The sequence below is a fragment of the Cucurbita maxima genome, unplaced genomic scaffold, assembly GCF_002738345.1.
Source record: "Cucurbita maxima cultivar Rimu unplaced genomic scaffold, Cmax_1.0 Cma_Scf00094, whole genome shotgun sequence".
In the NCBI taxonomy this organism is placed as follows: Eukaryota; Viridiplantae; Streptophyta; class Magnoliopsida; order Cucurbitales; family Cucurbitaceae; genus Cucurbita; species Cucurbita maxima.
In genome coordinates, this window is record NW_019272110.1 from 204,827 (window position 1) to 276,915 (window position 72,089).

Genomic DNA, 72,089 nt, shown 5'->3' on the forward strand with positions numbered 1-72,089 from the left:
AAGAGACACTCAAATTCCTTCTTGGCCTTATCAACGATCTTGATGAAGTTCGAGGTCGAAACATGGGAACCAAGTCATTGCCAAACTCTTCGCAAAGCCTTATCTGAAGTAAGGCGAGAAGAAAGTAGGAAATGTGCAATAATGGGCAAATCAGAATCAGTCTCTACTTTCTTGATAGCATTTGTACTTGCTAGTGTAGTTTTAACTCAATGGTACAAAGTGACAAAAAGCAAAAACAAGAGAGGCCTCGGTGTGAGCATTGCAAAACGGTGGGTAATATAAAAGAAATGCTAAAAGATCCATGGGAAGCCTGCTAATTGGAAACCTAAGCATCACAATGATCATGATGGTAGGGCCTATGTGGTTAACGTAGCTCCAGATAATTCTGACAATTCGAAGTCAACACCATTTAGCAAATAACAAATAGATGCAAAACAAAAGATCATTGGCCAGGGAGCAATACTGGCTGCATAGGAAGTTATGCCTCCTGCTTTGTTAACTAGTAAAGGAAGGAATTGAATTGTAGACACACTGGAGCATCATATCATATGACAAGGAATGCATCACTATTTCAAAACTATCAAGTCGGCACCTCCAATTCCTTGTGAAAATTGCAAATGGGTCAAACTCCAAAGTGGTTGGGACAAGTTCCATTAGTGTTACTCAAAATTTATATCTTAACTCTGTATAACATATGCTAGACTTGGGTTGTAATTTACTTTCATTAAGTAAATTGACACGTGATCTTAAATGTGTGATTAAGTTTAATCCAAACTAACGTATTTATGCAGAACTCGAACTGGATAAGACAATTGGCAGTGCTAAACTTTTTCAGACTTTATCCTCTCAACTATGATCAAGGCTCACTAGCAATTGGAAACAATTCTTAGTTTTTATCTTCCTTTGTTTCCAGTAATCAGTTTTCTTCTTGTATCAACAAAGATAGTGAAATGATCAGTTAGGTCATCCAAATATTTCGTATTTCTCCAAATTGTTTCAAAATCTTCTTCATAATAAAAATCTTACATGGTTCAATTATGATATTTTTCAGATTATCAAGCATTCTTGAAACCCCTATCCATACATTGCTTAACCGTCAAGTCCTTTTTCATTTATTGATAGCAATGTATGGGACCCTTCAAAAAATATCTTTGTGGCTCGACAGCTTATTTCCTTTGTTGATGATCTATGTTACATGGATCTTTGTTAAGAAAAAAAAATCTTAAGCTCACCAACATTTCAAACATTTTCCTAATATGATCAAAAGCTCAACATCAAACCAAATTTTGTGTCCTCAAAATAGACAATGCAAAATAATTCTTTAGTTCATGTCTTGAGGATTACCTATCACTCAAGGAATTCTTCATCTTGGCATTTGTGTTGATACTCATCAACAAAATGGAGTGGCTTAATGCAAGAATGGTCATCTCACTTCCACATAATTGATCAATCCCACATACTTGCTCCTCATTAAGTCTTCCTTCAATCTTTTCCTCATCTTTGTGTTCAATCTCTTGATTTGGTTCCTAGAGTTTTCGAGCGTAGTGTCTATGTCCACATCCATTCTCAAGCAACAATTAGCAGATATTATTACCAAGCTTTTGCCATGACCTAACCTTGAAGATTTGAATAGCAAGTTGGGATTGTATAATATATTCAATCCACCTTGAGGGGGAGTGTTGTAAATTATGGTCAAAGTTAAGGGTAACCTTGTTTCTCGTATTTTAGGATTTTATCTCATCTTTATTTTGTATTTTTTTAGGTATGTTTTAAGATTTGGTTTATGGCAAAATATTCATTCTTTTATAAGTTGCTGTACCTTGAATTTATTATGATATTCTGTATAGTTGAGATATGAATGAAAATACCAAAAATTATAGAAGGATTAAGTGACTACTCAACCCTTGAAATAAAAAAAATAAATAAAACCTAGCCCTTCGCTCCCTCCGATTGTAAAAACTCCTATAATAATCAAAGATCTACCTCACCATCTCCATCTAGCTCTCAAATTTAAGTGGCTGTTTGATTCAAGACTCGTAGAATTAAGATATCTTAAGAGGAGTGGTCAGAAGATGTCTAGGAAGGAACTGTTCTAAAACCATGAAGGCTCTCCTGTTTCCTTCAAACCAAATACTTCAAAGAACAACACAAAAGCAAGCTTGCAATAACAGTCTTTATCCCAAAATGGAGGATCAAATGTCGCACCACCATCATACAGACGTTCAGGTAGGAACCAAAAATATGCCAAAACTGACTCCACAACAGAGAAGCAAGCAAACAAAGCCATAACAAACGGTTAAAAATCTTCTCAAGGCCCCTTGCACATAAAGCACCAATTGGGGCCAAGGACAACGTAATGGGTTCTCTGGATAAAATCCAAGGTGTTAATTCTTCCTAAAGCCATCAATCAGGGAAAAAGAAATGGAATTTCATTCGGATTATCAACTTTCAAAGGTTTCTGAAGAGATAAGTAGAGAGAGAAGAAACTAGATGGGTATAAAAAGGCTTACAAGCGAAAATGTCAGAAAGATCAGGAAGGACTTCCAATCCAAGTTAACAAATTTTACAGGAGAAAAAGAATCAAAGAAGGAGAGTTCACCTCTAAAAATTTAAAAAGGAAAGGGATGTTAAACAACATCAAACCAATAATCAAACATGAGCTTGTGTACTAGCTGCCCAAGCATATTAGTAGATTAAACCAAAATGCATACCTTTAAGTAATGATATTGCAAGGACCTCAAAAAGTAGGGAGATTATAATAGAGAACAAGGTAAAGACCTGCAAAACAACAGAATATTAACATAAATCTTTTTACGAAGAAATACACATCAACTAAGGGGGGAAAAAGAGTTTTGAGCACAAAAACTGAAACATAATATGTTTGACAATTGGAGTGAAGAAAGTTATAATTAACAAATTATCACCATCAATATTAGCATGCTCTCACACTTCCTGACCCAAACGTATCTGTTTTCTAGAATAGAAACTAAAGGCAATGATCGTACTAAATTCAGTCTGCTAACCTTATTCTATGAAGCAAATAGAAATGAAAAACAATATACTATTTCAAATATAGGTGCCCACTTTGTCATGTCAATGACCACAAAAATGTTGTCAGTACTAGTAATGGATATGTTAGGAAGATTAGTATGTTATCAGAAGGGGCATAGTATTAATTCAATACCATTTTTAGTATTCCAAATGAATACGGCATGACATGTATGACCACAAAACTTATACTACATCTACTTTTATACACTTACTGATTTTTTATGCTTCTATTCATTGAAGATAAACAAATACATGGTTACAAGAGTTAATACATCAGGCACTGCATTGTATTAATGTGAGCCATCAATTTAAAGATCGTGATTGGTTGCTTCATTATGACATGTTTAAATAAAATCCTGCAGTATGAATTGAATAAAACTTACCGAATATTTGTTGGAGCCTATCTGTCTCTCAAATACTCTGAAGTAATAAAGCAAAAACAGTCCGAACAACAATTCAGGAGTAGATGAAAAGGCAAAGACTGACATCACTAACTTGCAAAAGCGAAGCTTCACAATCACATCCTGCCATAAAGATGACAATTAACTAGTCAAAAGTGTCCTTTCTACCACACAAATTAAGGTAATCTCTATCATGGAAAAAGGACAAAATAAGTCGACTTTAAGTCCGATATAATAGGATTATATATGCAACAAAGATGGAATAGCAGCAGTTAAAATGATAAAAATAATATTTCTACCAGTGGATCCCTTTAGCGCAGCTTATTCAAATTCATGTCCCGTCCAAACTTTTAAACAAAAACTTCCTACCACTGCGACTTCATTATATTAGAATCTTATAAAGAATTTCATAAAATACTGGTTCCTGTACAAAGAACCTCCCATTTCCAATTTTACAAGCAAGTAAACTAGTTCCAACTTCTTTCCCTTTCAAATTAAACCCGTAACCACCAAGTAATAAAAGAGCATTCATCTAAAACTTCTATTGTAGAAATCATTCACAGACCCACAGCAATATAGGGACAAAGGCAAGCTCCTTGTTTCAGTATCCATTTCTAAAGGTTTGTATTCAAATTTTGGGTCGGAAAGAATCGACGGGATTTATAAAGATGCTACAAAAAAAATTACATTGAGTCGAAATATACAGCATAGGGCTTGAAGTGGAGTGCCTCTCATAGATAGTTCGTAATCTAATCTTTTGAAAAACTTATATTGACGGAGATAGAAGCTTCCTCCCTCTTTTCTCTGGCCTTTTTTGGCTGTAATTCTTCTTTTGTGGTTGCATATATCTAGACTCTTTCAAGGTAGGTCCTTTTATTCATAGGAGGAATTGGCCAATAAGGAACAATGATACTGATGCCTAAGAGACTTTTGATTGTTTTTTAAATCTGGTTCTCTTTTCTTGGCTCTTTATTGGTGTACCACCCTTTACACTAGCCTGAATGTTCCCATGGGCAACAGGAAGTTTTGTGCCTGGCTCTCCTCCCATCTTTCATAATATTTTCATATCGTGCATGAAAATATTTCTTTCCTCCCACACATCATATCTTGTTTCTTATCAACACAAAAAAATTATGAAAAAAATATTAGTTTATAGAAATATAAATAAATTCCAATTTCCACTTCACTTTTCTAAATCAATATTGCATGTTAATAAGAAAACCTTGCACCATGGATTTGATTCACTGCCTGAGATGCCTTAGAACCAAAATTTGTCATCTAATGGATTTTTCATTCTAATTCTCCATCTGAGAGTTATCAAATTTTATCAGCTTGGTTGTTCCTAATTAATGGAACACGATTGGAATGACAAAAACATTGTTGAGACAAACTTGGATCTTTTCGAATGAAATGAAATTGAAATCATGATGCAAGGGAAAGGTGTTTCTCATTCCTTAGCCCCAAAAATATGATATAAGAAGAAAAAAGGATAAAAGTGTAAGACACAAACATAGTCATGTATGGACTTTCTCCTTGTAGTTATAAACTTGCAAGTATTAGAACAATCATTTAGTTTTTTTTTACTCCATGCTCCAGTCCTTTCTTCTCTTCACTTCTTCTCAAAACTTCAAAAGATTACAATCTCACAAAAAAATGGTTCTTTTCCAGACACTTAAGAAAGAATTATTACTTTTTTAGCCACACCATTTTGTATTGTCCTTCCCCAATTGTTATCATTTGAGCAGGGGGCTACAGATAATTATAGTTGCTATGCCCTTTTGCTGCCATGTTGGTCTCGATTATGGAAGATTGCTAGCATGTCTATGTTTTTTATTTCACGTTTTCATGGAATGATAGAGGAAGCTATCTTGAGTCCTTTGTTTAGGGATGAAGTTGTTTACTCTAGCAAGCTAGTTTTTTCAATCTTGTAAAATATTAGATTGAAAAGAACAGAAGAATCTCGTCAGAAATTGACAAATCATGGGAGAATATTTGAGATCGGGCACATTTTAATGCATCTACTTGGCTTTAGGTATCTGAAAAAGGGAGCTTAACAAAGAGCACCAACAACAAGTGTTAAAACCTTCTCATCACCTTTTCTTATGTCTAATACAAATCCTTAATTTCTCTCCAACCAAATTTCTCCTAAAATGGAATCACTGCCTCCTTTCTCTAAAGTACCTGACCACTGAGTAATTGTTTGGCATTACTCTTTATAGTATAAAAAGCCCATCATATAGTGAAGAAGCTTAAAACATATAGCAATAGTGAGACCCTTACTCCGATAATAATAATAATAATAATAAATATATATTAATATAGCTTAAAAAGGCATACCCATAAATGAATATGTATATATATAGATACATGTGGATATGGATATTTGCTATTTTTCCTTTAATCAGATGCTCTGCCAAGATTGTTTCTGCCACTAAAATTTTAAATAGCATAGATCTTGTTGAAAATTCCCTTGAAGCATATAGCACTAACGCTATATTGTCTTGAGCTATTCTTATTCCTAATTGTTCCACATTTAACCTCTCTATCAGCCTTGAAAATTCGGCTACTTCCTTCTAAGCTCCGAGTACAATCTCCAGTTTCTTGTCTCCAAATCCTGAAAATCCTAATCCAACCTCCAATTTTTATAGCAACAGAGAATAACATTGGAAAAGGGTCATTCAAGAGTTGCCCATCCAACCAAATATCGTCCCACCATCTTAATTCCAAAAATTTCACAACACTAGTTCATAGCTTTAGGATGAAAGACCATGGGTGTTACCAACTAAGGTTCTTTTACTTCAAAATAACCTGCCTCTTTCATCCAAATTTGATGACAATAACATTGTGCCAAATCTCCTAAGCTCATGCAAAAATCTTCACAATTATTTTTCCCATGTCAGTACGATCCTCTTTCTAGGGATTTATTGAAGGGACATGATGTAATATCTCATTAGATGACTTAATTAGGAACTGACTGTACCAAAGTCTACCTTCTTTTCACAAATTAGAACTAATCCTTATTTAGTCTACCAAAAATTTATATCTACCAGGCTCCAAAAATGTTACTGAACTTGGATTATCTCCTGATAGGAACACCTAAACATTTCATAGGCAAGTCACATAACGTACAACCAGCCACGAGACAACTTCTGCTACACCTTCCCCAGCCAGCAACAAAAAAAAAAAAAAAAAATTACTTAAAGATAGATACAATTCAAAACCAGAATTGCAGAGGCCCCTATGGTCGATTAAACTAAGTGATTACATACAGGAGGAAAAGAGGATCCCCAGTTTCAATCATGCATCAATTAACTCGGCCGGTTGGATCTATAATCTGGGTATATGCTCAATACATCGCGGAATCGAAGGTCAAACACTCAACCAAGCAAAGGACTCGTCTTAACCGAAGAAGCGAATCTACCCTAGTCTCGAACATAAAACCAACCCACAGTTGGCGAAAAAGCATCTGGGTAGTGAAAGAGAGAGAAGAGTACCTGATAGGACAAGCCAAGCTTAATAGAGCGGGCTTGGATCCCGAAGAAAACGGTGAAAAGGGCGGAGGCAATGATGAAGGTCCGGGTGACAGGGGCATTGTCTGCGAAAGAGAGAAGAACAGGAGCAAATGAATCAAGGTGGAACAGAAATTGAAAAAGGGAGAAAGTGGGTGGTTAAGCATCAGAAGAGGAGAGAAATTGAAGAGGACGCACTGAAACCAGAGGGGCCGCCGCTCATGGTCTCAGAGAGGAAGCAATGACCCTCTCAGACGGTCAGAGGCTTTCTCCGTTTGATTTTGATTTTGATTTTGATTTGTTGTCTGTTGGGGGAGCTTAGGACTGGAACTTCATTTCTCGTCCTTCTTTCGCTTGTATATTGGAAATTACTATTTATATTTTCTATTTATTTTTCTTTTAAATATATGATTTTCCAATAATTCACTCTTACCTTTTATTTGTTACCTACAAAATCTCCATTATATTAATTATAATAATTCTCAATTTATTTTTTTAAATTTTTAATCTAAATATTAAATCAATAGATTTTTTCATGAAATGGTATTATTTACTCTTTTAAATAATATAACATGCCACTCTTTAAAAATAAATGAATAAAAATTATTAATTCAATGAGCGAAGGATTCAAACCAAATTATGATAGTTTTTAATAATAGTGTATAAATAAAAAATTATATAAAATAGCAAAAAAGAAAAAATTAGATTTATATTGAGAATGAAGATAAATAGGATATTAAATCTTAAAAACATGATATCTATGCTGAAGGAAGTGGGTGATTACAAAGTAGTCAATACTATGAGAAGGGTTTACTCATCAATATCACTTTAATGAATCAGTATTATCCCTACTTTTTCAACGTATAAAATATTAACATAGAGCAAGTGTGAATATGATGTTTAATATTTGTTTATTTGTTAAAAATAATAATAAATAAAAAAAACTTTATAACGTGTATTGTGTAGATTTGAATGTAAATTATCCGTACATTAAGCTAGGATGACAGAGCTCATGTAAATTGTAAGGGTTCAAGTCATTAAGCGTGAGAATGGTATCAGAGTCTCAATTTTTGTGAAGGCAGAGGAGTTACTCAATCTTGAAGAACGAGAACACAGTAATCCGAAGGAAGGTGAGAGAAATTCAGAAGAATTTGGAGTATGTGATAGCTGAAGACACGGAAAGCGCAGTAAGTCCGTTGGCAAGCTCTAGTAAGTCCGTTGGCAAGCTTGGGTGTTTAGTCATATGAAAAATTATGAAAAAAATCTTATCTACAACGTGACACCTTTATTAAAGACAAAACAGAGATTGACAACTTGTCAGCCACACAGTGAAGGCTCATGTGAATTTACTTTAGGTCTTTTTCTAACTTTTTGAAAAACAGATCTCGCGCGGTCCTGTCCTGCTAGATTTGATCTTATCTCTTAGTTTACGTTTTTCAAATCTAAGTTCAAATCCAAAGTCTATAAAATGACTTCATCAATGTAAAGAGGACATTGATCGACCGATAGCTCTCTCTTGAATATTAATTGGAAAACTCAGAATCTTATGAATGAATTTTTTAGAAAGTTCAGAAAATCAAATCATCTCAAATGTTCTACGGAATAATAAGAAAGTTCAAATGAATATAGAAGAGGAGAAAATCTCACTATCTCAAATACTGTCAATCAAGAATATCAGATTGCCAGAATTGAAGATCAACTCCAAAATTGGACGGTTCCAAAGGTAGATCCTAAAACTATCTACCAAATGTCAACCATCCATTTTACTCAAAGATCATAGATCATGCATCAAATTCTTAGAGAAAAATATCCCAATTCATAGAATCTCTAAATTTTTTTTCAAAATCTCTTAGACTCCAACATCGTGAAGAGTTTAATTATCTTTACGTTGGGCTTGTTCAAGTCGCCGTAAAACCATTGTTTAGAGTTGGACTAGATATTCCTGTCCTTATCTCCCTAGGAGATAAATAGATATGAAGACTTCTCAAATTCTTTATTGGGAATGGTTCAATCCAATTTAGAGAATGGACCCATCTATTTCAACTGTTATCCAAATTTTACTTTGTCTCTCAACGACCCACACGTATTGTCAACACTTATGCTGGACTTACAATCAAAGAATTTGAACATCAAGGCTGAAACTCATTCTTCAGTCGTCATATTCAGAGTTTATTATAAGCTCATGAATACAAACATCTCTCCAAGAGCATTAAGATCCTCGCCAAAGGGATCAACCATGCTCATAGAAGCAAATGTTGGAAAGTCCTCAGTGACTGTCCCAAAAGCACTCTCTTGGGATCAAATAACCATAAATAATCTTTGGAAAATAGAAGATGCAAATCTTCCAAAAAGAAAGGAATCTCAAAACCTGTTACAAATCATTGAACATGACGATGGAAGCGTTGAAATAAAGTTCAGCGAAGAATCTTCGTCAGATTCAAAAGTAAAAGAATTCTTGAATTCTAGACCAAGCACTTCAGGAGTTTCAAGACCTACGTATGACTCCTTAAAAATAAAGGAGGTCAGTTATGATCAAAGAAGAGCATCAATCCACTATGAAGATGGCTCGAGATCTCCAACCCATACTGATATAGATACTCAATCCGTCTACGAAAGCCAGCTGAACGTCATTATAGCTGATTTCCAAATAGACAGAATTTTTAAAGACAATTTTATGTCAACCACCAACTCTTCAAAAAGAAATGCATTCTTCCAAACCTACAAAGAAGCTGAGTGAAATGAGTTAAGAGCTCAGTGTTATTCTCCTATGGAAACTGTAGAAGAAAATATACCATTTTTCGAATGGTTTGAAGAAAATATTTTGCAAATATACACCTTGACTCAGAGAAGCTGTAAGACTAGAGGCGAGGTATATTCAAAACATCCTCTGTTGGAAGAAGTCAAATTTGACAACTAATACGGAGAAAAGGTCAAAGCCAGTCTTTTCAAAACTATTCTAGAAGGACTAGAAAGGGGTAATCCGACCCTAAAGGATATCAAGAATATCTAGCATCAAAATAATTATTCAAACAAGATTTTATCCACGATCGCTACTCAACTTGAGAATATCGAGGGAAAAATCTCAAAGAAATCAGGTACTCAGCAGGAACAAGCAAGCAGCTCTGTACCAAAGGTTGATGAGTCAATCCCAATACTCAGACCGGCAAATCTCGACATATTTACAAAAAGGATTTCAAAAGAAGAGGCTACAATGGCCAAGATAGAGGAAAAATTGGACAGGATACTAAATCCTGTCATAACACCTCAAGATTCATCTGTCAATGTCGTTAACAATGACGACGAAGTCCAGGAATTCGTAGACGAGATTGTAAATGAGGTAGAAGAACCTCTCTATAATCGAATTGAAAGAATCTCCAGGAGAAGTCAAAATAATACCAGTAATTAGAAAAACTAGTATCCTCAACCGTCTTTTCCGGATATTCAATTCGAAGAAAAGACACTACAAACTCAAGCTCATTACGTTGGCCAAGCAATCTATGAATGGAATATCGATGGATTGTCCAACTATATGATAATGAATGTTGTCAATGAAATGATGATGGCTGCAGACGCGTATAAATTACAGAGCCATAAATCCGACCATCAAATAGCTCAAGTTTTAGTGATCGGATTTACCGGGCAGCTCAAAGACTGGTGGGACAAATATCTCGACGAAGGAACTCGATAACAGATAATAAACCACTATGTTGTTAGGCCAACTACTCAAATCATCAAAGAAGAAGGTACATCAACTAGGACCGAAGTACAACATGAAAGGTTAGAGGATGCTATCAACACCCTCGTTTATACCCTCATAGAATTTTTTGTTGGCGACCCCCCTGAAATACCAGGAGGGATCCGTCGAAATACTCATGAACTTGAAATGCCCTACTTTAGGCGCTTTTAGGTGGTACAAAGACATGTATTTCAACAAAGTTCTCATTAGAACAAACAGTTCATTGGAATTCTGGAAAGAGAATTTTGTCAATGGACTACCAAAATACTTCTCAAGGAGGATCAAAGACGGTCTTAAGACAAAGTATAATGGAACCATTCCGTGGCAAACTTTTTCATATGAATCCATAGTATCCTTCATCATAGAAGGACTCAGACTTTGTAATGAGTCAAAGATTCAAAACAAGCTTAGTTCTTCGATATCAGACAAAAAAGAGCTTGGACGATTTTGCGACCAATATGGATGCAAGGGGATAAAAGCTCCCTCAACCTCCAGAAGAAAGAAGGTTAAAACGTATCAAAAGCCTTATAATTCATACAGGCCTAGAGAAAAGTATCGGAGTAAACCCATGCAATCTCAAAAGCCAACGTATTCAAAGAAGAGGTATACTCCTACAAAAACCCATAGAGGAAAGAAAAGGCAAGCTTGCTTCAAATGTCGAGAAGAAGGACACTATGCTAATAAATGTCCGATCAAAGGAAAGATCAATGAGTTGGATATTGATCAAGAGCTGAAGGATCAGCTACTATGACTAGTTCTAACCAACTCAGAACAATCCAGCGAGGGAGAGATCCTCGAACTTCAAGAAGAATCCGATTCATATTCTAGCACAGAATACGAATCCAAACAAGAAGGAAAAAGGACGTACGAAGGATGCATAAATGTCCTTATAAAGGATCAAGAAATTCTACTCGAGGTAGTAGAAAAAGTTCAAGATCCAGAAATTCAACAGAAAATTGCTCAACGACTTAGAGATGTCATGACAATCTCTAAGCCACCTGAAAGGGATGAAAGAAATCCCTACAGACTTCAATCAGTTCTCCAAAGGTTTGAAAAACCGAGAGAACTCACTACTTAAGACCTACAAAGAGAGATTAATAATCTCAAACAAGAAGTACAAGCATTAAGATCTGAAACCAGGTCAGAATCTTATATGTTTCACCAAGAAATTCTCAAACTTCAGGAAAGACTGCCCGAACAAAGAGAAACGGTGCAACCGAACCTAGATGAAGAGGATTTTCAAAGTTCCTTTGTAGGAGCCATCACCACTTCTCAATATCAAATATGGTACATTCTCGTTACCTTAAAAATTTATGATTTCAAAATCACATTAAAGGCTCTCATAGATACAGGAGCCGATCAAAATTGCATTCAAGAAGGCCTAATACCTACAAAGTATTTTGAAAAAACTACTAGGGCCTTAGAGGTGCAAAGAACAACAAACTCAAAATCAATTACAAATTATCAAAAGTTCATGTTTGCAATGATGGAATTTGCTTCGTAAATTCCTTCCTTTTAGTAAAGGACTTAGGACAAGAGTTAATCTTAGGTACTCCTTTCCTTACTCAATTATACCCTTTCAAAATAACTGAAAAGGAGTTAGAGTCAAAAGCCTTAGTAAAGAAATAAAATTTAATTTCCTTTCCTATATTAAGTAGAACACACCAAAACAGTCCAAAAAATCAAATCCCTTGTCAAATCAATTCCATGTTTATCGCTGATAAACCCAAGGGCTAGTTTAATAGTGGAGACCGACTCATCCGATATTGGATATGGAGGAATCCTGAAACAGTCCCTTGACAGAAAGAATCCATTGTCCGCTTTCATTCGGGAATATAGAATTCTACTCAAAGAATTACTCAACAATTAAAAAGGATATACTTTCAATAGTACTGTGTGTGCAGAAATTTCAGAGCGATTTAATTAACAAAAGCTTTGTGATCAAAATGAATTCTATGACATCTAATGAATCATGTTTTGAGAGTCTATATTAGAAAATTTGTTGTTGTATACTTTGATGATATCCTTGTTTACTCAAAAAGCTTGAATGATCATATTTTGCATGTTAAGAAAATTTTGCTTAAAACTGAGAGAAGAGAAAGCTTTATGCTCAAATAGTGCAGCTTTTGCCTAGACCAAAGTCAACTTCCTAGGGGTCTGGAGTACAAGTTGATGAAAAAAAGGTAAAGACTATTAGAGAATGACCAACACCCACAAATGCAATCGAGGTAAGATCTTTTCATGGTTTGGCTAGTTTCTATAGGAGATTCATTAAGGATTTCAGTAGCATAGCATCATCACTAAATGAACTTGTTAAAAAGCTTGTGAAATTTGAATGGAAGGAAAAAACAAGAGAATTCATTTGAATGGAAGGAAAAATATAAATTAACCAATGGACATTGTCTTGCTTTACCTAACTTTGATAAATCTTTTGAAATTTAATGTGATGCAAGTGAGATATGCATAGGAGCTATTTTAATGCTGAAAAATAGGTCAATCATGTTCTTTAGTGGAAAGGTTAATGGAGCACAACTCAACTATCTAACTTATGCCAAAGAGTTATATGCACTTGTGAGGACTTTGCAAGTTTGGCAACATTATTTGTGCACTTGTGAGGGCTTTGCAAGTTTGGCAACATTATTTGTGCACTTGTGAGGGCTTTGCAAGTTTGGCAACATTATTTGTGGTCAAAAGAGTTTGTTATCCATACGGATCATGAAAGCTTGAAGCACCTCAAAAGCCAAACAAAGCTAAATAGGAGATATGCTAAATGGGTGGAACTCATTGAGACATTTCCTTATATAATCCAGTACAAAAAGGGAAAGGATAATGTGGTTGGAGATGCATTATCAAGAAGGTATGCTTTATTTTCTTCACTTACTGCAAAAATTCTTGGTTTTAAACACATGATTGAATTGTACAAAGTGGAAAAATCTAAATTTTATGACGTGTATGAAATGTGTAGAAGGGAAAACTTTGTATCCTTAAATGTCCTATTTAAGAGATACTTGTGAAGGAGGCTCATGGGGGAAGACTTATGGGACATTTTGGAGAATTTGAAACATACATATTGTGTCAACATTTTTATTGGTTGAAAATGAGGAAAAATGTAACAAAGTATGCAAGCAAGGTTTTAAAGGTAAGAGGCTAAGTCTAAGACACAACCACATGATCTTTACACATCTTTAGATGTTCCTAGTGAACCATGGATTGACATTAGCATGAATTTTGTTCTAGAATTACCGAAGACTAGAAGACACCATGATAGCATTTTTGAGCTGGTTGATAGGTTTAGTAAGATGGCACATTTCATTCCATGTAACAAAACAGATGGTGCTACCAACATAGCTAATCGATTCTTTAGGGAAGTTGTTAGATTGCATGGTATTCCGAAAAACATTGTTAGTTATAGGGATTAAAATTTTTAAGCCATTTTGGGAAAGTTTGTGGGGGAAAATTGGGAACTAAACTTCTATTTCTACAACTTATCACTCCCAAACCAATGGAGAAACTGAGGTCGTTAATAGAACATTAGGAGCCTTACTTAGGTCACTAACCTCTAAAAATCTTAAGTCTTGAAAAGAGACTCTACCTTTTGTGGAATTTGCATACAATAGAGCGATACATAGCACCACTCATTGTTCACCTTTTGAGATTGTGTATGAATTTAATCCTTTAACTCTTATGGATTTATCACTTTTTTCACCTAATATATTTGCTAATGATGCAGCTTCTTCAAGAGCCGAATACAAAAAAAAGATTCACAAAGACATAAAAGAAAGAATTGAAAACAAAAATAAAAAACTAGTCACTCACAAGAACCAAGGAAGAAAGAAATTAATTTTTAAATAAGGTGACTGGGTTTGGGTTTATCTACGAAAGGAAAGGTTTCCAAATCAGAGAAAGTCTAAACTTCAATCAAGAGGAGATAGTTCTTTTTAAGTACTAGAGCGAATCAATGATAATGCATACAAGCTAGATCTCAAAGGTGAGTACAATGTAAGTTCTACTTTTCATGTGTCTGATTTGACTTCATTTGACGTAGGGAATGAAAACCTTGATTTGAGGACAAATTCTTTTAAAAAAGGGGATGATATGAATTCAACTACGGAACATTTGCATGTACGGATTACAAGAAGTAAAGTTAAGAAGATTTAAGAGGCCTATGCATTGCATCTTCAAAGGCCAGCTATTGTATAAGTTTAAACTAAGACTTTTGGGCCCAAAAACCTTTATGGCATTAGCATATCAAATCAAGAAAATAATGGAGTGACAAAAAAACTCTACATGACATTGGAAAGTGAGTAGAAGACTTTTGTCTTTGATAGATGAATTATCAATTAAGACTATTTATGTCATGCCTTATTTTCTTAAATTTGTATTTACTAGCTCTTATTGATAGCTTGTAGTTTGTCGTTGCTAGTTGACTACATTATGTTTGAGTTATTTTTTTGGCCTATTTAAAGACATGTAATATTCATGTTTGAAAACATGGTGGAATACAAAAACCTTGTGTTTGAAACGTTTTGGGTGTTATGTTTTTTTCAAACCTTGCTTTAGGTTTGATGTTAAAATTGATTCATTGGATTAGTCATGATTAAGCTAATTCTGGGATGAGTGGATCTAAGAGTATGACCATTATAGATTCCAAGTTCGATCTAAGAGTCCTCTTTGAGATAAATAGTCTTTTTTGTGCAATTCCAAATGGGAAGTAAGTCTTCGTATCTTATTGGTGAAACTGACTACTTGAAATTCAACTCATCCTCTATTTTCTTTTTTTTCTTCTTGCGAAATAATTGAGCTGAATTTTTTACCATAAAATGAAATCTCCTTAGCCTCCTTTTTTTTATTGTTTTATAAATTATTATTGATTAGTAATAATAATGTTACTAATTTGAATTTCATAGACACAACCATCTTAATTTGATTACGAATAATCAAATTTCTATTATTTTTCTTTTTAATAAAATTTTGCAATCCAATTTTTTAAAATTGGATTCAGATAGGTATACAAAAGGCTGGTATATTTCTGTGTGCATCCTTCTAATCCACTATTGGTTGAAATCAATTCGTTAAATTTGCTTTCTTTATGAAAGTTTGCAAGGATACTAAGACCTCTAGCTTTGCAAAATCCAGCATTTTTGGAGTAGACGTAGGACATAGATCCCAACAATCTCCCTCTTGCACTAAAACTAGTGAGATATGTGTCCTAGGGCATACTCTATACCCAATTTGTTCTTCCACTTCCCCTAGAGAATATGAGACATGTGTAGTAATCCTAGACATTCTAAGTGACCCTCAAACACTTTAGCCTAGAGAGTCATTTTATATAAATCAAAATAATTATTATTAAAAGTCATCTTGGTCAGGTTTTCTCTCTCAATATCATTCTTTATAGATTGATCTTTTATAATTTCCTTAATATTAGTCTTTGTATCACTATCATCCCAATAAAAAGTGACAGACTAAATCACATCTGAAACACCTTTCAAATGTTTAAGAAATTAATCATACAAGTCATTTGCTTTAAAAGCAAAAAAAATATTCCGTTTGTTATCATACTTTCACAATCTAAGGTAAAATTGATCTTTAACATAAATTTCTCTAAATTTATGTAACAACCCGTGTATCACTTATAGATCAAATTTTAACTCCATACACAAAATAAAAAAATTCTCATTATCCATTCTGAGAACACTTAAATTTTTCATTTAATGGTCACACCATTAGTTTAACTAACATATCCTAACTAACTATATATTAAACGAATTCTCATGTATGCATTAATTGTCTCCCACTTAGGAGAGATCCTAACTTCATATTTCAATGATCATTATCTTTAAGAAGTCTTGCAATAAATATTTAACAACAATTTTGTCAATATAAGATAATATTAACATTTATCCTTAAATCTCTATTTTTAGGACATACAAAATTATCCTAAATCATTCCTTTGAAATTGGTTAGATAATCATCTATTTAGGTTAGATTGAACCATTAAAAAGTTCATAATAAGTAATATGTCATCAACATAATTTTTTTTTTTTTTTGAGAAAATCGACCGACGAATTAGTAATTTTCTTGTTTTCACAACCTCATTACAATTTATTTAAAGTCATAGGTTATCAAACCTTCTATTAAAAAATCTATAGGTTAAATTCATTTCAAAAATGAATTTTTACCCCTTTAGATCTTTAATGCATTCTCTTAGATTTCTTCTCACAAATGATTTAGAGAATAATAATAGACTTTTAAGTGTCAGAGAGAAAGTATACTTCTCACTAATTTCTCCTATTAAGTTCAACTCTGCATCATGAGTCATATTTTGAAGATGTATCTTCTTATCTATACATAATTTTTCTTTTGTAGATCCATTCATATTTTATGAGTTTAACTTCGTCAAGAACACCTACAAACTCCTGGATTTTATGACTCTAACTTATTTATCTTTCGGAATCATCCCTTATAATTATTTTGAGGGTCATAAGCCTTCAAATTCGTCATCTAACATGACAATTTGAATTTCAATAGGATTGAGTCATCTCATAACTCTCCACGACGATGAAGCTTATCCAAGTAATGACCAGAATCCACTTTACTCTCAAGCGAAATTAAATTATTAACAAATTTTGTTAACTATTAGCGTCTTCCCTCGTAACTATTTAATTAACACTATGTGATCTTATTAAAGATGTATGTCCTTTTATTTCAACTTCTTTAAAAAATTATGTGTCATATAAATATGTTTTTTTTATTTAGAATTAAATAAAAAACTATTTTGTTTCTCTTAGGAGTAGCCTACACATGGATTAAGATTTTTTTTTTTCATTTTTTTCTTAAAATTATTTTTTAGTTATTGCCTAATTTTATAATGGCGAAGTTACTTCTTGACTAAAGGTCTTGAAGAAAGTAATTGCAGTAAATTCTTTCTATACATATTATTTTGATCTTTTCTAATTATATTATTTATTTTTTATGAATTAAATTAAAATTTGAAGATCATTCAAATTATATGCGTTTTAATTCAAGCCATGTTTAATAACTAATCATTTTAATATTTATACTCGAAGAGGTGACATTGGCAAAATAAAATGTTGGAAGATTAAAATTAGAGAATTTATAAAATAATTGAGTTGTTTTTACTTATAGTCCTCCTATGCACTTAGTGGTAACGAAGCTTGGTAAGATAAATATATATAGGTAACTATGTGATTATTTTATTGTGGCCTATGCCATTTTCATAGTTAAGAGATAGTAACACCCCTATATATATATATATATAGATGACTTAGTGAAAGGAGAGAGAACAGTCTAATTCTTGTTGAAATCTTTGAGAACATCTTCAAAGGATAAGAGAACGACCCGTGTCCAGGGATGCGTTAGAACCCCACTTTTGCAATATATGACCAAGGCATATCATCATGATCAATTATAATTTCTATCACAATAATATAAATTCTATCAATTAGACCTAAGTTGGTTGGAATGAACAAACCGTTTACCACACGCTTGTAAATGAAATGATGTCCACAACCACTCCTGTTACTCTCTTCAACGGCAAACCTTCCAGCTTTTTGCACTTCTTCTTCATTGGAATTAGATTTGAAGGCAACACTTCTCCACAACTCATTTTGAACACCTTTGCTAGATAATTTCGACAAACTTACTTTGCTTACGAATACTTTGGAGTTCGATATTTATAGTTGTTGCTGAACGCTATTCAAATTGATATAGTCGAATCTTACAACAAAGACTAGTTGAGCATTCCTCTATTAAGAGATAGCTTCGAATAAAATTCTTTAATTGAGATGATGGTTACATTGTTTTAATCAAACCATCGAGACTAGTGTGTTACGAGTAGTTCAAATATTTTGTAGGTATATTTTTAAGTTTTAGTAATAAATGACCCGTAATAATTGGATATAATTAAGGTTAATTAAATTTATAAATAGAAGTTTGGATGAAGTTAGATGGAACCACTTATCTTAAATTATATCAAAATATTTTAGGTTTCCACATGACAAGAAAATGTCATTCTGGTTGGGTTTTAATTTTAGTTCTCTCTTATTTTTCAAAGTTAAAAAAAAAATATGATAAATTATTCTCTCCTATGGTACTAACATTTATTATTCTATTTAAGTGATTTACAATAAGAAGAATAGGAGCTCCAAATATCCAGGTCAATAAATATCAATTTCTTAAACTTCTTTTCTTAAGAATATCTATTTATAGAAGTCAAATATGAGTAAAAAAAAAAATATAGAGATATGAATACGAGACTTAAATATGATACCACAAATAGGGTAACATGTCATTTTTTAAGTTTTATAATAGAAATAAATTTATATATTTGTATGCTTAAAATAGTTTAATATAGTTTAATGTATATTCCCTCAAAGTCAAGGGTCTTATGTGAAAGGTTGGATTATAAATGTATAACATATCTATTGTACTCACATGTGAGGGTTCAATACATGTCCAACACTTGTCAAGTTGTTCTAATTCTTTCTTTACACTCATTTAAAATAGTTTAAAAACTAGCCTGTCAAATATTAGATGGACTAATTATCGAATGAATATGAAAAAAAACAAAGAAATAAGAAAGGGAAATAAAAGCCTAAGCTATGGAGCATGAGAATAAGTTATTCTCATGTTTTTTTTTTATAATATGGGTCAAAGAATTTTAATACTTTTTAGAATAAAGGGTTTTCTTTCACCTCCCTCCTCCTTTCTCCCTTTTCACGTTGAGTTCTTTTGTTTAAGAAAAAAGTTAATTGTGAAAATGAAGAGATTAAGAAGGTTAAAGAAAGGAAGAAGAAGAAAGAGTGTTATGTCTTATTTATATCTTAGGTTTTTTATAAAATGGCATGACATCTTGTCCATGTGGTGTCATAATTGTGTCTCATATCCGTATATCATTTTCTTGGTGTTACGATCTTAAATTTCTTCATATTCAGAGTCGTTACTAAGGTCTTATGCTCATCTCTTATGCGAAAATATAACTCTTAAAATAAAATTTCATCTATAGTATAAATGTTGAAAACATTTAAAACATCCTTCATCTGGAAAATACAGTCCTGGTCTTACGTGTTTAAATATGAAATACTCAAATTTAGAGAAAATAAAAAAAAAACAAATACAAAATAATTTAAATCAATGAAAGGGAAAACAACTTATTCTAACCTAAAACTTCATAAACTTATTCAAACCTAAAACTTCATCGATGTACGCCTTGCCTTTGCCTAAAAAATGATATGACACACCGAGTATTTCAAAGAATACTCAGTAAGTGACTACCCCCTGGGGGGCCATGCAAATGCAAACACATGCAATCATGCTCTTGGGACCTATCTCTATCTAATCTAGGTGTGACCTCAAATCTTGGAATACTATAGATGTGTAGTACTTCCCAACACACGATCCACACGTGCAAGTGTGAGTCCTCAGAGGGCTCGCACACCCACTGGGCCTTCTCTGGTCAAGCTACTCTGTTGCGACGTCCAGAGGTTAGTGGAACCCCTAGTTTGGATAAGGCAACCCTAATCCTTAGCCCAACGATCAAGCTTTTGTTGAAGCAAGAACCCTTGAATCAAAGTAATTAACACCTCCTATACGAAATTTGGATCAACCAAGAGATAAGGCTAGAATTAGATTACCTCCTATGATCGAAGATCTAGAAGCAAGATTTGGAAACCTTGTTCTAAATTGAGTCACTCCACAATCGAACTTGACCAAGGCTTTATTGAATGGCTCGGGTGCAATTCTACCACAAGAATTGCTTGAAACTTAGAAATGACAAATATGATACTCGGATTTCTAAGGGAAACGTCTCAATTTGAGATCTGAATTACATTCATCCACGAATCTGAATTTTACATAACATATTGTGGGTATTTATAGTCTCCTAACAAAAGACATTTGTGGACGGGATTTATTCCCGATCCCCTTTAATCTCCACAAAAGAATAAGTCAAATTGACCCTTTGACTTTTACATCATTTATGAAATTAAAAATAGTTTTTTCTAACAAATGTTGATGTGCTTGAGTGGTTAATGCGACAGGTTCGAAATCAATTGAGCTCTCTGCACATAGGTTTGAATTCTGTTGCTGACATTTTAAAGTTGTTTTGGATCGTGTAATAGGTCCAGTTGGAACATTTGGAACACCGTGATTCTTATCATCTTTTGCGATCCTTGGATCCTTGGATCGTGTAATAGGAACATTTGGAACACCATGATTCTTATCATCTTCCCCCTCTTCAAAAGGATTCATCCTCACAAATCGGAAAAATCATCAACTACATCCAAAGGACTCAAGTCAGCAACATTCTTCCCCCTCTTCAAAAGGATTCGTCCTTGAATTCATCACCTACATCGAAAGGACTCAAGTCAGCAACATTCTCCCCCCTCTTCAAAAGGATTCGTCCTTGAATTCATCACCTACATCGAAAGGACTCAAGTCAGCAACATTCTTCCCCCTCTTCAAAAGGATTCGTCCTTGAATCAGAAAAATCATCACCTACATCGAAAAGACTCAAGTCAGCAACATTAAAAGTAGAATGTACTGAAAAGTCTCCGGGAAGATCAATTTGATATGCATTGCTATTAATTCTTTCAACGACTTGATAAGGGTCATCCCCTCTTGGATGTAACTTTGTCTTCCGTTGAGATGGAAATCGCTCCTTGCGAAAATGTATCCAAACCCAGTCACCAGGTTTAAAAATGATTTCCTTCCGTTCTTTGTTAATCCTTGAAGCAACTTTGAAATTTTGGTTCTCAATTCTCTCTTTCACCTCCTTGTGCAATGTTTTGATCAAGCCTATCTTACTTGTGGCTGCGTCACTCACAAACATATTAGAAGGAATAGAAAGCAAATCAAGAGGTGTAAGTGGATTAAATCCATAAACAACTTCAAAAGGAGAACAATGAGTTGTACTATGAATTGCTCTATTATATGCAAATTCTACAAATGGCAAACATTTATCCCAAGACTTAATATTCTTAAAAATGATAGCCCTAAGCAATGCTACTAATGTTCTATTAACCAACTTAGTTTGTCCATCCGTCTGAGGATGACATGTAGTTGAAAACAACAATTTGGTACCCAATTTACCCCAGAATACTTTATAAAAGTGACTTAGAAATTTAGCATCCCTATCACTAACAATTATTCTAGGGATTCCTTGTAGTCTTACTACTTCCCTAGAAAAAAGTCTGCAACATGTTTTGCATCGTCTGCCTTGTTACATATAATAAAATGAGTCATCTTACTAAATCTGTTTACCACAACAAAAATACTATCTTTACCATTTTTAGTGTGCGGTAAACCAAGAATAAAATCCATAGATATATTAGTCCAAGGTTCTATGTACAATCCATTTGGTTGTGATCTAGATTTAGCTTCTTTGCATTTAAAGCATTGACTACAAAACTTATGAACATCATGCTTCATTTTCGGCCAAAAGAAGAGTTCATGCAACATATTATAAGTTTTATTAATCTCAAAATGTCTCATTAAGTCACCACCTTGTGCTTCTTTTACAAGAAAATCTCTGATGGAGCATTTAGGAATACAAAACTTACTTTTCTTAAATAAGAATTCATGAAACACATAATAATCATCTACCGCTGTTTTTGTAAGATAAGATGCATAAATAATTTTAAAGTCTTGATCATCTTGATATAATTCTTTAATATGCTCAACTCCAAGAATTTTTGCACTAAGAGAAGTAAAAATATTGTACCTTCTAGATAATGCATCAGCTACCACATTATCCTTACCTTGGTTATATTGGATGACATACGGAAATGTCTTAATAAACTCCACCTACTTTGCATGCCTACGGTTCAGTTTGTTTTGACTCTTAAGATACTTCAAGCTTTCATGATCAGAGTGGATCACAAATTCTCTAGGCCATAAGTAGTGTTGCCACACCTGCAATGTGCGAACTAAAGCAAACAATTCTTTATCATAGGTAGGATAGTTCAATGCTACCCCATTTAGTTTTTCACGAAAATACATTAGGAGTTTTCCATCTTGCATCAAAACAACACCTATGCCCAAACCACTTGGGTCACACTCAATTTCAAAAGTTTTATCAAAGTTAGGCAAGACAAGTAATAGTGCATTGGTTAATTTATTTTTAAGCTCACTGAATGCTTTCTCTTGCATATCTCCCTATTTAAAAACAACATTCTTTTTCACTAAGTCATTCAATGGTGCAGCTATGATGCTAAAATCTTTTATAAATCTCCTATAGAAGCTAGCTAACCCATGAAAACTACAAAGTTCACTTGCATTTTTTGGTGTTGGCCAATCCCTGATTGCTTTAACTTTCTCTTCATCTACTTCTACTCCTTTATTACCAACTATGAAGCCAAGAAAGTTAACTTTTTCCATGTAAAAACTACACTTATTAAAATTAAACTTAACATGTTCTACATGTTCATGCAAAGTCTTTGAATAAATTAAAATATCATCAAAATACACAACATGCTTTCCTAAATATTCTTTCAAAACATGATTCATTAAGCGCATAAATGTACTAGGAGCATTAGTTAACTCAAAAGGCATAACAAGCCATTCATAAATCCAAACTTAGTTTTGAACGCGGTTTTCCTTTCGTCTCGTACATGCATTCTAATTTGATGATATCCAGATTTCAAGTCAATCTTTGTAAATAAACATGAACCATGCAATTCATCAAGCATATTGTCTAGCCTAGAAATAGGATGTCGATACTTTACCGGGATTTTGTTGATGGCTCTACAATCCACGCACATGCGCCACATTCCATCTTTGTTCGGCACCAATAAGATTGGTACAGAACATGGACTCAAACTCTCTCGTATATAGCCCTTCTCCATGAGCTTCTCTACTTGTCTTTGAATTTCTTTAGTCTCAGTTGGGTTGGCTCTATAAGCTGGCCTATTAGGAATGACTTCCCGTGGAATAAAGTCTATTTTATGTTCAATGAGGTAGTTCTTTAGGGACTTCATCTTGGAATACGTCATCAAATTTCTGTAAAAGAGATTGAAACATACTAGGCAAAAACATATTGTTATCGTTAGAGACCAAACATCCTTTCTTGTACACAAGTACAAAGATGGTTTTTTTGTGAGAACATTGCCCTTCTAACCTCTTCAACTCTAGCCAAACAACTCACATTCTTTCCTTTTTTTTTCTCAATTTCATTCTTTATTTCACTATGTTTTTCTCTTTGACTTTTCTCTATTTTTTCACTTTAACTCTTGTTTTTCTTTCAACTCTTTTTCCTCAAACTTTTTTTTTTTTGTCTTCCAACTTTAATTGATCAGCAAATACATTTGCAGAACTCAAAGGTACCAGAGTGGTTTTTCTACCATCTTTTACAAAAGAATACCTATTTAAATAGTCATCATACATAATCCTCCTGTCAAATTGCCATGGTCGGCCAAGCAATATGTCTCCAGCATGCATTGGTAAAACATCACAAAGAACTTCATCTTTATATTTTCCCAGAGTAAAAGATATTAAAACTTGAGAAGTTACCTTCATTGTTCCACTGTCATTGAGCTATTGAAGCTTGTAAGGTTTAGGATGGTGTTGGGTTGGAATTAGCAACCTTTTGATCAACATGGTACTTACGGCATTGGTGCAGCTTCCGCTATCAATTACAAGACTACAAGGAGTCCCCTGACTAAACACCTTGTGTGAAATAGGTTGTCTCTTTGATCATCAACATCATTCTCTATAACTTGAGTTTTAAGAAGTCTTCTGGTAACAAGTATCAAATGACTCCCGTCTTCCAGTTCCTCCTCATTCTCTGGATTTCTTCTTCAACTAGCTCATCATGGTCCCTTTCCTCACTATCTATGACAACTTGTCCATTCTTGATGATCATGACTCTCTTGTTAGGACAATCACGACTAAGATGACCAATTCCTTGACATTTCCAACATTTGATGTCTCTATTTCTTTCTCGAATCTTCTTGTATTCCTCCACTTTTTCTTTACCCTGGGAGGTCTCAACTTTGTTCTTTTTGTCAAGATCATACTTGCCTCCAACTTTGAAATCGATCTTTTCAATATTTGCATTCTTCTTCCAAGTGTTGAAAGTAGTAGACTTTGAAATACCATAGCTCTTGGAGTTCTCCTTCTCCAAACCTAGTTGCCCTTCGATTTTGACAGCAAGGGGTAACAATTCTTGCATATCAAAATACGCTTGCCTATCCACTTGATGAGCAAGTTGTCGGTTTAACCCACCAAGGAATCTAACTATTGTATCTTTCTCATCTTCATCAATACATGCTCTATTCATAAGGGTCTCCATTTCTTTGTAATATTCTTCAACACTCTTGGATCCCTGTTGTAAAGTATAAAGTTTTTGCTTGAGTACTCGAGAATAATGCTTAGGAATGTACCTTTTTCTCATTAATGTCTTCAATTCCTCCCACGATTCAATTGGTTCTTCATAATTTCTTCTCCACTCTGATTTCAAAGATGTCCGCCATATAATGGCGTAATCACAAAATTCAGCCACAGCAAGCTTTAACCTTCTTTCTTCACTGAAATTGTTGCAATCGAAGACATGCTCAATTTTGCTCTCATACTGCAAATACTCCTCTAGATCAGATCTCCCATAGAAAGTTAGAATTTTTAGCTTTACTCTCCCGACTCCTTTTTCTTTTTCTCTCTCATACTAGTACTCCCTCTCAATTCTTTTTAGTGCTAAAATTTCTCTACCCCTTCTTCTGACTCTTCCTCTCCCTCGACCGACATCTCTCCCTCCCATAGGACTATGTCCCGCTAAAAGGGTGACATTGTCATCTTCTTCATTTTCAACTCCTTCATTCAAGAGTACTTCCCTCCCTTGAAGATTACATAAGGCTATTACAATTCGCTCCATTCGGTTTATTAGTGTACTAATAATTTGATTCAAACGAGTAATTGTTCCGACCTGTGCTTCTCTCCACCTAGTTTCATTGATCTTCCCTCCATTTCCTCCGTCTTGGTTCATGATTGTAAATAGTAGTGGAATATGTTTAGGACCTCACACACTCAACTCACTGATTTTACACTCAGGGACACTCGTGTTTATACACACAAAGGTAGGTTATTTGAAAAAGTGACTAAATTATGATCAAGGTAGGCTAATATATCGGTAAAGCTATTCAAGGCAATCAAGATAAGTTAATTATGAAGTAACAACAAAATAAAACAAGAAGTGAACAAACAAATAACAGACACGAAGATATTTTTGGATAGAATTGCACACTGAAAAAATAAAAAAAAAATAAAAAATCCAAAAAGAAAGGACGTGAAGATTTTAAGAATGATCTAACTCTTCTTTTTACAGAATTTGGGAAATTTAAAAGTTATCTTCAAGCGTAGATTATGAGAGAAAAAAAAAATATCAAACACAACGGTTCTAGATTTTGATGGATTAAGAAAAAGATGTGAATCGAAGTTTATTTGATCTTCAAATAAACATGCAAATGATAAAAAAAAAAATGATAAAGAACAGTTATAATCACAATCGTAAGAACAAATATGTTAAGATTTTTTTTTTCAAGATCTCAACGTGATCTTTATGTAGAAAATGAGAACAAAGTGAAAAGTTGATGAATAAGGGCAGAAATGACAGCAAGAAAATGAATTGACAGATTTAAAGAAAAATAAATAATAGCATAAATGAAAGATAAAATCAATTCTAGAGTCGGCCACAAAGATGTAAACCTACGCTCTTATACCAAATTGATAAGGAAACCCTAATCATTAGCCCAACGATCCAAGCTTTTGTTGAAACAAGAACCTTGAATCAAAGTAATTAACATCTCCTTATACGAAATTTGGATCAACCAAGAGATAAGGCTAGAATTAGATTACCTTCTTTGATCGAAGATCTAGAAGCAAGATTTGGAAACCTTGTTCTAAATTGAGTCACTCCACAATCGAACTTGACCAAGGCTTGATTGAATGGCTCTGGTGCAATTCTACCACAAGAATTGCTTGAAACTTAGAAATGACAAATATGATGCTCGGATTTCTAAGGGAAACGTCTCAATTTGAGATCTGAATTACATTCATCCACGAATCTGAATTTTACATAACATATTGTGGGTATTTATAGTCTCCCAACAAAAGACGTTTGTGGACGGGATTTATTCTCGATCCCCTTTAATCTCCACAAAAGAATAAGTCAAATTGACCCTTTGACTTTTACATCATTTATGAAATTAAAAATAGTTTTTTCTAACAAATGTTAATGTGCTTGAGTAGCTAATGCGACAGGTTCAAAATCAATTGAGCTCTCTGCGCGTAGGTTTGAATTCTGTTGTTGACATTTTAAAGTTTTCCAACTTTAACCGTGCAAATATTCAATTGTCTTTTGTCAATCGTATCAGCTTCTAATTCTAGAAATGATGGTTGAACCGAGCTGATCCAATTTTGTAGATGAAGAATGAATGTTTGTTGAATCTTCTTCGCCTTGGATCGTGTAATAGGTCCAGTTGGAACTCTTTGCCTTGGATCGTGTAATAGGTCTAGTTGGAACATTTGGAACACTGTGATTCTTATCAAGTGAAACCCCTAGTGTCATACTCCCCATGAACACCCTCATCATCAAATTGTGCGCGTCTACACTCATCATCTCTGGGAGAAGTATCCTTATGCTTATGAACATACAACCTGCATGAGGTCCCTCTAATTCTCATCTTAACAGCTCTTCTAACACAACCCTCTAATCTCATCTCTTTGTTACATTAAGTAACACATGCTTGTTGGATATTTATATTAATATCTTGCTTAATATGACACTCATCAATATATAGCATGCTTAATATGATCTATTGACATGATGCAATATGACACTCATCACCATATAACATGCTTAATATGAAAAACATCAACATATTAAGATAAACGTCATGCAATCATCATACTCACCATGACGCCATTAAATGTATCAAACATATCAAGTACATCATACATCGTAATATAACTCATGTACGTCATCATGCATCATAGCTCATACATCATAACTCATACATCATCATAGCTCATACGTCATCATAGCTCATACGTCATCATAACACATATATCATCATAGCTCATATATCATAAATTGTAACTCAACAATTTCTAGCCTATCTTATATAAGGTCACTTACATGATTAGCTTATGCTGGTTTCACCAATTTATCCTTAATGAAATTCGATTTTTGTCATTTGTATGCAAATCAACCTATATAGACCGTTGACATCATTTTCAAGTTCAATTCTCTAAATTTTTAAATAGTCTATATGTTAAACTTCATGCACGAACATTAGAGATTTTGTATGGGTAGAGTCTTGAAATATTATATTATAATATATATATATATATATATTTATATATATATATAGAATTTTATTTTTATTAAAGATTTCATTTTCTATTATCACTGTTTTAAGATAATTTGACCGAATTACTTTAAATCACATTATTATGTATTTTCTTACATGATTCTTTTGCTTTATCATAGTTAAAGATACTAACACCCCTATATATAGAGAGGTGGCTTAGTGAAAGGAGGGAGAGCAATCTAATGCTCGTTGAAATCCTTGAGAACATCTTCAAAGCATAAGAGAACCACACTAACCGACTAGTGTCTAGGCATGCCTATTGAACTCCACCTTCGCATTATATGACCAAGGCATCTCATCATCATCAATTATAACTTCTATCACAATAATATAAATTTTGTTAATTAAACCTAAGTTGGTCAGACTGAAAAAACCGTTTTCCACACGCTTCCGAATGAAATGATGTCCACTGCCATTCCTGTTACTCTCTTCCATGGCAAACCTTCCATCTTTTTGCACTTCTTCATTGACATTCTTAATTGGAATTAGATTTGAAGGTAACACTTCTCCACAACTCATTTTGGACACCTTTGATAGATAGTTTCAATAAACTTACTTGGCTTATGAATACTTTGGAGTTCGATATTTATAGTTGTTGCTGAACGATATTCAAATTGATATAGTCGAATCTTACAACAAAGACTAGTTGAGTATTCCTTTATTAAGAGATAGCTTCGAATAAAATTCTTTAATTGAGATGATGGTTGCATTGTTTTAGTCAAACATTTTGTAGGTATATTTTTAAGTTTTAGTAGTAAATGTCACATAATAATTTGTAAATAGAAGTTTGGATGGAGCTCGATTGAACCCGTAATCTTAAATTATATCTAAAAATATTTTAGATTTCCTTTTTAAATATTCACACGAACAAATTAAAGAGGTCAGAAAATGTCATCCTTATCATGTTTTAATTTTAGTTCTTTATTATTCTTTCTAGCTTGGATTTTAAGTGAAACACATTTTCTATTTAAGTGATTTACATCGGGAGGAATCCAAGCCTCAAGTATCCAGGTCAATAAATATCAATTTTTATTCTTCATTTTAATATGAATTAAATTTATTTTCTTGAAAATATCTATTTATAGAAGCCAAAATATGAGTTAAAAAAAATAATATAAATACCAAACTTAAATATAATACCACAAATATGGTAATATGTCATTTTTTACCCTCTAGGACATAGATATGACAATGACACATCTATTAAATATATATATTAAAAAATTATTTATCAATAAATTTATATATTTGTATACTTAAAATAGTTTAATGTAGTCAAAGGTTCGATATGAAAATGTTGGATTATAAATGTCTAACATATTTATTGTATTAATAAGTGTTTAATACATGTCCAATCCATGTTAAGGAGGGACATGATAATAAGTTATTCTAATTTTTTCTTTACCCTTTTAAATTAGTTTTATATTACGATTGACTACTACAACTTTAATTTTGTCATGTACGGGATCCTTTAATTTTCTTAGGTTGTTTTTACATTAGTTAAAGAGTATTTAATACGAATTAAGGATTTTCTTTCACCTCCCTCCCCCTTTCTCCCTTTTCACGTTCATTTTTTTTTTTTAAGAAAAACTTAATTGTGAAAATGAAGTGATTAAGAAGGAGAAAGAAAGGAAGAATGAAGAAAAAGACTATTTTGTCGTATTCATAGGTTTTTAAAAAAATGGTATGACATCTTATCCATGTGGTGTCATAATTGTGTCTCATATCCCTAAATCATTTTCTTGGTGTAACGACCTCAATTTTTCCATACTCAGAGTCACTAATAATGTCTCATGCTCATCTCTTATGCGGAAATATAACTCTTAAAAGAAAATTTCATCTATAGTATAAATGTCGAAAACATTTATAACATCCTCACTTTGGAAAACATAGTCATGGTTTTACGTGTTTAAATATGAAATACTGAAATTTAGAGAAAATAAAAAATAATTGATATCAATAAAATGGAAAACAAATTATTCTAACCAAAAACTTCATCTCTGTGGGTCTTGCCTTCACCTAAAAATGATATGACACAATCTGAGTATTTCGAAGAATACTCAGTAAGTGACCATACTATAGGGGGCATGCAAATGCAAACACATGCAATCATGCTCTTGGGACTTAGAATACTATAGATGTGTCCCCAGGGGGCTCGCACACCCACTGGACTCTCTCTGGTCAAGCTACTCTATAGCGACATCCGGAGGTCAGTGGAACCCCTAGTGTCATGCTCCCCATGAACACCCTCATCATTATATTATGCGCGTCCACAATCATCATCTCTAGGGGAAGTATCCTTATGCTTATGAACATACTGTTGGGATTTATGCCCTAAGGCCTCGTAATTAATTATTTAGTTTTTAAAAATAATTTATATTATTTTATTTGTGATTTAATTGTTATCAATTATATGAAAGTCCAAGGTTATTAATATAATCTTGAATAGTATGTGGTTGACATACAAGAGGATCATGTTCAAGTAATAACCTAAAGAGTCTATAGTATATGGATAAGGTTGGGTGCCTTATCATGGTAACACTATTGATACGACCCACTTTGTAATCGTTACAAATGATTTGATCAAAATCATTCATATGGAGACATGTAAGTGGAGGTATCCTATACAATGAGTTTGTATGAAACTGGACCAAGAAATATTTAATCTCTCTTTATAAATCCGTTAATTGAGAAGATTAATATTTCACATGATGATCATATGCAACTCGATCTTAATCCTAAGTGAGTTATGAACTCCTACCTGTGAGCACTTGTCCTTTAATTTACATGGATAAGAAAGACTCTTTTAGCCAATTCAATATGCCTTCTTTTAGGGACTTGACCAAATAGGGAGTTGGGAACATAAGATTATGAGATGGAATTCACTCATTTCCATATAAGTAAAGTAGATGAGTTGTTCTCTTAAGTACTGATTTCGGGGCTTGAACAATTGGGGCCCCACCCTCTCATTGGCCCGAGAGGGACTTGGTTATCATAGACAAATTGCTCATTAGAGCATCAGTGGTACTTAAGGTGAAAGATGTAATTATAGGGGTAAAATGGACTTTTGACCGTAGTTGTAATTATGAATAACTCGTGAAGTATCGACTTGCTTGTAATGATTATATCAATGAACATAACTTGTCCTACAGTGCATAAGAGTGCAACTCTAGGTCTATAGTGGAGTGCCCTAGTTAATGAATGAAAATTGATTAATTAAAGAGTTTAATTAATTAATTTTGTATCATTGGAGCTTATAATCAGTAGGTTTATAAGTTCTCCTTGCTAGGTCATATATAGTTAATGAATGGAAATTGATTGATTAAAGAGTTTAATTAATTAATTTTGTATCATTTGAGCTTATAATCTGTAGGTCTATAAGGTCTCCTTACTAGGTCATCGTAACCCTAAAAGGTTCGATTTATTTGAAAGAAAATTTGAAAGATTCAAATTGATATTTAATATATTAGATATATTAAATATAAAGAGAAAATAAATTTAATTTGAAATGTCAAATTAATATTTAATAAATAGAAAAAATATATTTAATTTGAAGAGTTTAAATTAATATTTAATATATTAGATAGGTTGAATATAAATAGAGAAAAACATATTAAAGAGTTCAAATTAATATTTAATATATTAGATACATTAAAAATAAAAATATATTTATGGTATTTGATATCATTAAATAAAATATTAAATCAATGTACTTTTCCTACATTAAATAAAAATATATTTGAAATTTGGATGAGATTCAAATTAATTAAATATATATTAGAATATCTTATAATATCTAAATATGATTTATATAAGGTATAATATCCTAATATATTAAATATGCAAATATATTATTTGGTAAATATTCTCGTCCCTATAAATAGGACCCTCGGGTTGAGCCAAAGACACATCGATCTCTCCCACTTTCTCTGGAGAATGAAATTACATCTCTAGAGAATTCTCAAAACTCTTTCTCCAATCCTTTTGGGATTTTCTTTCAAGAGGGTTCCACAAGCGACTTTGTGTTCGAGTCATAGTAAGGAAGATCTTATGGAATGTTCAAAAATTCTTCATGGTTGGAATACTCCGTGTAGTCTTGCAAGCTAGGGTTTCTTCAAAGGTAGAGTTCTTACTCTTCCATTTATGGATTTGTTTTAATTCTTAATAAAAATAAAAAATGGTTCCCAATGCTTCAGCTACATAGATGAAGAGTTCATTTCCTTTATATACAACCTGCATGAGGTCCTCTAATTTCTATCTTAACATCTCTTCTGACACAACCCTCTAGTCTGATCTCTTTGTTACATTAAGTAACACATGCTTGTTGGATATTTATATTAATATCATTTTCATGCTTTTTAGGGTTGCGTCGTAGGTTGATCTATTGACATGATGCAATATGACAATCATCACTATATAACATGTTTAATATGAAAAACATCAAAATATCAAGATAAATGTCATGCAATCATCATACTCATCACAACGCCACTAAACATATCAAATACGTCATACATCGTAATATAACTCACGTATGTTCGAGCCTATCTTATATAAAGTCATTTACATGATTAACTTACGCTGTATCACCAATTTATTCTTTATAAAACTTCATTTTTTGTCATTTGCATATAAGTCAACCTATATGGACCCTTGACATTAATTTCAAGTTCAATTCTCTAAATTTTACACGGATTTATGTGTTAACGCACACATTAGAGATTTTGTATGGGTATAGTCTTGAGATATTATATTGTATTATATATATTTATATATATAATTTTATTTTTATTAAAGATCTCATTTTCTATGGTTACTTTTTTAAGATAATTTGACAAAGTTACTTTAGGTCACATTATTATGTACTTTCTTGTAGGGGTGTACATTCAACCCGACAACCCAGACCAACCCAACCCGAATTACAAGGGTTGGGTTGGGTTGGATTAGCATTTTGGGTAGGGTTGGGTTCATTTTTCTGAACCCAAATTGAATCGGTTCAGTTTCGGATTCATGGGTCGGGTTGACCCGATACAAATTTAAATATATAAAATATATTAAAAAATCTTATATATTAATAGGTTTGCCAGACTGGTACTTTGGCGGTTCGAAGAAGATTCACTTAACTTCAAATTTGGACAAATACATGTTTTTTTTTCTTTTATATATATATATATATATATATATATATATATTCAAATACGTTTTTTTTTTATTTTATATTATATATATTTTTTAAAAATACCTTACTAACAAATATTTATATTTTCATAAATTATATATATGCAAATACATGTTTTTTTTTCTTTTATATATATATATATATATATATATATATATATATGTATATATTTTCAAAATACCTAATAAAAATACCTTACTAACAAATATTTATATTTTCATACATTATATATGTAAATACATGTTTTTTTTTCTTTTATATATATATAGATATATATTTTTTTTTTAAGAATACCTAATTTTATATTATATATATATATATATATATATATATATATAAGGATTAAAAGATAAGTAATTATAAATTTTAGTTTAAATATATTTAAAGAATTATATAGTTCAATGTCTAAATTATATTCTATAGATAATAATTCTAAATTTTAGTTTAAAATTCCTAATGGTTTATAAATTATATATATAAGGATTAAAGATAGACAAGAAATTATAAATTTAGTTTAAATATATTTAAAGAAGTAATTATAAATTTTAGTTTAAATATGTTTAAAGAATTCTATACCTTGGTAGTTCTGTCTATAAATGATGTTCTATAGATAATAATTCTAAATTTTAGTTTAAAATTTTTAATTGTTTATAAATTATATATATATAAAGATTAAAGATAGACTTGTAAATTTTAGTTTAAATATATTTAAAGAAGTAATTGTAAATTTTAGTTTAAATATATTTAAAGAATTCTATACCTTGGTAGTTCAATGTCCATAAATTATATTTAAAAAATTCTATACCTTGTCCATAAATTATGTTCTATTGATAATAATTTTAAATTTTAGTTTAAAAGATAAACCAATAATTTTATACCTGACTAGGGGAATGTTCATCAATTATGTTCTAATATATTTATTTTTTTATTTGTTGCAACGTTATTATATTTCTAAATTATAGTTTAAATATATTTAAAAATAAATCAATAATTCTAAATTTTAATGTATTTATTTTCTATTTGTAATTACATTATTATATCACAATTTATATATATATATATATATATATATATATATATATATATATATATATATTATTTTTTTAATAATTTAGGGCTATCTAAGTAAACATATTTATATATATATATTTTATATACCATATATTTAAATTAATCATTTTTATTGTTTATTTAATTTTATGATATATCATTATATTTTTTCTATTTTAACCCATTTTTAAGAAATGTTCGACATTCTTTAGTTTCATGACAGGTTGAACTAGGTTAATATATCACAATTTTCACTCGAACTATGTTAATATATTACAATTTTCGCTCGTTGTTTTTTATTGAATTTGTTTTTTATTTTCACTCGAACTATGTTAATATGTTACAATTTTCGCTCGTTGTTTTTTTATTGAATTTATTTTTTTTAATGATTATGGATTGATTTGTGTTTGTTTATAAATTTTTAATATATTTTATATAAGATTGTATCCGAATAATTATAAATTGTGGATAAATAAAACTTAAAAAAAAATAACAACTCAACTCGGACCCAACCCGAAAATAGAGGATTGGGTTGGGTCGGGTTGTGAAAAGTTTCGGGTTGGGTTGGGTTACCAATCCAACCAACACGAACTTTTGGGTTGGGTCAAAAAAATCGCTCAACTCAACTCAACCCGGACCATGTACACCCCTACTTTCTTGGGTAATTCTTTTGTTTTATCGTTTAGTTCTATTCACCAAATCTTTATTTATTTTTTTTTTTATTTATTATTATTATTATTTTTTTTTTGTAGTTACGTGGGATAATTTTTAATTCATTCTTACTTTCAAATCTTCTTCCTTTTCTTTATGTCTCCTAATCTCATAGGACTCATTTCATAGGACTGGGTGTGATGGTAACCGGTTATAACATGATTTCCTATAATTAAGTAATTGGATATCAAAAACAAGATCCGATTCTAAATAATTGGATAAATAAAAGAGATGTGATATATGTTGTAAGCAATTGGATGAAGGAAAATGAGATCGGACTAGTAAAAACAAAACACAGCAAAATCTCTCTCAATTACATCTCGATAATGTAGTTTTTTTTTTTTTTTTTTTTTTTTTTTTTTTTATAATTGCATGAACCATAAATTTTATTTTATTTTTTTTATTAAAGAACAACCCATATATTCTAGATTTGGGATTAAATTGTTATTATTATTATGTAATTCTTATACATTGAGTTTTCGTAAATGTTTGTTCCATCTAAATAGAAGTTAAATTCATGTTAAAATGGAGAATAAAAATAGAATAATATTGTTCCGCGATGAATCAATAATCTTAATTATTATAGGTATGGCCATATTCTTTAGTTTTTAATTTTTTTTTCGAAATTATAGTGTTTTTCATAACTACTTTGGTTTCTCTGTCACAAATTTGAGCACAAATTTTGGAAATTAAGAACAATTTTTGTTTCAGAATTTTTCAAATAATGAATAAATGTATTTTTTAAAATCATTTTGGAAGAAAAAATGCATAAAAAAAATTTAATATGCTTAAAAATAAAAGAAAAAAAAATGGTAACTATATCCCACCTCTCCCTTAACCTCTCCCTCACCCCTCACCTCCCATAAAATAACTCAGCAAACTTCAATCAATATTTCCTTATTTCATGTAACAAATGGAATAACACAATAGTAGCAGCAGCAAGCGTTTTTTACATTTCCCTTTTATTTTATTAAATATGTTAGTTTATTGAATGATATTGATTTCTAAAAATTAGTTAATTTTCAATTAGGAATTAGGAATTTGTAATAGTCCAAATAAATAAATAAATAAATAAAAATAGTTTTAGAAAAATTTTAGACATTTATGCTGAACCATGAGGGAGTAGCAAATCTGTAAATAAATTTTAAACCCACATCAGCAGCCAAGTGGGTCATTGATTAACCAATGAGTAACATCCTATGTGAACAACTCATTTCTTTTCAGCCCTAAGGATAACCCATGCTCAATATAAAAAAAGGAAAAGGAAGACCAAGAGAAGGGGAGGCACACTTTAGGAGAAAAATCGAATTACACAGCAGCAGCTTCTTCTGGAGTGAACTGTTGTGAAACTAGAGAAGAAGAAGAAAACTCTATCCAGCCGTTGTTGACAACAAAAGGAAAAGGAGACCAACAAGGATTGATTAGGGCAAAGAGGTGGACGTGAATCTCAAGAGAAGGGAACTTCCATTGACGAACGGCAACAAACCGGAATAACTCTCTATTTCCTAATACTCTTTTCTTATTCCATCAATTTTACATGATTGAGATGCGGATTACTCTGCTTAATTCAGTTTGTATGGAGAGGTAAACTTTATAGGGGAGGCGAGAGAGTTTTATATAGTTTAAGATGTTGATGGTATGATTTTAGTTTATTAAAGAGTTGTTAATGATTTACATGTGTGTTTAATTAGTTACTTTACATAAATAATTGTTCTCTTATTTGGGAGAAGAGATGGAGCAATGAAATCCTCTTTAATACTCTAGTTCCATAGCAAGGAGACTTGAAGGGCAATAGAAGCGTTAGGAATAATTCTTCTCCTAGAGCCTTGTTAATAGAAAGTACAACGATTATGGAAATAATCAACTTTCATGACCCTCGGAAGCGGGCTTGGAAATCTATTAAAAGGAATAAAAATTTACTACAAAACTCAACAACTTATCTATTTAATCTCTTCTAGTGGGAACTTCCTCATTATAGTTGATTTTCTCATTTTTCTGTTTTCGATAGCAGTCACACTCTGTTTTAGTTTTGTTTAAGTAGTTAAAATCACCCGCCCCCATTTGAATGTTACATAAAAACTCACTTATTTTTCAACAATAAAATTAACCAAAAAGATAAGTTCCCTGTGGAATCGATAATTTACTTACTACTTGCTACTTAGTGTATACTTGTACTTATTCTTGTGAATTTTACATCATTTTATTATATACATCCAGAAGCGATCAAGTTTTTGGCACAATTGCCTGGAACCTAATTTGGTTATTTTATTTGTACATTTTCATGAGTTGGAGCTAACCAGAAGCCATAGTAAGCTGAATTTTCTACTGATGTATTTACTGCTGAAGAATTGAGTTTACTGCTGCAGAATTCTGTGTATGAATCCAACTACGGGTTTAGAATTTATTTTGGATCCTGAAATAGAGAGAACATTTAGACGAAGGTTGAAGGAGAAAATGAAAATGACAATAGAATGTACAACAAATAGAATTTGGAACCCAGTTGAATCGGGAGTTTGAAAATCCAGCAATGATGGCTAATCAAGAGAGAATTACAGCCAATGCCATTCATTAGCAGATGACAGGTAAAGAGCGATCCGAGCATATGCACACTCAGCCGTGGAAGAGCTAAATCCGTGCATTATTAGACCCGAAATGCAAGCAACCACGTTTGAGCTAAAGCCCGTGATGTTTCAAATGTTGCAAACCATTGGGCAATTTCATGGACTACCGTCGGAAGATCCCCACCTACACCTAAAGTCATTTTTGGGAGTTAGTGACTCATTTCGATTTCAAGGAGTGAATAAAGACGTAATTAGATTGAGCTTATTCCCTTATTCCTTGAGGGATGGTGCAAAATCATGGTTGAATTTCTTAGCACCGGGAACAATTGATTCTTGGAATAGTTTAGCAGAGAAATTTTTGATCATGCAATTTCCACCCACTAGAAACGCACGGTTCAGAAAATTGAGTAGTTGAATTCCTCATGCATTTTCTACAATGGATTAAATATTGCTACTAAACAAGTAGTTGATGCTTCAGCCAATTGAGCTATTTTGTCAAAGACATACAATGAAGCATATGAGATTTTAGAGAGAATAACATTTAACAATTGTCAATGGGCCTATGTGAGAAGCAATCCAGGAAAGAAGACTCGAGGTGTACTTGAAGTTGATGCTTTGTCTTCTATCAATGCTCAACTAGCTTCGGTGACTAATATTTTACAAAATCTAGTGTTGGGACAAGACTCCATGATCAAAGCACCAGTCCATACAGCTGCTGTAATTAACCAGACAGTAGCCGAAATCTTGTGTATATTGTGGAGAGGAACACATCGTTGATCAATGTCCAAGCAATCCGGCCTCAATTTTCTATGTCAGGAATCAAGCTAGTCAAGGCAACCCGAAAAATAATCCCTTCTCAAATACTTATAATCCGGGGTGGAGAAATCATCCAAACTTCTCATGAAAGGGACAATGCTCATAAAACCAACAAATGTCACCTAAAGCAAATTACCCTCTGGGTTTCGGATTACAAAATCAATTGGCTTATAGTTCTCAACAAGTCAACACCCAAGGGAAAGGAATTAGCCAAACTCAATACACATGAACATCTATTGAGAGCCTAAGGAATATATGGCTAAAAATGATGCGATGATACAAAGTCAACAAGCCTCATTGAGAAATTTGAAAGTTCAAGTAGGTCAATTAGCAACTGAGTTACGAAATAGGCCTCTTGGGAAGCTGCCAGCAGACACCGAAACACCAAAAAGAGAAGGAAAAGAGCAATGTCAAGCAATAGAGTTGAGAAGTTGAACAAAAAATACCCAGCAAGGGATAAAAAAATGGAGAACAAGGTGACAACCATTCCCAAGAAACTGCTGATACACAACAGAGAAATGAGGAAGCTGTACAGAAAGAACACAACAAGGATTATGTAGAAATTGAGGAGCAGCCTAAAATGCAAACAGCAGCTAACAGTGGACAAGAGAGCAGAACATACACACCAACACCTCCTTTTCCACAAAGAATAAAAAGAAAGAAAGAGGAAGCCCATTTTGAGAAGTTTATGGATATTCTAAACGAAATTCATATAAACATACCACTAGTGGAAGCTTTGAAGCAAATGCCAAATTATGTGAAATTCTTGAAAGATGTACTCACTTATAGAAGGAAGTTTGAAGAATTTAAGGTGGTGTCACTAAATGAAGAATGTAGTGCAATATTTAAGAACAAGATCCCACTAAAGGAGAAAGACCCTAAGTCGTTCACTATTCCCATATCAGTTGGAGGAAAGGAGCTAGGAAGAGCATTATGTGACTTGGGAGTAAGCATCAACTTAATGCCTCTATCCATTTACAAGAAGTTGGGGATTGGAGAGGCTAGACCAACTACAGTCACCTTACAACTAGCCGATAGGTCCATCACTTATCCCGAAGGAAAGATTGAGGGCATCTTAATTCAAGTTGACAAATTCATATTTCCAGCAGATTTTTTATCATTTTAGATTATGAAGCCAATCATGATGTACCAATTATTTGGGGAGGCCATTTTAAAGACCGGAAGAACATTAGTAAATGTCTCCAAAGGAACCATCACGTAAAGAATGGGTAGCCAAAATGTTGAATTTAATATCAACGACGACATGAAATATCCAGCAGTGACAGAAGAACACTCAGCAGTATATGAATTGATAGAACAACCAGCGACCTAGGAATGGGATGATGGGGGAAGTGAGCAGGAAGAAGACAACCGCTGGAATGACAGAATAGAATAGTTAGCAGTTTTAGTTGAATTCAGCAGAACTTTTGAGTCACTAGAATGTGAGGGAAGAAAGAGTTCACCAATGAGACCATCTATTGAGAAAGCGCCGCAGTTGGACTTGAAACCACTACCGCCTAAACTTAAATAGCTTATTTAAGTGACAAGAAGACACTACCCATCATCATCTCAGCTACATTATCTTCGGCTCAAGAGGATATGCTCTTAAAAATATTGAAGAAGCACAAGGGGGCGATAGGTTAGACATTGGTAGATATAAAAGGAATTAGCCCTTCACTATGCATGCACAAGATACAATTGGAGGAAGGAACAGTTAAATCCATTGAGCAACAAAGACGATTAAATCCCATGATGAAGGAGGTCGTTAGAAAGGAGATTCTCAAATGGCTAGATGCTGGAATAATTTATCCAATTGTAAACAGTAGCTGGGTTAGTTCTATTCAATGTGTTCCGAGGAAAGGAGGGATAATAGTAATGGCAAATGAGAACAATGAGTTGATCCCCACTAGAATAGTTAATGGATGGAGAATTTGCATGGATTATAGAAGGCTAAACAAAGCGACACGTAAGGATCATTTTTCCTTACTATTCATTGATCAAATGCTTGATAGGCTTGTTGGAAAGTCACATTATTGCTTCTTGGATGGTTATTTGGGATACAATCAAATTACAATCAGTCCATAAGATCAAGAGAAAACTACATTTACATGCCCATATGGAATTTTTGCCTTTAGACGAATGCCCTTTGGACTATGTAATGTTCCAGCAACATTTCAACGTTGTATGATGGCCATTTTTATAGATATGGTAGAAACATTTATGGAGATTTTCGTGGATGACTTTTCGGTTTATGGAGAATCTTTTGAGGCTTGTTTGTGCAATTTGAGGAAGGTTCTACAAAGATGTGAAGAGAAGAATCTTGTATTGAATTGGGAAAAATGTCATTTCATGGTCAATGAGGGAATAGTGCTAGGCCACAAGATCTCACGAAGAGGAATAGAAGTTAATAGAGCCAAGATAGAAGCTATCCAAAGATTGAATCCACCTACGTCAGTTAAAGGTCTAAGAAGCTTTTTGGGCCATGTAGGGTTTTATAGGAGGTTTATTAAAGATTTCTCCAAGATTGCAAAACCGTTGTGTAGTTTGTTGGAGTCAAATAGAAAGTTCGTTTTTGACAAACAATGCATGATTGCCTTCCAAGCATTAAAGACAACGCTGACCACCGCTCCTATAATGTCAATACTCGATTGGGATTCACCATTTGAGTTGATGTGTGATGATAGTGGCCATGCTGTGGGGGCAATGTTAGTATAGAAAAAGGGGAAGGTACTTGATCATATCTATTATGCAACAAAACGTTGAATGAGGCTAGTGAATTATACAACCAGTGAAAAAGAATTGTTGGCTGTAGTATTCGCTGTTGAAAAATTCAGAGCTTATTTATTTGGAGCGAAGGTGAAAGTGCACACTGACCACACAGCAATCAAGCACCTAATGATGAAACTGAATGCCAAGCCAAGATTAATTAGATGGATTCTACTGTTACAAGAGTTCGAGATAGAAATCATGGACATGAAAGGAGCTAGTAACCATGTAGTGGATCACTTATCTAGAATGGAGAACATGGAAGAAAAGGTCAATAGCAAAGAAATTGATGATGCAGTTCCGGATGAACAGCTGCTTGGAATAAATAGCAGCAACTCCATGGTATGCAGGCATAGCAAATTTTTTGGCTTGTGCCATCAAACATGAAGAGAAAAATTATCAACAAAGAAAGAGGTTTTTCCATGAATCCAAAAGTTACATTTGAGATGAACCTTTTCTTTTTAAACAATGTGGGGACGACATAATGAGAAGGTGCATACCAACCATTCTTGAACAATGTCATGCATCTCCATATGGAGGTCATTTTGGAAGGCAAAGGACAACAACCAAGGTATTTCAATTGGGTTTCTATTGGCCAACAATTTTTAAAGATGCAAAAGAATTTTGCAAGGGTTGTGATCAATGTCAAAGGATGGGAAATATCAGTAAAAAAAAAAAAAAATTGTTGTGTTGTAAGATGTGAGTTTTTCTTTTCTTTATTGATTCCCCTCTCAATTCAATTTGCCATCTTGCACATGTTGCAAAGAAACATATTCACTAGGTTTGGTGTACCAAGAGCATTAATCAGCGATGAGGGAACACACTTTGTGAACAGATTGATGAATAGTCTTTTAGAGAGATACAATGTAAAACATTTGAGGGGTATGCGTCACGCCCACAAAATTCGAGGGGTAAGTTTGTGCCCGCTAGGGTTCGAAACAAGGCACTGCCAGCGCGTGTGCCCTGCACGTGGAGGTCGTGCGTGTGGGAGCGTGTTGGCATGTGTGCGAGTGTGTCGATGCATGCACGGCGCGTGGAACCCTATTCTCTCACCCACTTACTCCAGTGTATGATTGCTTGTGGTATCTTTCTTGCTGAATAGGAAAGAACTACATGTTTAGAGTAGGGTGCTTCGAATTATGTAGGCTAGACAGAACCCTATAATGGGGACCGGGAAGCGATTATCAGTGGACCCTGACCCCAGTATTCCAGACCATGACAAGTTTGTGAGACCTTGCACGAGAATCCTAGAGATGAATGAATCCAAGTCTAAGCCACCAAAAATCTGTCCTAGAAAGACTAGTAGGACACCACGGTAACTGTAGGTAGCCCGCTGGAGTTGAGAAGTGTGGATAGTGTCACCAAAACCTCCACTTTTCCCTCTCTACTCCGATATCGTACCGTTCGAGACAAAACTCCAGTACTGAGATCATTGAGCTAGGTAGAGTCGGACAGGGAAGTGTGGCCTGTGCCCTGACCGGCACACAGGGGATCGCAACCCTCGATTAGTGGATGTACGGTCCCGTGGGAGGGTTGTCAACTAAACTCCATTATTGATATTCAGAGAGAGTTACTTATTCAGATTTAGCCATACGATCCCCTTATTACTTGTGAGGTCGTGCCTCACCTCAGGACACTGATCATTCCAATGCATAAAATGGGCAAGCCTCCTAAGATACAGAAAAGAGAGTTGCAACTTAGTTCACACACACTAGAACCCCGAGATAAAACCGTCGATACCTACTAAGATAAGGATGCGAAAAGAGCTTACAAGTAGGTTGCTTACTGAGTATTTTTATACTCATTCCTTTCTACTTTTTTTTTTCAGGTACCAATCAAGGTGGGGAGGTGTCACAAATGGGTGTTGTTCCAAAGCGTCAGTCCCGATATTTTTGGAGTCTTTTATATTTCCCATTTGTAATATTAAAATTTAATTTGGTGCAGTTGACTTCCTTTTCTTGTTTTAATTTTATTGAATTTTTATCTTCTATTTTATTTTCTTTTTAATTTTTATTTGTTTTCGCCTTTGTCTTTTACCATCCTAAAAGATTTTAGCTTTTCATTATTATTTTATTCTATTAATCAAGAGGGTTAAAAGATTCAAATATCTAATAAGTTATCACGTTAACATTACTTCTTTTATAAAATATATTATTGCGTCTATAATTTTTTTTTTTATAGATTTCTATTTTAATTTGTAATTCTACTTCTTTTCATTGTTAAAGTATTTAAATTTTAAGGTTCATTAGTGGTTCCATTATTCTTGTTAGCCTATATTTCTAGATTGAAGGGAGAAGTTTTCTTGAAGAATGAAAGGAGAGTAATAAGATGTATAATCTTAACCTATATTCGGAGTAAGGATAAGTTAACGTAATCCCTATGAGTTTAATTAATTAACATCTCTCCTGCTTTAACGCACTCTGTTATGACATAATCATTAGGGGTGTATATGGTTCGGATTGAGTTGATTGGATTGGTAACCCAACCTAACCCTCTATTTTCAGGTTGGTTATCAATTTTTTTTTTTTAAAGTTTTATTTATCCACAATTTATAATCATTCAAGATACAATCTATAATTATTAAAAAAGAAAAATCAATAAAAGATAACGAGCGAAAATTGTAACATATTAACATAGTTCAACATTGTCATAAAACTAAAGATAATTAAATACCGACATTTTATAAAATTGGTTGAAATAAGAAAAAATATAAGAATAGACCAGATATTAAAATATATATATATATATATATATATAAAATTTATGAACATGAACCTATCCGCATTTGTTTCAAAATAATTTAAATGAGGTATAAATCATAATTAATAAACCTATCCTAAACCATGTTTTTAAATTAATTATTTTAAAATAGTATAAAATATATTAATAATTATAGGTTAGTTTATTGTAATATGTTTCAAAATTTAGGCAATGATAATTAATAAACCTATCCTAAATCATATCCTTAAATTAGTTATTTAAAAATAGTTTAGTTATAGGTGAGCTTATTCTAATATATTTGTTAAAATAATATTTTAAAAAATATATATAAAACAAACCAAACAAAGAAATTAAAAATAATAAAATAATAAAATAATATAAAAGAAAAGAAATTAAACAAACAAAATAGTCGGAGTGTCCTTGGACGGGCCAAAGTACTATTCTGACAAATCGATTAATATGAAAAAATTCTTAATATACTTTATATATTTTTATTTGGCTCTGGTCAACCCGAAGGTTTTGTTCCACGAATTCGACATCGAACCGATTCAGTTTGGGTTCAGAAAAATTAACTCAACCCTACCCGAAATGTTAATCCAGCCCAACCCAACCCTTGTAGTTCAGGTTGGGTTGGTCCAGGTTGTCGGATTGAATGTACACCCCTAACAATCATTGACTAATGTTCTAAAGTTCTAGGTCTTAACGCTATAAAACTATAGGTTTAGCATTTCAATGTATTTATTTTAGGTAATGGTATTTTATTATGGTATTCATGGGTTTGGTCCGGTTGTGATATTTTTTGAGATTCAATCTAATTTTTTTTAGTTATAAACTTTTTCAATTAAAATACCTTTATCAAATAATGATTTTCAATAATGTCGATATGTTCGAGTGGTTAAGGAAACAAACTTGAAATCCGTTACACTTTGCTGTATGAATCTTATTATCCATGTTTAAAAATATTGTTTTGTTTAATGTTTTGGGCCAAGCTTGAAACTTAAGAGTTCTTCTAGTCACCTATTTCATGGATACCTCATTAGTTGCCTTAGGAGGTAAGGCCGTGAGGAATGTTTTACCCCATATTTTGGTTTTCGCTCCTAGTGTTTTCCAATGACTCTCAAACTCCCATAACTTATACAACCTCCAAAGATAAGGATTCATGCAGCATTTCATAATATTTGGAGGTCGTTTAGGGCTCGAACTATAGGGAGTCCTCCTTAGGGGCATTATGGTCATTTTTTACTATTACTTCGTTTTCCTATCTAATCTTATCCAATGACTACCAAATTTCATACATAAGCCTAACATAACACAATATGCACATCATTAAAAATTCATATGAAGTGGAGTTCATTTAGTGGGTGATTTAAATGTTACCTAAATCCCGAGTGACTTGAATGGTTCGGGGTCTTAACTCACGGTTCTTTAGATTTTTATTTAATGTAACCTTAGTTCATACTTTTTTTAAGGTTCATATATATGTCCAAGTGATTCCTACAATTATCTCTTGATAAAAGTCTAGGCTAACTAGGTACCTCTTCTTCAGCTTTCGGGATCCGGTTTCTTGAGCTTCCAGTACTCGTTTTCCTCCGAATTTTTTGTAGTAGCTTCCTAAATGAGAATAGTTTCTGAAACTATTGAGAATTTTGAGAATTGGTAAGAAAGGGGTTCAATTTAATGAAAAACCAAAGAGGGTCGATTTTAGGGTTGATGTGGTCGGTTTAGTTGAACCAACCACGTCATTGTCTTCTTCCTCCCACAGAGGGAGAAGATGATTCGTGGTGTTGCTCCTTCGTCTGAAAACGGAGTCCACCAGCCCATTCCAGCGTTTCTCCCTTCGATTCCTTCATGAAACTTAAAAGATCTATCAAGGAAGAGTTTGAGATAGATATCTCACCTTCTCATGAACTACAATGTAAGTTACAAACGTTCAAAGTCGAGAGAAAACTCGTTTTGTCACCGGAGTAAACCCAAGAGGTGGTGTGATTGGTTATGACAATCCAAGCACTATTAGGCCTCACCTCCTTCACCATAGATCTTCCTTGAACCTTTCTTAAACTAAAGGAATAATTTTTAGAGGTTTTCTGGGTGTGGTTGAGGTGAATTTTAAGTTCCTTCTTCGGTCTGCAACTTAACCCAAAACACGATTTTTCCGTCTATTGGTCAGCTTGAACTAGACTGTTTTAACCCTCGATTCCTTCATCAAACATGTTCTATTTAGTACTCTCAAGCTATTGGAAACATCAATTTTAGGCATTAAGGGTCGTAAGCAAGAATTCAAATTTCTTCCCCAAAATGTACCCGATATCAAATTTCTTCGATTACGCTTGTGCAGAAATCAATTGAGATAGGATATGTCCATCGAAAATGTCTATATCTTTGGATTTAATTTTGAGCTTTCCTTGGAATTTATTCAAGTAGACGGAGTTGGGGGAATAAGATAGGGGCAATTTTAGAGTTTCCTTCCTTCACCAAACCTCTAGGTAATCCTCTTTAGAGGTGTAGGAATAGGCTTGAATGAAAAAGATGCTATGTAGCTTCCAAATTTGGAAAATATTTGAGGATACAATACCCAAAATCTAAATGCTCTTAATGTTGTTTTGACTGAGGAAATAGTTGACTAGGAAAAAGCGAAAGAAAAACTCCTGAAAGAAGAAAATAACTGAAAAACAAAAGAGAGGAACAGTATGCACGAAAGACCTGATGATTTTATTTTCATTCCGTTGACATATTTAAATAACCATCATATCCTAAAATTAGCCGTAGTGGAGCGTTCTTCCATTATATGTGGAATGTTAATTTAGATATTCAAAAAAAAAAAAAAAACAACTAACTAAGTTGAAACATGTGAATAACCTAAATAAGGAAAAAAACATAGCTTTTATCTAACAATGTTCCTCAAATTTTACTTGCGCCAGGGACTTGGTGAAAATGTCTCTAAGCTGTTTCTCTGTTCGAATGAAATCAATCTTGATGAGCCCCCGATCTGCACATTCCTGGATGTAGTAGAATTTGATTTATATGTGCTTGCTCCGGTCGTGCAAAATTGAATTTTTGATTAAGGAGATCGTAGCTTTGTTGTCCACGTATAGCATTGGTGGATCGCCTTCTCTTCCAATGAGTTCTTTCATCAGTCGCGCAAGCCAGACCTCCTGTATTGCCACCGTCGAAGTGGCGATATATTTGCGTTGCAGGAAGACAAAACAGCTACCTTTTGTTTTGTTGATTGCCCACAAATCGTGCCGCCTGAGAGGAAGTAAATCATCCTGCTGGTGCTCTTACGATCATCAACGTCACTAGCCATGTCACTATCACTATAGCCGACCAGATCAAACTTCTCCTCTCCTCCCTCTGTGTAGTATCTCACACCCAGCCTCTAGTTTCGGCTACATAGCGCAAGATGCACTTGACAGTCACTAGACGCTCCTCCTTAGGTGCTTCCATAAACCTACTCAGGTATCCAACGGAATAAGCAAGATCAAGGCGTGTGTTTACTAGATAGCGCAGGCTCCCGACAATGCTTCGGTAATTGGTGGAGTCAACTACCGTCTTAGTGCCAATCTTCCTTAACTAGAGCGAGCCTCCATTGGCCTCCTTGTAGGGTTACTGTCTGCTAGCCCAGCAGTGTCCAGCAGCTTCTTTGTATACACACCTTGACAAATGGTGATGTCGGCAGTACTCTGTTGCACTTCGATGCCGAGGTAGTAGCTGAGCACGCCGAGATCGCTCATCTTGAAGTTCTTTGACATCTCCCTCTTGAATCTCCCAAGAACTTCCATGTCACCTCCAGTGATTATGAGGTCATCAACGTACACTCCCACGATTAATCGCTACTTGCCGTGGCTGTGCATGTACATGCCATGCTCAGAGGCACAACACTTGAACTTCAGCTACAGAAGCGTACTGTTGAGCTTCGCGTTCCAGGCTCATGGTGCTTATTGAAGCTCGTAGAGTGCCTTGTGCAGTAACTTGTCGGGATTGTCATTGTCTAGGAAGCTAGGTGGTTGTCGGACATAGACGGTCTCCTTCAGTTCTCCGTTGAGGAAAGCAGACTTCACGTCCATGTGGTGGACCTCTCAGGAATGATGTGTCACGATTGCCAGCAATAGGCGGATAGATTCCAACCTTGCCGCCGATGCGAATACCTCTTCGAAGTCCACTCTTTGCTTTTGGACGTAGCCCTTTGCCACCTGATGGGCCTTGTGCTTCACAACTTTTTCCTCTTCGTTACGCTTCAGTTTGAAGACTCATTTGAGCCCTATGGCTCGGTGTCCCGGCGGCATGTTCTCCAAACTCCATGTCTTATTCTCAGTGATGGATGCCATCTCTTCCTGCATTGCCTTCAGCTAGCACAGGTTCCTTTCTGCTTCGGCGAAGGTGTTCGGTTCATCCGTGCTGATGGCATGCAGTTTGACCACCTCTTCTTCAAGCTCGCACACCGCCAGTCCAAGTGGTTCACCTCCTCCTAGTAGGTCTTTCATCCTCTGGTACCTGGCCACCAGATCATCATCATGATCGGCATCCAGTGCCAAATCCGTAGTACATGGTGTTGTGAACTCCACTGGTTCAGAAGGTGCAGCCGAAGTTGTGGTTGGGGTTGGCGTAGGCGTGCCCAATGCAGCTGCTGGCGGCAGTGACGATTCTTAATGCTACGCTCCTCCTTCTCCCGGCTCGGTGACGAGGTACTCCACCATGAATTGATTTGGATTTTAGTCTGCCTTGGTCACGTCATTCCACTACTAGAAGGTGCTCTCGTCGAAGACAACGTCATGCGACACGTGAGCTTGCTCCCCCTATAGGATTATAGAGCCTGTATCCCTTGCTTCCGGGTTCGTAGCCTGTGAAGATGACCTTCATCCCTCTAGGATCGAGCTTGGAAAGGTGGGGACACGCTACCTTTATGTATACAACACAGCCGAACACTCAGAAATGATGTACCTCCTCGAGTGGTGTCTTTCCGTCGAGGCTTCATGTTGACGACCGATTGAGGAGGTAGACGACCAACATTACGACCTCTCCCCAGAACTTCCCAGGCATCCTGGCCGTCATTAGTAATGACCTTGTTGTCCCGATGATGGTCTAATTTTGGCGTTCCACCTCCCCGTTCTGTTGGGGGGAGTAGGGCACCGTTAGGTGTCACTGCATACCGAGCTCGTCGCAATACTTATCGAAGCTCGCCAAGGTGAATTCTCTGCCTCAGTTCATGCTCAACACTGGCATCTTCTTCTTGCATTCGGCCTCTGCTCGTGCATGAATGTGCTTAATCGCCTCTGTTGCCTCACTTTTCGCTTGCAACAGGATTAGCCACATGAAGCGGCTTTTATCATCGACTAGTAGGAGGAAGAGGGTCTTGCCGTCTGGAGCCGCCAGCTTGATGGGCCCGTAGATATCGCTATGCACGAGCTCCAATGGCTCACTGGCGCGGTAGGATGCCTAAGAAGGAAAGGGGGTGCTCCTCTACTTGCAGATGAGACACCCGTCCCACAATCTGTTCACGCCTTCGATTTCCAGCAAACTGTGCACCATCACCTCCTTGTGTAATTTTTGTAGAGCAGGAAAGTTCAGGTGTCCGTACCTTGCATGCCACCTCCAAGATACTTCTTCGATCCTGGCCGAGAGACTGACCAGTTGCTATATCTCCAACTCCAAGATGTAAAGACGGTTTGTCGTGCGCCGAACTTGCGTGAGCAGCCATCATCGATCATCGCAGATTTTGAGTAGCTCGCGCTCGATGGAAATGAAGCAACTGACCTCATCGAGTTGACCCAGGCTCACAAGAATAGCCTTGAGCCTATGGATGAAGTAGACGTCGGTCAGCTTGCGGTGCTCGCCTCCCTTGCAGACGAATAGGGTGGTGTTGCGCCCTTCGATCTCGACGACGAAGCCATCGCCGAATTTCACCATCCTCTAAATCCCCGAGTTGAGCTCGAAGAACGCGAATCTAGCCACGGTCATATGGTTTGTTGCCCTTATGTCGAGGACCCATCACCGGTGCTCATGCTGCTCGCCCCTCTTGTCGATCTGTGCGAACACTCGCTCCTCCTTCAATTGAATTGGCTCCCCAACCGGTGTCTTTGTTACGCTCAGTTGGAGCTCTTCCTTGAGTTCGACGCTCACCAGAGAAGTAGTTACGCCGTCGTCGATTACCTCCGTGGATTTGGAATCAGAATTGGGGACATCGAATAAGACCGATGCGCTCACCATGAAAAGAGCCGACTCTTCCTCCTCGAATCGAGCCACATGGGCCTTCTCGACCTTCTCCTTGATTCAGCAATTCTTGCTCAGGTTGTCTTTCTTCCCGTAGTTCAAGCACTAGATCGGCCTGCCATCAGTGAACTCATTTTTTTATCCCCTTCTTTCTCGAGCATGTGCCCATGAGATTTTCATGGCTTCTTACTGTCTTTGCGTCTAGAGGACCCGTTTCTCTCGTTGGTGTTGTCGTAGAGCTTTAGACGTGCAAGTCATTCCTCCTCAGTGAGGAGAAGACGACCCTGCTTGTCGACAGCTATAGAGGCATTCTTCTTCCTCTGCTTGACGTTGCGTAATCTTTCGGTCACTTCTTCCACCATCAAGTCATTCACGTCATGTAAAGTCGATTGAAATTGTGACTTGCTCGAGGTGATATGGGGCGACTTGCAGCAACTTCTTCACGATTTCAGGTGATATGGGGCGACTTGCAGCAACTTCTTCACGATTTCTGACTCATTGATGCTCCCACCGAGAATGGTGATGCTGTTGGCGAGCCCTGTGATCCGCATTAAAAATTCATCGACGGATTCGCCGTCCTTAAAGTGGATCTTTGAGGACCCGTTGCTCTCGCCGGTGTTGTGCGGAGCTTTAGGCGTGCAAGTCATTCCTCCTCAGTAAGGAGAAGACGACCCTGCTTGTCGACAGCTGAAGAGGCATTCTTCTTCCTCTGCTCGACGTTGCGTAATCTTCCAGTTACCTCTTCCACCGTCAGGTCATTCACATCAAGTATAGTCTCGATTAAAATTGCGACTTGCTTGAGGTGATCTGGGGCGACATCTTCACGATTTCTAATTTGTTGATGCTCCCACCGAGAGTGGTGATGCTGTTGGCGAGCCCCGTATCTGCATTGAAAATTCATCGATGGATTTGTCATCTTAAAGCGGATCTCTAAGAACTCCTTCCGCAGCTGCTCGATGTTGGATTCTTGCACTCGCTGCACACCAACCCGACGGGATTTGATACTCTCCCAGGCTGATTGCGCGGTGCGCTTGGTGGAGAGAGATGCCAGCATCTCGATGGGGGCACAGACCGTAATATGGCAGCTGGAGGAAATAGTTGTACGTGGAAGAAAAGGCTAGAGGAAAATGCTGAAGGAAAACTCTTGGAAGGAGAAAATAACATAAAAACAAAAGAGAGATTCAGTATGCGCTGAAGACCCAATAATCTTATTTTCATTCAGTTGACATTTAAATAATCATCATATCCTAAAATTAGCGGTAGTGGCATACAAATCTTGCGCCTAAGGTTCGCTCAAATGGCCAACTAAAATACTTTTTCCATTGTACATGGAGCGTTAATTCAGATATCGAAAAACAAAAAAATAAAACAACTAACTAAGTTTAACGAAACGTGTGAATAACCTAAATAAGGAAAAACCATAGCTTTTATCTAACACTTAACACTCGATTAAGGTCTTGATTGATCTCGATTCTTGTTCCTATTAGTTGCCGCTACCTCATAATTTATAGAGGAATGTTCCACCGCCATTGAATCGTCCATAATCATCACAATTTCTTCCTTGAGTGTTCTGGATTTTTCGTTGGAAACATTTGCTATCAAGGCTTTACCGACCTCAAATTTGAATTCTAGTAGTTGGATATGTTGAGTTGTGAGTGTTCTAGATCCTTCCCAATTTTGGAGGAGATCCGAGGCTGAGAATGGAGTTTAGTGAATTTTGGGTAGGTGGCCACTGTAGACGTCCAAATCTGTTCAAAGGGGCATTTTCATAATTATTCACTCTTCCAGGGGCATCTCGGTAATTTGTCATGTTTATTATTTAAATATTATTTTTCTTGAAAAATCCAGAATTTTCCAAAAATTTTCTACCCATCTTCGACCATTGTTCCCTTCTTGGGCACCTTGGAAATCTCCCCCATAAAATGTTAAAAATACGAGAATTTCACTCATTCTTAAGATGAATCGTGATGTAGCCGTCTATGAGAGCGTTTGGGAGCCATGTAGCTATAAGAAGATTCTTAGATGGTTGTCGTTTTAGTCTGTTGTGTATTTGGTTTTTGTAATAAACTTTTTATTGTATTTCTATAAAATAATTCCTGCAAATTTATACTCATTGTCTCATTTTTATTATTTTTTACAAAACGTATACGTATTTCGTATTCAAATATTGAATTTCATTACCACCCATCATTTAAAAATAAATAAAAGTTACTGAGTCGTTTAAACTTTGGATCTTAGTATGTGATTTGAAGCCCAGAAAGGCAAGTCATCCCAACAAACTAAAGTCCACCACCCACAGATAGAAACCCTAAGGCATTTTATGTTCCTTAAGGCATTATAGTTTCCTTGGGTTTGGTTTGATAGGTTTAGCAAATTTTCATCGGTTGAGGGCTTATTTTAATCGGTTCAGCGCTATTTTTAATGATTCAGTGAATTTTAACAGTGTAGGACTATTTCCACCGGTTCGACTGGTTTAGAACTATTTTGACTTGTTTAGAACTATTTTGATAGGTTTAGGGCTATTTTGACCAATCCAGCCCGTGGTTCCCTATAGTTGTACTTGGGTTAGACCAACTCATCATTAATTAGGGTTGGACCAACTTTTTTGAGCAGATTTAGGTAGGATTTAGGAGTTATAAACTCATGATCATTCCCTAAATTAGTCGGATGTGAGACTTTCATCCAACAACTCTCCTCAAACAAAGTACATGTTTCCCTTTTATCGAGGCTCGACTCCTTTTTCTTTTGGAGTCTTAGTCATTTTTTACTAAGCTTTCGAGGCGGAAGGCTCGACTCCTTTTTCTTTTGGAGTCCTTTGTTCGACATTTGAGGATTCTATTGACATGGCTAAGTTTAGGACATGACTCTGATATTATGTTAGATAAACACGACTGATATTGTCCACTTTGAGTATAAGCTCTCACGACTTGTTTTGGGGACAAGGGAGATAAGAGTATTTGTATATACCCAATTTTCCTATAAAATTTTCAACATTTCATAATTTCTTCAAAATTAAGTATGAGCTCTCCTCCTTTAGAGAGAAGCATCATACAAACAGTCCCTCTTGAGATAAATACCAATTAATTTGATTTCATATCATTTGTTCACTATAATTTTCACATTGCAGTAAAGAAACATTAGAAGTGTAATTCTCAAAAGAAAAATCCAATATTCAAAAACTATATTTCTTAAAACATGAATGAGCAAGAATAACTGAAAGTAAAATTCTGAATTCATTAGTAATTCTCTATAAAAGCAAGACTTTAAAATAATGTAATGATCGAAGCAAAAATAAGTGTTAAGCAAAGTTAGGCAGAAAAGGGGTAAGGACGTAGAGAAAAAAGAGGAAGAACATAGATAATTTGGTCTGAGTCAGTATCCAATTTTAAATTACCCAAAGAGACACCGAAAAGGAGGCAAAGGGATTCTAAATTAGGAAAGAGAGAGGGGACATCAAAATTTAAAAACAAAAAAAAAGCATTCATTTAGAGGAAGAAATTAATCCATATTTAATAACATCAATCAATGTTTGGGTCACATTCATTGTTGCCCTAATGCATGACAGCCACAACTCTCCTCTTCTCTTCTCTCTCCAATACATTATTATACTTCCATTGCATATAAAACCAAAAAATGTTGTGCTCGCTAATTTGTATTATAGAGGGCAGGTGGGGGACAAAATAATATTTAAAACAACAAAGGGCCCAAATGATATAAAACCAAGTAGATGAGAGTTTTATTATTTTATTATTACAAAAAACCCACAAACGTTTTGATTTTAATAAGTTCGATAATTGAAGCCATGTGTGTGTAAATATATAAATATATAAAGAATTTGGGGTATAAAGAAGGAAGAGTATGAAAAGATCGACCTGAGAGAGAGAGACTGTGTTCCAATCAGAGAAGCAGAAGAAAATTAAAGGAAATATGTCAGATTCTATCCCTTGTCTCTTCTCTTCTCTTCTCTTCTCTTCTCTTCTCTCCCACATCGATTACTTCATACCTTGATCACTGAACTCATAAGCCCTACAAAAAACCCAAATAAAAAAGATCCACACAAAACTGAATTAATTAGAAAATGAACTGACATTATAATTGATGCAATCATAATTGATTCCCCAGAGATGATTTCTTTTTTTTTTTCTTTTTTTTTTTTGAAATTATGTGACATTTTGATGGCTGCTCTTCAAAAGTCATGGGAATGGTGGTACATTGTTGGAACACAGCCGCCTTGTGAGCCATGCCTGTTATCCTCTTCTCCATCCACTCTTGAACCACCCATTTGTGCGGCTCCCAGATTCAAATAAACTAATCTCGAATCCACCTTCAAATTGCTGCTGCTGCTGCTATGATCCTCGCTCATTGGCGGGTAAATTGGAGAGGATGAAGCGTTGATGCTTGCGTTGGCATTACCTTCCTCGCGGGAGAGAACTAAGGCTGCGGACTGGACCAGCTCGAGGCAGAGCCTAAGCTTGTTGGGCTCTATGTGGGTTAGTCCAGGGACAGCGCCTTTGAAGAGGAAGTCCGAAGTTAGGGTTCTTAGGATATCCAATGGTGTGATGCCATCGAGGGTTCGGACATTTGGGTCGGCGTGGTGGTCGAGAAGCACGGCCACCATGTCCGGTGACACCATTTCAGCTGCCATGTGAAGTGGGGTTTTGCCAGTGGGGCCAGCTGGGTAGTTAACGTCGGCAGCTCCAAGCTCAAGCAAAGCCTTGACAACTTCACGGCTACAATTCTCAACAGCATAATGTAAGGCCAATGCTTCATCAAGATTCAGCCCTTCACCCATTACCATGAGTTTTACAAGCTCAACATCGGAGGAGTCTAACGCCCTTCTCATTCGACGAATCTTTTGATCTTCGAGGTCGGCTGCGACGGAGAGGTCGTGATGGTGGTGATGGTGGTGGTGGTGAGGCATTAGAGAACGGCGGGCCAGAGATGATTTTAAGCGAAGCTCTTCAATTTTAGCCACTACATCAATGGGAAGGTGTTTGGTAAGCACCTCTGGAGGGAGACCGGATTTAGCAACAAGGTGAGAACAAGTGGACCAAAGTTGATGCATGTCTTGTTTTCTTGAAGCTAATAACACTTTCATTACATCTTCAATCGACGCCTTCTCCACCATGCTCGCCAGCTGCTTCTGCAATACAACAAAAAATAAAGAACAAAAATAAAAAATTCGTATGCATAGGATGTTCTTTAGTTTTTGCTAAAAAATTGAAAGAATTCAGAAATTTTGTACTGTTCAGCTGCCAAAGATTTCATTTCCAACAAAAACCCAAATGAGGAAAGTGGATTTTGGACAGGGAGATTTACGTTTAATTGTAGAAATGAATAATCAAAACTCCAAATTTAGAAACGCATTTCTCAAACGTCAAAAACAATCGAAGATTCAGAGATATTATTCAAGAAATTCAAAAAAATATATATCCACAAACCAAACCAATTCAATTCCAAGTTCATCAAGAATTGAAATCCAAGAACAAAATCTGAATCCCACATGAGATAATAGGATTTCAGCCCCAAAATTATAGAATCCAAAGCAAAAATTGAAAAAAAAAAAAAGAAAAAAAAAATCACGGTTCCCAAGAAATCCGAAAATACAAGAAAAACTACAAACAAGTGGGGGATTAGAAGACGAAGGAGAAGGAGAAGGAGAGAGAGAGAAGAAATGGAAAAGGAACCTGAGTGAGCAATGCAAGCTGTTCGACGCCGAAGGATCTAGCAGCGGAGAGAGTATCAAGAGCAAGTTGAACGGCGGAGGTGCAATGCGTATGCCAACACCCTCTCTCCCCGCAATTAGGGCGAGGCTCTTGCTTCTGCGGCACGATTGAAACTTGTCCACTGTACAAAAACTGCAACAGCAACAAAAACACCTCATACCCCACCGAGTTCACCGGAATCACTTGAGGGCTTCCCGCCCTCGACGACGACGACGACGACGTAGGCGACCCCACCCTAGCAGCACCCAGATCGAGGCCGGACGAGGGCGGTGGGTCCGGCCCACAGAAGAACTTCCGAAAGAACAAACTCCTTGCCGCCAAGATGCAGCGGTGGGCGTGAACCAGACGCCCCTCCACGCTGAAGGTGACATCGCTGAAAGCCTGGCCGTTGATCAGAAGATTGAGGTAGTCGAGGGAGAGAGATCTTAGAGACTCCTCAAGGCTCATGGCCGGTAAATACAATTAAGCTTCTCAAAGTAGGTTAATAATTCTGAGGAGGAAAAGCTTCAAGACAAGACGAAGAAGAAGAAGAAGAAGAAGAAGAAGAAGAAGAAGAAGAAGAAGGGTTTCATTGTGGTGGTGCTGTGTTGCTATTAGATATTTTTGCAGAGGCTTGAGAGAGAATGGAGAAGAATGGAAAATGGATGGGCCTTTTGGGCGGCTGAGGTATATTATAAACCCAATTTTATTATATAACAAAACAAATACAATTTTGGAGATGCTTTTAATTATTTTTTAGAATATTACATCACCATTGGAATCACCAATCTCATCATCAACTTAAATAAATTATTTTTTCTTTTTAGAATATTACATCACCATTGGAATCACCAATCTCATCATCAACTTAAATAAATTATTTTTTCTTTTTAATTTTAAATTGGAGGTTTTTATTTTACATATAAATGAAATTAAAAATAATTAGTGATGATAGTTGAGCTATGTGGGGTATTATAGAATTAATTAGTGGGGTTTGATGGAACCATTTTAACCTCACTGTGTTGAGCTATGTGGGGTATTATAGAATTAATTAGTGGGGTTTGATGGAACCATTTTAACCTCACTGTATGTGAATCTGTAACAAGTGAATGAAGAGAAACAAACATTACTTTAGGCTATTGGACGAAGAAATTGTGTTGAAAAAGGAAAAGGAGAAATAATAATTCAAGAGAAAAGAGAAAAGAGAAGAGCGAAGAAATTGTGTTGAAAAAGGAAAAGGAGAAATAATAATTCAAGAGAAAAGAGAAAAGAGAAGAGCGATGGATGGGTCCAGAGGGTTCAAAGCCTCCTCCCTCCACACAACTGCCCTAGAAAGTTGATTTCATTTTGAGGGATTGAAGGAGGAAGAGGTGCACGTGGGAACTGGATTGGCACGTGCAGATGTTGTTGAATTGGTTTACTTTACATAAAAATAAAAAAGAAAAGCAGACTAAAAGAGTGGTAGAGAGAGGGAGAGGGTGGGAAATGAAATCCATTGGATTGACAGCACATCCCACTGACTGTCTTATGATATCAAAGACCATGGATTTGACATTTGACTTGTCTTTTCACTCTGCTACTCTCGCCACAGCCCCCCCCCCCCCCCCGTCCCTCTCCTCTCTTTTATTCCCTTTCTCTCTCTCTCTTCACCTCTGTTAGTGCATTTTACTTGTACACAGCTTTCCCCTCGTATCCACATCCATTTCTCCCTGCCACATTTACCAGTTCCAATTACAATTACCTTTTCATTCTCCTCTATTTACTCCCACCACCACTAACTTATTCACCCCTTTTTACCTTCCTACCACTACCACGTTCCTAACTCAATCATCAACATTAACATACTTCATGCTTTCTTCAAATATATATGTCAATCTATGTATTGTGATGTGGACGTGCATCTAAACTCAAGTATGTGTACAATGGGAGCATGTTTTCAATCAATATCGGTCATCAAAAATGGATATCTAACTAATAATTTTACTTATCTAAACATTATCAAATGTAAAACAAATTAATCTATTTTGCTTTCATTCCAATACAAAATAAAGTTGGTGGGAGAATGAGAGATTGTATTTTCTTTTATAAAAATTTTGATATAATTTTTTTTTAAATAATATATTATTCAAAGGTATTTCACTAATTTAAATCTCATTTAAAATATATTTTTATTTAATTCTTTTTTTAAACATTAATTATATTTTTCCCATAATATTTTTTTTTAACCTTTAAAATATTTAATATTAATTTCAGCTTTCAAATTAAATATATTTTTCCCTTTTGCAGATATTGAACAAAGAATTGAGATTAAATTAAGTTGACACATTATTCATTTTTTATTTACATATCAAGTCACAACAAGGCGCTACTCATTAGCCTAACTACAAGAGACTTTTAATGACGTCAAATACTAATTTAAAGGTAAAAGAGGGATAAAATTTTATCATTAAGTGAGATGACAGGATAATTAAAAACTTTTAACAACAAAAATACATTAAATAATAAAACAATCAAAATACAAAAATGTATACAAAATATAAAGAGAACACAAATCTAAAGACCCCATTGCACTGCATGGTTCTTGGATGCTCCGGCCAGTGACCGTACTCTACAATCCATCTAAAAAAAACATAGAATAGCAAGGATGAGTATAAAAATACTCAATAAGTAACCTACTTGTAATCTCTCATCAAATTTCTTCTCTTATTCCATGTTTTTAATTTTACCTGCCTAACTAGGCTTTGCCAACTCGTCAAGTTTTTAGTTAGGATTGTGAGTTCATTTAGATGTATGCTCACTATAAATGCTCATTATATTTATGCTCTTTACAAGAATTGAAAATTTAAGTACCAAGTTTATTTGTTCCAAAAGATCTCTCCCTCTTGTTGTTCTTTCTGCTTAATCTATCAGAGTTAGGATGCCGAAAAAAATGTTGTCACCATACAAAGTCGTCAGAGTAGATGTAACAATGATAAGGAGTGGAAGGGAGGGGAGTGTAACGCTCTAGTACCCTTTACTCGTGAAGAGTAACTACACATTATGGTCGATAAAGATACATGTTAACTTAAATGCACGGGGTGCATGGGACGCCATCGAACATGGTGACGATATTGAGGAGTGTAAGAACAGGATGACTCTTACTGTCATCTACCAATCAGTCTCGAAGGACATTCTTCTCATGTTGGCAGAGAAGAACCTGGCAAAGGCAAACCTTGAAAAATGAGTTCGAGGCTATCCGCATGAAGGATGACAAATCAATAGACGTCTTTGTCATGAAGTTGATGACGACTATCAGCGACATTCATTCATTAGACGACATAGTGGAGGAGATCTCCATCGTTAAAAAGTTCTTTCGAGCTATTCTCCCAAGATTCATGCAGATTGTTACCTCCATCGAACAATTCGACAACCTTAAGAACATGTTGGTTGAGAAACTCATTGTTCGTCTTAAGGTCCATGATGAAATATTTCGTGGTTACGAAGACGAAGAGGAGGAGAAATACCTCTTGTTCACACATGAGGAGTGACATGCATGGACGAAAATGAATGATGCACCTGTGGTGGTAGAGGAGGTCGGGACAATACCTCATAAATCCATGAAAATGCAAACCCTTGGAAGGACAAAAGTATGATCAAGAGTTACTCTTGTGGAAAATACGGGCATTATGTGGTAGAGTGGTACAACAAGGAGGGCAATGAGGAGGCAAACCTCATGTTCAGGGATGATGAAGAACCCACATTGATGTTGGCCGAGAAAATACCAAACTTATTGATGCTCAATAAAAAGAAGGTTATGCCGAACTCATTCATAGATGAAGAAGACCAAGTGGAGACCAACATGTGGTTCCTAGACAATGGAGCGAGCAACCACATGACTAGAGATCAAGCAAAGTTCAAGGAGCTTGATGAGAAGTTCACTAGAAACATGAAGCTTTGTGACGAATCAATTATACTTATCCAACGCAAAGGATCTATCTTGTTTTAGTGTAAAAACGATGATCAACGTCTATTGACCAAGGTGCATTACATCTCGAGTTTGAAGAGCTATATTATTAGTCTTGGTCAAATGATAGAAGAATGTAGCAGAGTGGAGATAGTTGGCTCGTTCCACAAGATATACAATAGAAACATAGCCCTATTTATGAAGGTAAAATGGTAGCAAAACCGCCTGTATAAGATATACTGAAAGATAATCAACATCTTCTAAAAGTATCCATTAGCGTCGACACCAAGAAAGTGAAGAAGAAACCAAAAAGTCGGAAGAAAAAAGGAACTGGAGATTATAGCTAAGAAGAAAATAGAGGCTACTACAATTAATGAAGAGCAATTTACAAGATGGCGTATTTCATAGACTTGTCATCTCAACCACATAGGCCTAGAGGAAGTCCCCCAGGGAGTAAGAAAAATGAGACTTCAAACTTACCATCTCAGCCAAAGAAGCCTAGAGGTGGACTTAAAAAAGAAGGTTGAAAAAACAGAGGAGTACGTTATAAGAAGTTTTTATATTTGTTGATGATAAATTTTTTTACATAAAAGAGAGGAAGAAATTGCATGTTGAAGAATTAAAATTTCTTCTTATAAAAAGAAAAAGTTGATGAGGGACTAAGAAAAATTGAAACTAGAGAGCAACATGCAGACATTCTCTCCAAGACCCTAGCAATGGTTAAATTTGTAGACATGCCGGAGTTACTTGAAGTGAAGAATTTCGAGTAAAGTCAAGGTGATAGAGGAGAATGTGAGTTAATCTTGACATAGTAAAAGGAGTTATTAACTTAAAGAGCAATTTTAGGATAATTCTTTAGAAGTTGGCATGAATAAGTTTAGGAAAGTATAGTTGCTAACCTGTCAAAAAAGTTTTGGAAATTTGTTAGTTCTTCTCCACTATAAATACTAGGTATGTTCTTTACCCAACAATAACTAGAATTGAAAAGCTAAGTGATTAAGATTTATTTGTATAAAAAGATCTCTCCCAAGTTGTTCTTTCTGTTTAATCTATTTGTTTCGACATATTTCGATCGTGGGTCATATCCAACAAGTACAAGGGAGTAGTATACCTTAGCATGACATAATATCTAACACTCAAAAGCATGAATAAATCTGAAATTATTATTACTCAAAGCAATATAGAGAAAACTGAAATATGAAGTGTTGTACTGTGGTTGCGTTTTACTAACAGTAAGATTTCTATTTAAACTGAAATATGAAGTGTTGTATTGTGGTTGCATTTTACTAACAGTAAGACTTCTATTTAAACTGAAAAAACTCCTATAAAAATTCAACTAATTTGCACAAAACTACCTAAAGTGCAACTAATTTATTTGCACAAATAAAACTAGAAAAATGAATAGCAATCAGTTACACTAAATTCTGACAGCCTCCCTTAATCCAAGCTTATTTATCAGTAACTTCGAGAACCTTACGAAAAATTTCAAACTTCACTTTGGCAAGTGCCTTAGTAAATATGTCTGCAACTTGCTCATTAGTATATATTTTCTACAATTCAACATCCTGCGATAACATTTTCTCTTGAACAAAATGATAATGAGTTTCAATATGTTTCGAACGGTTGAGATATGATTCAAAGTATTCAAAATGAAGATATGATTTAGAGTAGTTGAGATATGACTAAAATATTCAAACTAACATGATTTTAGAAGATTGGTAGTAGATTTGAATTTATTTAGATTTCCATAATCTTCTATTTATGGAATAGTGTATAAGCCTATAATTACTCGTGTAACCAGTATTGAGTCAAAAAACAATAATAAAGCTCTGCAGCTTTGATCAATTTTATCTTTTCCTAACTCTTTCTTTATCCCCTTCCCCAACAAATTTGGTAACAAAGTCAAGTTCCAATCAACACGAGGGTGAGTGATTATTTTCTTTCACAAAACAAAAATGGCAGTAGCTGGTTTTTTTCCTCTGCACCACTGTTACAAATCTTTAATAGTGAGAAATATGAGTGGTGGAGCATCAAGATGAAGACCTTGCTCATAACGCAGGAGCTATGGGACTTGGTGGAGCACGGGTTCGTTGATGTATTTGAACCCACATTAGAAGAAAAGGAGAGACTAAGAGAAACAAAAAAAAAACGATGTCAAGGCTCTATTCATTATTCAGCAAGCAGTTCATGGACCATCTTTTCACAAATTGCAGCAGCAACCAGTCAATTATACAGAAGGAGTTTCTAGGAGATTCAAGGGTCATAACAGTGAAATTGCAATCTCTAAGACACGATTTTGAAACTCTGCTCATGACGAATGGCGAATCAATTGCTGATTTTTTTTGTCAAGAACAATGGCAATAGTCAGTTAGATGCGTATCTAGAGAAAATTTCAGACGAAACAATTGTTGCAAAGGTGTTGAGAAGCTTGACTTCAAAGTTTAACCATGTGGTGGCTGACATAGAAGAAGCTAAGAATCTATCCATACTCTCCGTTGATGAACTGATGGGCTCGTTTCAAGCTCATGAGGCAAGAATAAATAGAGTATCAGAAAAAAACGAAGAAAAGGCACTACAAGTGAAGGAGACAACCAACAATGAAAACATAGAAAGAGAAAATATTCATTTAGCTGGTAGAAGTCGTGGAAGAGGAGGATTTCACAGCTTCCATGGTGGTCATGATAATAGGGGTAGATGGAGAAATAATGGACAAAGACAATTCAATGAACAAAGGAATGTCATACAATGTTACCATTGCAAAAGGTATGGGCACACAAAATTTGATTGTTGATATAAAAATCAATGAATAAATTTTTTCAACAGAGAATGAAGAAGAAGAAAAAAAAGCTGTTTATGGCGTGCATGGATACCAATCCAAAAAAAGGTGACTTATGGTTTATTTATAGCGGATGCTCGAACCATATGACAGGCACCAAATCCTTATTTAAAGAGCTTGATGAGACGCAAAAAATTAAGGTGCAACTTGGAAATACAAAAGAGATGCAAGTTGAAGGAAAAGGTAGTGAAAGTTGAAACCAGTCATGGTAAGATAAAACAATTAGATAATCTTTAATTTGTACCTGATTGTACAATTTATTGAGTGTTGGACAATTGATGACCAGAGGACATTTCGTTCTATTTGATGACAACACATGTGACATTACACATAAGAAATCAGACCATAAAATTCAAATTGTCATGACTTCAAATAAGATGTTTCCACGGGATCTTTCTAACATGGAGAATTTTGCTCTTACTGCTAGCACGAAAGATGACTCAACATAAGTCAGAAACTTTTCAAAAGTTCCAGATTTTTAAAGTTATGGTGGAGAACCAAAGTGACTGTCACATGAAAGTTCTTTACATAAATAGGGGTGGCGAGTTCATATCTAAAGAGTTCAATCAGTTTTGTGAAGAAGAGGGAATCCAAAGGGAGTTAACAGCTCCCTACACTCCAGAACAAAATAGAATCGCTGAACGAAAAAATCAAACTACTGTGGAAATGGCAAGAAGTATGTTACAAGCAAGGAGACTTCCAAACCAATTTTGGGTAGAAGCTGTATCAACATCTGTTTTATCTATTAAACCTCTCACCAACAAAGGTTGTTATGAATCGAACCCCTTATGAAGCATGACATGGAAAGAAATCATTTGTAAGTCATTTACGAATCTTTGGTTGTGTTGCTTATTATTTTTCGACAATCGGCAAGGATAATCGGCAACTGAAATCCTTTTCGGTGAGAGGAAATCGTTTGACGGAAAGTTGTTGGAAGAAAATGAAGATGCGAAAAATAATAGAGAGAGATAATTGCTGAAGACTTTTGCTTAAAATGATGTGCTTCTATCTCTCAACAGATTTACCTATTTAAATCTCACTTATCCTAAAAATGGCTGGAGAGTGATCAACTAAATCTGAGTCACTTCCTACAAAATTGCCATCTAAAACTTTGGTAATCCATAACAATGGTCAAAAATGTATTCAATCAACTAAGTAAATCTAAATAAGGAAAATCTCAGGTTTTATCTAACATTGCTTATGCTTTCAAACATCCTCAAATTCATCAAAAGCTGGATGAAAAATCTGAAAAAATGCATTTTCATTGGCTATTGTACTCAATCAAAGGCATATAAATTATACAACCCCCTTAGTGAAAAGATTTTAGTTAGAAGGGATGTAATATTTAATGAAAACATGAGTTAGGATTGGAGTAAAGAACAGGAGGAGCAAAAGATTACCGTTGAAGTTTCCCTAAATGAAGAGACAAGGGTCAACTCCAGTGCATCTCCCAGTACATCCACTGCAACACAAAATGTGTCAAATTCATCATATTCAACATCACTGAACAACAGTTCTTCTCTTGAAGAACTTTCGGATGAGACACCTCTAAGGAAGTATAAATCTTTAGCTGACATATATGCATCATGTCAATTTGCTCTTGCTGTTTCAGACCCCTATGAATTATGAAGAAGCAACTGAAAAAGAAGACTAGAAGAAAGTCATGGCAGTAGAGACGCAGTCCGTTAAGAAAAATGGAACATGGGATATGGTTAACTTGCCAAACGAAAAGTTCTATGGAGATTTACATGGGACATGCAGCTCATTGCGGTGGCCTGTTTATCAGTTTGATGAAGATTTACAAGAAGAGGTTTATATAACACCACCAGAGAGATTCATAAAGGAAGACAAAGAAACAAAGGTATACAAGCTGAGACAGACATTGTACGGGTTAAATAGACATACTTACGAAAGCCTTGTCAAAAGAAAAGCTCTATACTTGACATCTGCAACTTTGAATCAAGTGGGAGTGTTGAGATATGATTCAAAGTATTTAAAATGAAGATATGATTTAGAGTACTTGAGATATGATTCAAATATTCAAACTACCAAGATTTTAGGAGATTGTTAGTAGATTTGAATTTATGTAGATTTTCATAATTTACTATTTCTGGTAGAGTGTATAAATCTATAAATACTGGAATTGTGTAACCCTTTAAATGAAGTCAGAAAACAATAATAAAGCAATGCATCTTTCATCTTTTATATCTCTTCCTATCTCTTTCATTATCTCCTTCTCCAACAAAAGTGCATGTACCATCGAATTTCCAACCAGTTTTATTGCACTTTCATTATCACAATTAATTTGAATTGACTAATTGAGAGTAGTAACTATTTCTTGAATAAGCCTCCCGAGCCGCAAACATTCTTGAGTAGTCATTGTAGCAGCTACATATTCTGCTTCACAACTTGACAAAGCAACAATGCTTTGCTTTTTACTGCACCATGAAATTGCAGCAGAACCTACTGTAAAACAAAAACCTGTTGTGGAGCGTCTGTCATTCACGTTACCAGCCCAATTAGCATCCACAAAACTATTCAAGAAAAATGACTTTGATTTCTCATACATTAATCCATAATTTAGAGTGCCTTTAATATTAAATGAGTCTCTTATGGCTGATCCATAAATTGAGACACAACTCCTACTCAAAATGAAAAAACAATGTCTTGCCTTGTGATAGTTAATTAGAATAAACTACCAACAACTTGTTGAAAGAATGTAGCATCTTCTAATGACTTCCCGTTGACGAAAGAATGTAGCATCTTCTAATGACTTCCCTTCATTCCTAACTAATTTCAGATTTGGTTCATAGGAGTAATTTTATCTCTTGAATTCTCGTAACGAAACAACTACAATAAACTTCCTGCATATCCTTTTTTAGAGAGAAAATAACCATCACATTTCTTAATTTTCAAACCAGAAAACAATCAGCTTTACCTAATCTTTTCATTTCAAAACGAACAGACAAGTTATTTTGGAGATTATCATTAGTAATAATCATGTCATCAACATAAAGTAAGAGCAAGGTGCACACAGTTGCTGTTTTCTTAACAAATAAGCTCGGATCAGCACATGAAGACTTAAAACCACAAAAATTAAGATATTGAGCAATCTTACCAAACTAAGCACGAAGAGCTTGCTTGAGTCCATACAATGCCTTCTTAAGTCTACACACATAATCAAGATATTCCTTAGAGGTAAATCCTTGTAGCTGCTCCTTAAAAATATCACGATCCGAACTCTCCGTAAAGGAAAGCATTTTTCACATCAAGCTGCCATAATTTCTAGCCTTTACTAGCAGCTAAAGAGATGATTGTCCGTAATGTTACCATTCTTGCGACTTGACTAAAAGTCTCATCATAGTCTCGACCATATTGTTGAGAGAACCCACGAGCAACAAGACGAGCTTTTTGTCTATCAATTCTACCATCAGCTTTTTTCTTCAACTTGTGAACTCACTTACAAGTAATTAAATCGGCATCATGAGGCTTTGGTACAAGCTCCCAGGTGTCATTTTTTTCAAGTGTTAAAATTTCTTCCATCATTGCATTTTCCCATTTTGAAATCCCTTTAGGTGCACTGTACAACTTTGACTCGTTTTCACTCATATCTCCCATAAAAAAACAAGACAGAACAGAAAATTGATTAATGTCAACTACAAAATCAAACAAATGATTTGGTAACTTTTTTTTTGTCTATGAGGATTTTTTTGTGTGGCAACTTCAATATTTGTAGTGGCTTCTGTATTCTCCTCTTGAATGTCTATTGCAATTGATATATCTTTTCTCCCTAATGTAGAATCATTAAAAAGAGTGCAACAGGAGTTGTACTTTTGCTGTCATCTGCATCGGGTTTGTAACTTGAGATTTCATCAAACATCACATCATGAGATACAATAACCTTCTTTGTTTCCAAATCCATACATCTCCAACCCTTTTTATGAGTATCATAGTCAACAAAAATGTATTTCTTGGCCTTTGGGTCAAGTTTAGTTCGATTATGTTTCAGTACATGAACATAACAAATAGACCCAAAAATACGAAAATAACTCACATTGGGTTTACGATGATTAATCAGCTCGAATGGTGATGATTTTGTCCCTGGCCATGGAGGCAGTTGATTTACAACATGGCAAGCCGTTTAAAAAGTTGATGCCCATAATTCTCTTGGAAGTCTCCTCGCATGCAGCGAAGACAAACTGATGTAAGATGAGCTAACTTGCGCTTAGTCACCCCACTTTGTTGCGGGGGGTTATGGACAAGTCAGTTGACATTGAATCCCATGCTCCTTACCGTGTTCTATAAAATTATTTAAAAGAAATTTCCTTCCATTATCAGTGCGCAAGCACTTGATTTTCAATTCAAATTCTTTTTCTATAGCATGCTTAAACTAAATAAAATTTGAAAAATCTTCATTTTTGTGTTCTAAGAAGTATATCCAATTGAAACGAGAGAAATCATCCACAAACACCATCACGTAATGAAGGCTAGTATAGCTTGTTGTTCACGTTGGTCCTAAAAGATCAGAATGAATCAATTCCAATACTGTTAAAGCTCTACTCTTTGAGCTTGGGAAAGGAAGACTGATGAAAGTTGCCATATTGGCAGCCTGAACGAATCTCATCATGCTGAATATCTTTAAAAATAGGGACACCATCAAGAAGTTGTTTTGTGTATATTTTCTGCAACAACTAAAAACCCAAATGACCCAAACGAGCATGTCAAAGCATTGAGCTTGCATTACGACCACTTTCTTGATATATTCATCACTAGCTGATAAAACATACAAAGATTCTTTTCTTTTTCCACAGAACATGATATCAGCAGTAACTTTCACATTAGAAAGAATTTGAACATCTTTAGGACCAAAAAGAACATACCTTCCTGAATCTGTTATTTGTAATACATAAGTAAGATTTTTCTTCAAACCAGGAATATGATAAACATCCTTGAGTAGAACACTCCCATCATTCAAATCTAATTCTTTCGTCACAGGATGCATTGAATTATCAGCTGTCACAATGACCTTCTTTTGACAATGTGGACGAACATCTGATAGGAGAATTTCGTTTTGAGAACAACCAGAATCGAAAATCCATTCTTCATTGTAGTCTATAAAGGCATGAGCATCTGCAGAGACATCCTCTTGATGTACAATTGAAGTCACATTTGTTGGATGGCCAAGAATCTCAATAGTTAAACTGTGTTCCAAAATGGATCTGAAGAATTTTTACTTTCATGTACAACATTTGCTTATGATTCTTGTATTTTTACTCGACAATTTGGCTTAATATGGCCTGGCTTTCCGCAACGATCACACACCACTTTTACCCGACAATCTCGTTTAAGATGACCAAGTTTTTCACACTTGTAACAAGCGTTAAATGGCTTTTTTGACAACTTCTCACTTCTGAATTGATTCCCATGGCTTGATGAAGGTTTTGAATGAAAATTATGTCTCCTTTGATCTTTGACATACAACACATCTTTTGACTTTGGAGAAAGCTTGTTGCTGCTAGTCATTTGCTTAATCAAACCTTCCTAATTAGAAAGAAAATTCTCCAATTCAATAATTGTAGGCTGATTTGCCCACCCTTGTAGACAAAACAAAGGGCATAAAGTCTTTTCTTTAAAACGAATAAGATAACACCATAATCGAGCATCACTCAGTGCCTCTTCAACATCTAATTCTGAAATTTTAGAACACAGATTTTTCACTTTCAAGAAATATTCTTCAATAAAAAAATTACCTCGAGTTACCACAACTAGTTCATTCTTTAGAAACTGTAATCGAGCTGTATTTTTCTTAGAATAGCTTTTGAAGTGTTTCCCACACTTGCTTTGGTGGCTTTAAATCACGAACATGATCAATATATTCCTTGCTAATCAAAGTTCGCAAGGTAAATAAAGCTTTTCCACATTTGATCTTCCATTTTCGGCGTAATTCAGCATTCCGTGGAGTATCTGCTAGAATTTCTATGTCATCACCTTCCATTAAATCTCACAAATCTTAGCCCCTGTATATAAGCTTCCATACATAACTTCCAATAATTATAATTATTGCCATTAAGCTTTTTCATAGTTATACCCATAGAAGCACTTCCACCATTCATCTCCTTGAGTAATAATATCAAACCCTTAGTTACCAACCTAGCTCTGATACTAGCTGACACAATATCTAACACTCAAAAGTGTGAATAAATCTGAAATTATTATTACTCAAAGATGACAATATAGAGAAAACTGAAATATGAAGTGTTGTATTGTGGCTGTGTTTTACTAACCGTAAGACTTCTATCTAAACTAAAATAACTTCTATAAAGACTCAACTGATTTGTACTCAACTACTTAACGTGCAACTAATTTATTTGCAGAAGAAAGCTAACCGACTCCTAATAAAAATGAATAACTTAACTAATTCAAACTAGCAATAAGTTAGCACCAAATTATGACCTAACATTCACTATGCACACAATGTCATAGAATTGATTGATAAGACAAGAACAAACTAAACGCAATAAAATTGACTAACGGCTTGATAGGACTTGAGTAAACTCATTTCCATGAAATTGACTCACCCACTCTTACCACTGACATAACATGTTCCATGTGTCTATGTTGTGGAAGTACACCGTAGATACTTTACATACTATCGAACATGAGTCACTTCCTTTGAAGTAGTTGTATCTCTTTGTTGAGCATGCAAAAGATGAAATGACATAAGAATAGGGTACTAAAGCTAGGACGGTTTTACGATGACCAAGGTTAGGACGTTTCCAGTTGACCAATCACCCAAGGATCATGAGAGTCGATCGACCTAGTGCTCCCCAAATCAAATTTGTAATGAGAGATAGTCCAAAAAGTCTTGAAAATGAGAGTCCAATATTTAAATCGTCTAGATACCCTAAGATACTAGTCAACCACCATGATACCCAAGAAAGAATAAGATAGCTTACCCTGCCTATAGTACTTGTGAGCGGTATTGCAAGAATCTAACCACTTTCTATTCGCTCTGTAGCATCCTTAGCAATATATAGTGACCTACACTTGATTTAATAGTGCTTTTGTCGAGCGAGAGGTATTTAGAAACTTGTACTATCAAGCTTGACTCTGATCGATCAGATGGAAAGTGCATCGAGGTGACTTAGGTGCCTTTATCGTGTGTGGAAATAGGTCAAGGCTAGAATAGGGTCTCAACTTCAAAACATCATCCTAATAGGGAATGGAGAACAACATAGGTAAACTTAGTAGCAGGTCAGTGCACGGGGTCGCTCTCCCAGATTTGTTTGATGTTATGGTCTTGTGGAAGGGTGGCAAGTTAACCTAACATAGACGATGTTACGAAAGATGATGTCATACTATCCTATGAAATGATTTTGATAAGGTCAAGTCTCCTAGAGCCAACATATTGATAATTCACTTTTATGGCAATGTAAGCTATCTAAGCCTGAAGAACAAAAAAGTTAATTCACTCCCGAACTCAAATAGGGCAAACAATAGATTCACGACGCCAAAGGTGAACAACTCCCAAATCCCAATTGGGTTTGATAAAAGAAAGATAATGATGTCTAGACCTCGAATGGGTTTGTGACGAGGAAGAAAATCGCTCAGAACTTCGAGGCCTCTTGGAAGCTCAGATAGTTGTAGAACCTAGGCCTAAACTTTCTAGAGCCAGAAGAAAATCTCACAGTAACTTATTAGATTAAGGATGTGATTACATCCAACAAGTAGGTCGCTTATCGAGTATGTTTATATTGTCTTTTTTTTTTTTTGTGACTGCTAATTGCTAGACGAGGTGAGGGGGTGTTTTGGAGCTACGAGGTCACATATAAGAGTTGTCTCGAGATGTTAATCCTTTTGTGTTGATGTTTTTCATTTTGTATCCCATTCCATAATCCCCATTTTGTGTTGGGCTTTAAAACTACATTTTTATTTGTAATTTTTTTTTTTTCGTTTTTGTCTTTGTATTGTTTGTTTTTAAATTTGCACAAGATTTTACCGCCAAGTATAGAAGATGATCGCATCTAAGATATTCTTTTTAATTCGTTGGCCAACTCTTTTGCTATCATCTTGTACCTGCAGGCTTTATAGTTCCACATATTTTTGGAATCCTTAGATTTCGGTATTAGCAAAAAAAAGGGTTATAGTGAGGTTTTCAACATCTTCTCCTAAGTAGAGCATTCAATATCATTAACAAAACACTAACAAAACCATATATATGAAATGAATTTTAGTATAATTGACCATTAAATTGATTAATTATCTCGTTAATATTTTATTAGTGATGTGAATGATAAAAATGACATGAGGTTCCAAACTTATGAAACCGAATTAAAATTTTATGAAATTTAAAGCATAATATTTATGCTCAAATTTCAGTACATTTAATATTTTTTTTGGTTGTCATTTCCAACCTTGCCTTTTAGAGAGACTCAAAAGGAATTCGAGTGAATCGTAGGTAATTGGAGCCGTGGAATGATGTGAACATTTTTACCCAACGATAATTGTTGCACTGTAAAATGGGATACCACTGGTTTCTACCGTAAAAAAACTGACACAAACAGAACCAATTTTGTATTTTTGTTGGAGCAGTGGTGGACCAGAAGAAACAAAAGGTAAGGAAATATAAAAAGTATGGATATTTACATTTCTTATCACATCCAAAGTTGCACACATTTTGATAATATGAAAACAATGAAATTACCAATATTCACACAACTTGAACCATGTAACAATGGCTCAATTTTAATACTCACACATATTTAAATATCAATAAATATAATCGAATAACACATAAGGTTGTTGAAATTTTGTAATTTTAGGCTCGAGGGGTGCTTTATTTTCGGGGAGTCCCCTTTGCCTCAATGAACTATATTGGTTGGGCCTATTATGTGATCGCCAAGGAGACATACTTGGTATCGCAGTCATACATTTTCAACCCTGCGACATCATTATCTTGACATGTTCATGACAAGCCTTAAGGAAACTCATGCTCCATTCATATTTTTTTTTCTGACTTTGTAGCTTTGTCAGACCTTAAACAATGTTTTCCTTCACCAACCGAACACAACTTGTATGGATTCCAAGCTTGTTCGATCGCACAAGCCACCCGTACATGCATGTTCAATCGTCTGCAACTCTAGCTACTTGCATATACTCTAGGTCAAGGTTTTTGGCAAATAATATCCCATCTCCTCATTGCCTAGGTTCTCATCAAACGATTCATGCATCGTGATGTCGTCCAAAGTTTTAGGACAGCTCGATCATCTTGGCTTGCTCAGACATATCAATTGGAACTGACCTACGTGTCATTCCTCTCATTGAAACATCTTGAACCTCTATCATTCATGGTTCTATCGAGCCATTGAACCCTCCGGTGTTCATGCTAAATCATTTACTGAATCTGTTCTAATTAACCGGGCATAATCAACCTCCAACATATAGTTTATGATGCAATGTCGACACAACCATGTCGTCCGACACTATCCTTGAAAGATCCATTTCAAAGGAAGA

General features: G+C 34.9%; 3 protein-coding genes and 1 long non-coding RNA gene across 5 annotated transcripts in view; 1 reads left to right on the forward strand and 3 right to left on the reverse strand.

Moving 5' to 3' along the window:
- LOC111472941 (rhomboid-like protein 20) overlaps positions 1-7,305 on the reverse strand; it is an 11,953-nt gene extending 4,648 nt beyond the window's left edge. Inside the window, exons 1-4 of the mRNA XM_023118533.1 lie at positions 7,160-7,305; positions 6,947-7,047; positions 3,435-3,575; positions 2,712-2,778 (exon numbers count right to left, since the gene is read on the reverse strand). Of these exons, the coding sequence (XP_022974301.1) occupies positions 2,712-2,778; positions 3,435-3,575; positions 6,947-7,047; positions 7,160-7,184 (334 nt within the window). The 5' untranslated portion in view covers positions 7,185-7,305. The remainder of the gene's footprint in view (positions 1-2,711; positions 2,779-3,434; positions 3,576-6,946; positions 7,048-7,159) is intronic.
- A 2,867-nt stretch (positions 7,306-10,172) lies between these two features.
- On the forward strand, positions 10,173-11,448 carry LOC111472952. Its single transcript, XM_023118545.1, has 2 exons — positions 10,173-10,298; positions 10,813-11,448. The coding sequence occupies exons 1-2, from the start codon at positions 10,173-10,175 to the stop codon at positions 11,446-11,448; spliced, it is 762 nt and encodes a 253-aa protein (XP_022974313.1).
- A 6,442-nt stretch (positions 11,449-17,890) lies between these two features.
- LOC111472943 lies at positions 17,891-28,301 on the reverse strand. The gene is made up of 2 exons (XR_002715516.1): positions 28,217-28,301; positions 17,891-17,960 (listed from the first exon to the last, which is right to left on the reverse strand). It is a non-coding gene; the product is annotated as an uncharacterized LOC111472943 (long non-coding RNA).
- A 25,831-nt stretch (positions 28,302-54,132) lies between these two features.
- On the reverse strand, positions 54,133-56,468 carry LOC111472954 (regulatory protein NPR5-like). 2 transcript variants are annotated; one of them, XM_023118548.1, is made up of 3 exons: positions 56,370-56,468; positions 55,780-56,330; positions 54,133-55,235 (listed from the first exon to the last, which is right to left on the reverse strand). In XM_023118548.1, the coding sequence occupies exons 2-3, from the start codon at positions 56,263-56,265 to the stop codon at positions 54,279-54,281; spliced, it is 1,443 nt and encodes a 480-aa protein (XP_022974316.1). In that variant the 5' UTR covers positions 56,266-56,330; positions 56,370-56,468; the 3' UTR covers positions 54,133-54,278. The 2 variants fall into 2 exon arrangements, with proteins under 2 accessions (XP_022974316.1, XP_022974315.1); XM_023118547.1 differs by having other exon boundaries at positions 55,780-56,468.
- Positions 56,469-72,089: the final 15,621 nt, after the last annotated feature.

What these genes read in the sequence shown, in the direction of transcription:
- LOC111472952 (XM_023118545.1), top strand. Translation starts at nt 10,173, where the DNA reads ATGGCCAAGATAGAGGAAAAATTGGACAGGATACTAAATCCTGTCATA. An exon ending in TAGACGAGATTGTAAATGAG is followed by an intron (nt 10,299 to 10,812) that starts GTAGAAGAACCT and finishes CTGAAATACCAG; the next exon opens with GAGGGATCCGTCGAAATACT.
- LOC111472954 (XM_023118548.1), bottom strand. Translation starts at nt 56,265, where the DNA reads ATGAGCCTTGAGGAGTCTCTAAGATCTCTCTCCCTCGACTACCTCAAT. An exon ending in AGCTTGCATTGCTCACTCAG is followed by an intron (nt 55,236 to 55,779) that starts GTTCCTTTTCCA and finishes GTTGTATTGCAG; the next exon opens with AAGCAGCTGGCGAGCATGGT.